Below are 72,089 nucleotides of genomic sequence, written 5' to 3'. Positions count from 1 at the left end.
ACTGTTATGTATATTAACAGTGGCGCACGAGGGGTGCGTCATTACTATTTATTAGTAGTTGCGTGATAATAGTGACGCACCTATAGTGCGCCATTAATAGGCAAAATAGGTGCGCCACTAATAGCCTTTTTTCTAGTAGTGGATCTGCATATCCTTTTCTCTCGCTCTTCCCCTCACGCCATCCTGTGTATCCCCTTGTTCCGCTAGCCTCATAAACTATGGCGCCGTTTTGCACATGCAATGTAACAAAATTATTGAAACCATTGTCGCTACAAAGAATAATTTAAAGATTAATTGTTATTATTGTGTACTTTTTATGTATTACATATTTATGCAACAAAAAACAATTTAAATTTTTTGAAAGTACAATAGAAGAAGGGGTGGACACATGAGACCACAATGATCTTCACCAATTTGGAAGTATCTTCTACATATCTTGTATGTGTTATTCAATCTGCCCACCAACATGCACCAAGAAAAAAAACCTTGTGTCTCATCATGCATTTAGATTTCTAGATGTTGGTAATATATATATACTTGGGTGCTGAATTTCTTTGAGACAGTGAAGCATAATATTTTTCTAGTTTTGAAATGGACATCGCCCCAACATAAGATCCAATCATGAGGCACCAACACCAACATATCCAGCACAAGATTATTTACCGGGTTGTTAAGTAGTAGAGGAAGATGGGAGTTATCATGAGGGTTTGGGTTAACAATAAACTAAGCAACAGAGACATCCCCTTTAGAGCATAAGAGAATAAATGTGGAAGAGTTTCCTGAAGGGTGTCATTTTCATTACAAGTATTTCTTCTTCCATAGCAACATTATGTCCCCTGCACTAGGAAGGCATGTAGTAATACCTTTGCAGATGTCAATAAGAGAAAACACATCTCTCCACCAAAATACCCATAAACTAGCATGGCATGAGGGAGTGTGGAAGCGTAGTATTGGTGCCACACAAATAGGACCCAGGTTATGTCTTCCTTATGGATGAACTTAGGAGTAACCCTTGGTTTTGTATTTTAAGATCATAAATTCCCAATCCCCCTTCACACTTTGATTTCTAAACTAGGTCTTAGACAACAAGCGAATTAGTGCATGAACCTCTGTCAACCACCTTTCTCCGTAGATGGTGCCTTCTAGCACAATCAAATCATTCTAGAAATTTATCAGGTATCTTGAGCACACACATAGCAACGGATAGACGTGAAGATAGAGTTGAGTTAATGAGGTTAACTCTGGCACCATAATTGGGTCATATTGATGTATTGGGCAACCTTCTTTCCACTCGATCTACTAGAGGCATTAGTTCTTGAACAATAGGTCTAGTAGTGCTCAGGGGCAAGCCTGGGTAATTGAATGGCAATAAGCCAATCTGACTGCTAGCCCAACAACAAGTTCAGAAGGCCTGTCTGCAAAAGTGTTGATGGGAATGAGTTGAGACTTGTGGAAGTTTATTTTTAGCACCGTGACATTAGCATATGAGTGAAGAATCTGCCTAGTAATGTACAATTGTGTCGAATCAGCAGGCAGGACCAAGATCATGTCATCCATGTACTGTATGACTGGAAAATCCTCTAGCGGTGGTTTGTTTATTGGTAATTGTAGAAATCCATCTGTCCATGCTTTGTTGACTAAAAACGAACTATATCGACTGCCAACACAAATAAAAGGGGCGACAAGGGATCACCTTGTAAGTCCCCACGCGTGCATCTAAACTTAGTTCCCGAGGCTCCATTTAGTAGAACTTTAGATGATCTAGAACTTAATATTAACTTGATCCACATTCTTCATTTTTCATCAAACCCCATGTGCTCAAGTATAGTAAGAATCAAAGAATGATTCATTGTGTCCAAGGCTTTCTCGAAATCTAACTTCAGAACCACAAGTTCCTTGCCTCGGGATTTAAATTGGTATAAATACTCAAATGCCCAGCCGAGACACCCATGTATCATACGATCTTTAATAAATCCATATTAGTTATGGTGTACAATTTTCATGATTTATTTTTTAAGCCTTTCATGGAGAATTTTTGTTAGAACTTTGAGCACACGATTTAACAACAACAACAACAACAACAACAACAACACCAACAACAACAACAGCAACAGCAGCAACAACAACAGCAACAACATCCTCAAAAGGAGACACATCAATAGCACAAGCGAGAATAATCGACTTTTTTGTATTAGTCACTTTTTTAGTTCTTCTTATTGGTAAACAAAGATATATACTGAAAAATATGTACTCTAAGGTAGAATGAATGAAGAGCATTAATATCATCCCAAAGTAGAAAGAAAACTTGATCCTATTGTTGGAAAACTTGCATACATACGTGTAGGGGTTGCACTATTTTAATATGCAAGAACAACTATATAGTAGCGTCATTTTCAGACAACGATATGATCTAGGAACGTATCAGTAAGTCAATTTAATTGGGGCTATCTCCCTCCAAAATATCCTTTTCCTTCAAGCCCTCTACACATGAGTCGTGCAGCTTGAGAATCGACATTTGTGTGTGAGGTTGTTATCTGCATTCATGAGGACATTGAGGTAGATACAAAGCTTGCCAAACCAACCGACATTAACTCAAAATTAGGTTGTGCATAGACATGGAAACGGGAAGTGATAATGAATAGTTTACAGTTGGGAGTTACCATATGTAGATATGTTGGAGAAAATAAAAACCTTTGCAATGCTTCTCATCGAGATATGTTGCTGCATTGCATCCATGGATTTCTTGGACCATTATGAGCGAGTCACGCGGAATCTCTGAACACCAAGCAATTTTTCGCGAAGAAAAAGGCATAGCCAACCAAAGCAATCTTTCAGTGTTGCCCTGTATGGATTATTGTGACGGTCTTTCCCAATTCTGTGTAAATAAACCGGAAAACTCTCTCTAATGAATCGAAATCCTATTGGATTTACTTAAATAAACACTGACACATGGACGAATAAGACTGGAGAAAATCCACGATCAAAAATCAACTAAGCAACGAAAAAAAAGAGAAACATTAGCACCACCAAGAACAATAAAGAATTTTCTGCATAGTCACCTTTTCTTATGAGTAAACAGAGATGTATATTAACCCTCCTCAAAAAGATATTAAAACAAAAGCAAAAATAGAACATATGTACTCAAGGTAGAATGAATGAAGCGTGTTGCTATCATCCAAAAGTAGAAAGAAGACTTAAACACATATTTTGTGGAGCTTGCATTGTTTAACAATATGCAAGAACGAGTATATAACTATATATCACTGTAATTTTCAAACGACGATATGATTTGAACACGCACCGTTCATTCAATTTAACTGCAAATCTCTCTCTCTCTCTATCTATCTCTCTCTCTCTCCCTCCCTCCCTCCGTCCCCCTCCCTCTCTCTTTCTCTAACCTCTTTTCTCTTTAAGCCCTCTACATGAATCGTGCAGCTCGAGCATTGCCATTTGTGTGTAAGGTTGTTGTCTGTATTCATGAGGATATCAAGGTAGATACAAAGCTTGCCAAACCAACCGCCATCAACTCAAAGTTAGGCTATGAATAGCGGAAATTCACTTTGACTTAGAGGTGTATATGCATCAATGGTCTAAATAGACATGGATAGACGTGGATACGGAAAGTAATCATGAGCAGTTAGGAGTGACCATATTTATGTAGATACGCTAGAGACAACAAAAGATGCTTCTCATCGAGATATGTTGGCTGCATTGCACCATCCATGGATATCTTGGGGCATCCATTGCATCCATCCATCCATCGAGATATCTTGGGGCATCGTGCGCGAGTCACGCGGAACCCCTGCACACCAATCAACTTCCCGCGAAGCAAAAGGCATATGTCCAGCCTAAAATTAAGTGTGGACATCCTAGAAGCATGGCGAGCCCATGGGGCGCAAGCGCAACCAACTCGCAAACATTCTCACGAAGGCACTTGGAAGGATCCGGTTCCTGGAGCTGAGGGGGAAGATAGGCATGACGGAAATAATCAGGAGGCGACAAGATTAGGGGGTGATCTGTTAGCTAATCCTGTCGTTAGAAATAAACCTTCGTTAGATAGTTGTTAGGTTAGTTTGGGCCGCAACTTATGCGCGCCGTGCATGTAGGCTGCATGGGCCTGTAGAGCGATGAGACCACGTCCATCGAGGGCCATGCGTTTCGCTGGGAGGCTCCGCAGGACGCGAGCTCGTGGGATGGCACGAGCAGTCCGGGTCGTGACGCGAAGGTAGGATATATCGGCCGACCTTTTCCCTTTGTAACCGAATAAATAGAGAAGGAAAAAACGAGAAAAGACGCAATAAACACATATTAGTTATGGTGTACAATTTTCACGATTTATTTTTGAAGCATTTCAGGGAGAAGTTTTGTTAGAACTTTGAGCACACGATTTAACAACAGCAACAGCAACAGCAACAGCAACAGCAACAACAGCAGCAGCAACAACAGCAACAAGCAACAGCAACAGCAACATCACCAGCACCACCACCACCAGCAGCAATAGCAGCAGGAGCAACAACAACAACAACAACAACAACAACAACAACAACAACAACAACAACAACAACAACAGGAGACACATCAATAGCACAAGCGAGAATAATCGAATTTTTTGTATTAGTCACTTTTTTAGTTCTTCTTATTGGTAAACAAAGATATATACTGAAAAATATGTACTCTAAGGTAGAATGAATGAATGAAGAGCATTAATATCATCCCAAAGTAGAAATAAAACTTGATCCTATTGTTGGAAAACTTGCATACATACGTGTAGGGATTGCACTATTTTAATATGCAAGAACAAGTATATAGTAGCGTAATTTTCAGACAACGATATGATCTAGGAACGTATCAGTAAGTCAATTTAATTGGGGCTATCTCCCTCCAAACTATCCTTTTCCTTCAAGCCCTCTACACATGAGTCGTGCAGCTTGAGAATCGCCATTTGTGTGTGAGGTTGTTATCTGCATTCATGAGGACATTGAGGTAGATACAAAACTTGGCAAACCAACCGCCATTAACTCAAAATTAGGTTGTGCATAGACATGGAAACGGGAAGTGATAATGAATAGTTTACAGTTGGGAGTGACCATATGTAGATATGTTGGAGAAAATAAAAACCTTTGCAATGCTTCTCATCGAGATATGTTGCTGCATTGCATCCATGGATTTCTTGGACCATTATGAGCGAGTCACGCGGAATCTCTGAACACCAAGCAATTTTCCGTGGATAAAAAGGCATAGCCAACCAAAGCAATCTTTCAGTGTTGCCATGTATGGATTATTGTGACGGTCTTTCCCAATTCTCTGTAAATAAACCGGAAAACTCTCTCATTTTTTTAATTAATCGAAATTCTATTGGATTGACTTAAATAAACACTGTCACATGGACGAATAAGACTGGAGAAAATCCACAGCCAAAAATCAACTAAGCAACGAAAAAAGAGAAACATTAGCACCACCAAGAACAATAAAGAATTTTGTGCATAGTCACCTTTTCTTATCAGTAAACATAGATATATATTAACCCTCCTCAAAAAGATATTAAAACGGAAGCAAAAATAGAACATATGTACTCAAGGTAGAATGAATGAAGCGCGTTGCTATCATCCAAAAATAGAAAGAAGACTTAAACACATATTTTGTGGAGCTTGCATTGTTTAACAATATGCAAGAACCAATATATAACTATATATCACTGTAATTTTCAGACGACGATATGATTTGAACACGCACCGTTCATTCAATTTAACTGCAAATCTCTCTCTCACCCTCCCTCCCTCCCTCCCCCTCTCTCTCTCTCTCTTTCTCTAACCTCTTTTCTCTTTAAGCCCTCTACATGAATCGTGCAGCTCGAGCATTGCCATTTGTGTGTAAGGTTGTTGTCCGTATTCATGAGGATATGAAGGTAGATACAAAGCTTGCCAAACCAACCGCCATCAACTCAAAGTTAGGCTATGAATAGCGGAAATTCCCTTTGACTTAGAGGTGTATATGCATCAATGGTCTAAATAGACATGGATAGACGTGGATACGGAAAGTAATCATGAGCAGTTAGGAGTGACCATATTTATGTAGATACGCTAGAGACAACAAAAGATGCTTCTCATGGAGATATGTTGGCTGCATTGCATCCATCCATGGATATCTTGGGGCTTCGTGCGTGCGCGAGCCACGCGGTGTTAGTTAATCCTGTCGTTCGAAATAAACGTTCGTTTGATAGTTTTTAGGTTAGTTTGGGCCGCAACTTATGCGCGCCGTGCATGTAGGCTGCATGGGCCTATAGAGCGATGTGACCACATCCATCGAGGGCCATGCGTTTCGCTGGGAGGCTCCGCACGACGCGAGCTCGTGGGATGGCACGAGCAGTCCGGGTCGTGGCACGAAGGTAGGAACTACCGGCCGACATTTTCCCTTTGTAACCGAATAAATAGAGAAGGAAAAAACGAGAAAAGTCGCAAGTCTTACGTGACGCAAACAAGCTGTCATCGTCAACCTCCCACCTCGAGCAAGCAAAGAGCGAGAGAGCACGGGATCGGCGCGCTTTGCGTTGAGAAAACCCTAACAATTGGCATCCGAACTAAGGTTTAGGGGAGTTCAACGGCTATGTCCGGCGCTAGAGAGCGACCGGGCCAAGGGGCGGCAGCGGAGGCGGCGGTACAAGCGACGACGACACCCCTCAACGGAGCAAAGGGTGGGCCGAGCCGGTCGCCGACACCACCGCGGGAACGCATTCACGGGCGCAGCAGGGTGAGGCGGGAGCGTCGTGTGGTGATCCACGAAGGGGCAGCCACGGCGCGGGCGCCGTTCGTGCCGGGCGCCGGCACCACGTTCCCAACACTCACCTCGACAAACTACATCGAGTGGTCGCTCGTGATGAAGGTCCATCTGGAGTCCTGGGGGCTCTGGGACGCCATCGAGGGGAACGCGTTGCACGTCCGCGACGACAAGGCGGCGCTCGGCATCCTCTTCAGAGTTGCGCCTCCTGAGATGCTTGGCGTCCTCGTCATCAAGGAAACGGCGAAGGAGGCCTGGGACACGATCAAAGTCATGCGTATGGGGGTGCACCGGGTGCGCGAGGCAACCGCGCTGCGGCTGCGTGCTAAATTCGAGCAGATCACCTTCCGCGACGGCGAGACCCTCGACGCCTCCGGGATGAGGATCACCGGCCTCGTCAATCAGCTACGCACCCTCGGCGACAACCTGGAAGAGGTACGTGTGGTACAAAAACTCCTACGAGTTGTTCCTTCTTGCTACGCACGGATTGCCGTGGCGATCGAGACGCTACTCGATCTGAGGACCATCTCAGTCGAAGAGCTTATCGGGCGGTTGCGCACGGCCGAGGAGCGGTGCGGGGCGGCCAGGCCAGGCCGGCGGGGAGCTGCTCCTCACTGAACGACGGTGGGAGGCACGGCGCCAAGGACGCGAGTCCGGACAGGGCTCGGGCGGCAGCAACGGCAACGGAGGTCAAAACAACCGCCGGGGCAAGAACCAGAAGAAGGGAAACGACTCCCGCCCGCTGCAGGACGACGGGAACGCGGGTGGCGGGTCCGGCGGCCGCGGCGGCGGTGGCCGGGACATGAGTGGGGTGAAGTGCTACAACAGCAACAAATTTTGGCACATCTCCCGCAACTGCACCGAGCCACGCCGGGAATGCAAGGAGCAAGTGCATCTGGCGCAGGCAGAGCCACACGAGTCGGCGCTCCTCCTTGCGACCGCACACGAGAGCGTGCTGACCGCCGACGGTGCTGGTGATCACGTCCTGCTGAACGAAAAACTATCCCAGGCGCGTGCGGCGGCAGCGGACGATCGTTGCGACATGGCGTGGTACCTGGACACTGGGGCCAGCAACCATATGTCCGGGCGTCGGGACATCTTCGCCGAGCTGGACACCGGTGTGCGCGGGACGGTCAAGCTCGGCGACGGCTCGGCGGTCCACATCGAGGGCAAAGGGACGATCGTATTCCATTGCCGCAACGGTGAGCACCTTCTATTATCTGAGGTGTACTTCATACCCCGTCTCGGCAGCAACATCATCAGCATCGGGCAACTGGATGAGATCGCCTACGAGATCACGATCCATCACGGGGTACTCCAGCTACGTGAGCCGGGAGGGCGTCTCCTCTCTTGCGTGGAGCGCAACGTCGGGCGGCTTTACATCCTGCAACTGACGTCGGCTCGACCGGTGTGCCTCGCCGTGCACGGTGGTGAGGATGCGTGGCGATGGCACGCACGTTACGGCCATGTAAACTTCCGGGCACTACGCCAACTAGCCCGGGAAGACATGGTACACGGCCTGCCGTTGCTCGACGAGACCGATCGAGTCTGCGAGGCTTGTCTCACCGGCAAGCACCGACGCACGCCCTTCCCCAGTAAAGCACTGAATCGAGCTTCAACGCCCCTGGAGCTGGTCCACGCCGACCTGTGCGGTCCAATCAGTCCGCCCACGCCAGGAGGGAAACGCTATTTCCGTCTGCTAGTCGATGACCACAACACACACATGGGGCTGGTGCTGCTCGCAACGAAGGACGGGGCACAGGCGAGGCTACTTCTCAAACAACAACGCCAGAAATTGACACGTTGACGGAGACTTGCTTGCGTTGGTTTTTCCCTTGAAGAGGAAAGGGTGATGCAGCCCAAGAGCAGTCAGTATTTCCCTCAGTTTGAGAACCAAGGATCAATCCAGTAGGATAATCTCGTCAAGTCCAGAGTACCTGCGCAAACACAAAAGAGCTTGCACCCAACGCTATAAAGGGGTTGTCAATCCCTTCAAGATTGATTGCAAAGTGAGATCTGAAGGCGAAAAGTGCAACGAAGTAAAAGAGTAAGGCTGAAAATATGGTGTGAACTAGACCCGAGGGCCATAGTGTTCACTAGAGGCTTCTCTCAAAATAGCAAATATTACGGTGGGTGAACAAATTATTGTCGAGCAATTGATAGAACCGCGCAAAGTCATGACGATATCTAAGGCAATGATCATACATATAGGCATCACGTCCGAGACAAGTAGACCGATACTTTCTGCATCTACTACTATTACTCCACACATCGACCGCTATCCAGCATGCATCTAGTGTATTGAGTTCATGACGAACAGAGTAACGCCTTAAGCAAGATGACATGATGTAGAGGGATAAACTCAAACCAATGATGAAAACCCCATCTTTTTACCATTGATGACAACAACACGATGCGTGCCTCGCTACCCCTTCTGTCACTGGGTGAGGTCACCGCATGGTATGAACCCAAAACCAAGCACTTCTCCCATGGCAAGAGTCATAGATCAAGTTGGCCAAACAAAACCCACAACTCGAAGAGAATTACAAGGATATGAAATCATGCATAAGAGAGATCAGAAGAAACTCAAATAAGATTCATAGATAATCTGATCATAAATCCACAATTCATCGGATCTCGACAAACACACCGCAAAAGAAGATCACATCGGATAGATCTCCATGAAGATCATGGAGAGCTTTGTATTGAAGATTCAAGAGAGAGAATAAGCCATCTAGCTACTAGGTATGGACCCGTAGGTCTATGGTGAACTACTCACGCATCATCGGAGAGGTCATGGTGTTGATGAAGAAGCCCTCCGTATCCGAATCCCCCCTCCGGCAGGGCACGAAAACCTGCCCCAGATGGTATCTTGCGGAGACAGAAGCTTGCGGCGGCAGAAAAGTACTTTCGATGATCTCCTGATTTTTTCTGGAATTTTTGGGAATATATAGGCGAAAGACCAAGGGCAGAGGAGGCCCAGGGAGCCCACAAGCCTGGGAGGCGCCCCCCCCCCAGCCGTGGCTAGGGGGCTTGTGGGGTCCCTGGTGGCCCCCTGCCTTGGTTCTCAAGTTCCCCGATCGTCTTCTGTTTCAGAAAAAATCTTTTTGGAAGTTTTGTTCCGTCTCGACTCCGTTTAAAATCCTCCTCTGAAAAGGGTCAAAAACACGGAAAAAACAGGAACTGGCACTTGGCACTGAGTTAATAAGTTAGTCCCAAAAAAGATATAAAAGGCATACAAAACATCCAAAGTTTGACAAGATAATAGCATGAAACCATCAAAAATTATAGATACGTTGGAGACGTATCAAGCATCCCCAAGCTTAACTCCTGCTCGTCCTCGAGTAGGGAAGTGATAAAGACTAAATTTTTTATGTGGAATGCTACCTAGCATAGTTGTCCTTTGTAACTTCTTTCATGTGACATGAATGTTCAGATCCATAAGATTCAAAACAATAGTTTGCTATTGACATGAAAACAATAATACTTCAAGCAAACTAGCAAGGTAATCATGAACTTTCAAAATAACAAGGCCAAGGAAAGTTATCCCTACAAAATCATATAGTCTGGCTATGCTCCATCATCCTCACACAACTAATTTAAATCATGCACAACCCCGGTATTGGCCAAGTAATTGTTTTCGCACTCTTACTTTCTCAAACTTTTTATAACTATCACGCAATACATGAGCGTGAGCCATGGATATAGCACTATAGGTGGAATAGAGTGTGGTGGTGGTTATGAGACAAAAAAAAGGAGGAGATGGTCACATTGACTCGGCGTATCAAAGGGCTATGGAGATGCCCGTTAATAGATATCAATGTGAATGAGAAGGGATTGCCATACAAAGGATGCACTAGAGCTATAAGTATGTGAAAGCTCAAAAGGAGAACTAGTGGGTGCGCATCCAACTTGCTTGCTCACGAAGACCTAGGGCAATTTGAGGAAGCCCATCATTGGAATATACAAGCCAAATTATATAATAAAGATTCCCACTAGCATATGGTGGTGACGAAACGAGAGGCTCTCAGTCATGAAGAACATGGTGCTATTATGAAGCACAAGTGTGGAAAAAGAGAGTAGCATTGTCCCTTCTCTCTTTTCTCTCTTTTTTTATTTGGGCTCTTGGGCCTCTTTTTTCTCTTTTTCTTTATTTGGGCTCTTTGGCCTCTTTTTTTCCTCACATGGGACAATGCTCTAATAATGATGATCATCACACTTTTATTTACTCACAGCTCAAAGCTTAGAATGATGATGACTCTATAGGAAATGCCTCCGGCAGTGTACCGGGATGTGCAACGATCTAGTTTGGCGTATGACGTTGAAACATCTCGCTAGCTATCTTACGATCATGCGATGGCAACATGAGAGTGACGACACAAGTCATGAGACGGAACGGTGGGAGTTGCATGGCAATATATCTCGGAATGGCTATGAAGATGCCATAGTAGGTAGGTATGGTGGCTGTTTTGAGGAAGGCATATGGTGGGTTTGTGCACCGGCGAAAATTGCGTGATACTAGAGAGACTAGCAATGGTGGAAGGTGAAAGTGCATCTATACCATGGACTCACATTAGTCATGAAGAACTCACATACTTATTGCGAAAGTTTTTATTAGTAATCGAAACAAAGTGCTAAATTCATACTCCTAGGGGAAGGGTTGGTAGGTGTTAACCATCGCGCGATCTCGATCGCAACACAAAGGATGAAAATCAATAGATCAATTATTCTCCGACTTCCTAACATAGCAGTTCACCATACGTGCATGCTACGGGAATCACTAACTTCAACACAAGTATTTCTAGGTTCACAACATCCTACTAACATAACTCTTAATATTACCAAATCCACGTCTCAAAACTAATTGAGAGGAATCAAAACTTCTCTTTCTACTCAATGCACATGAAGATGGAGGTTTTTGTATCATTTTTGGGTGCCTATAACCTTTGGGACTACTTTCATAGCAGAAGCCAACTAGCAAGTCACGCACCGCCGTGCTCTAAAAGATCTAAGTGAAGCACATAGAGCAAAATTATCTAGCTCAAAAGATATAAGTGAAGCACAATGAGCATTCTAGCAAAATCACGATGAGTGCATGTCTCTCTCAAAAGGTGTGCAGCAAGGATGATTGTGACACAACAAAAAGAAAAGACTCCTACGATACAAGACGCTCCAAGCAAAACACATATCATGTGGTGAATAAAAATATAGCTCCAAGTAATGTTACCGATGGATTGAAGACGAAAGAGGGGATGCATTCCCAGGGCATCCCCAAGCTTGAGCTCTTTCCAGTCCTTATCTCTTTGTCCATGAGAACATCACCCAAAACTTGAAAACTTCACAACACAAAACTTAAGCAGAAACTCGTGATAACATTAGCACAAGAAAACAAATTACCACCTCTTTAGGTACTGTAGAAATCTTGATTTCTATTTATATTGGTGTTATATTACTGTATTCTCACTTTTCCATGGCTAGTACCCCCCCCCCCCCCCCCGATACTATCCATAGTTTCATCAAAACAAGCAACCAACTCAACAAAAACAGAATCTGTCAAAAACAGACCATTCTGTATAATTCGTATACTTCTGGTACCTCAAAAATTCTAAAAAATTACGACTGCGTGGGCAAAAGGCATATCAACCAGCAGCATAAAGAATCAAATCAAAATCTCTTTCTGAATAAAAAATGAACAATAATCTCGTGAGCAAAAAGTTTCTGTCTTTTTCCAGCAGGATCAAACAACCATCACCGAGACTAGTCATAAAGGTTTTGCTTGGCTCAAACACAAAAAGAAACACAAAAAACACAATCATAACAGAACTATGTTGGTGTGGACGCAACAAAACAGAAAGAAAAAGATAAATTCATTGGGCTGCCTCCCAACAAGCGTATTGTTTAGCGCCCTTAGCTAGGCATTGATAAATCAATGATGCTCACACAAAAGACAAGAATTGAAGCACAATGAGAGCATCATAAAGCATGTGAAAATCACATCTAAGTCTAACATACTTCCTATGCATAGACATTTTATAGGAAAACAGATTGTCAAGACAACCAATAGTTGCCATATGCAAGGAAGAAGAAAGAGACAATAGCAATCTCCACATAACGAGAGGTAATTTGGTAACATGAAAGTTTCTACCACAATATTTTCCTCTCTCATAGCAATTACATGTGGGATCATAATCAAATTCAACAAAATAGCTATCACAAAGGATATTCTTTTCATGATCCACATGCATGCAAAGTTGACGCTCTTCAAAAATAGTGGGATTATCATCAACTAAAGTCATGACTTCTCCAAACCCACTTTCAATATTATTGCAAATATCATTGCAACAAGTAGTGGACATAGCAAAACTAGCATCCCCAAGCTTAGGGTTTTGCATATTTTTAGCATGATTGTCATTAATAGAATTTATAATGAAATCATTGCAATCATGTTTTTCATTCAAGGAGCCCTCGTGAATCATTTCATAAATTTCTTCATCACGATTTTTAGATTCACGCATCTCAAGAAAAACTCCATAGAGAAAGTCAAGTGCACTCAACCCACTAGCAATTGGTTCCACATAACTAGATCTCTTAAAGAGATTAGCAAGTGGGTGAGGATCCATATCACTAGATTTTTAGCAAGCGAAAATGCAAGCATATTGAAGGCACATAGCACACAAGCAAAGGAAAGGCAAACGAAAAAGGCAAAAAAAATTGTAAATTTTTGTTTTTCATAAGTGGGGGAGAGGAAAACGAGAGGCAAAAAATGCAAGAGATGAGTCTGCGACACTTACTTGGATGAGTTCTTGACTTGATCCTCCCCGGCAACGGCGCCAGAAATCCTTTTGCTACTTCTCAAACAACAGCGCCAGAAATTGACACGTTGACGGAGACTTGCTTGCGTTGGTTTTTCCCTTGAAGAAGAAAGGGTGATGCAGCACAGGAGCAGTAAGTATTTCCCTCAGTTTGAGAACCAAGGTATCAATCCAGTAGGAGAATCTCGTCAAGTCCAGAGTACCTGCGCAAACACAAAAGAGCTTGCACCCAACGCTATAAAGGGGTTTTCAATCCCTTCAAGATTGATTGCAAAGTGAGATCTGAAGGCGGAAAGTGCAACGGAGTAAAAGAGTAAGGCTGGAAATATGGTGTGAAGTAGACCCGGAGGCCATAGTGTTCACTAGAGGCTTCTCTCAAAATAGCAAATATTACGATGGGTGAACAAATTACTGTCGAGCAATTGATAGAACCGCGCAAAGTCATCACGAAATCTCACGCAATGATCACACATATAGGCATCACGTCCGAGACAAGTAGACCGATACTTTCTGCATCTACTACTATTACTCTACACATCGACCGCTATCCAGCATGCATCTAGTGTATTGAGTTCATGACAAACAGAGTAACGCCTTAAGCAAGATGACATGATGTAGAGGGATAAACTCAAACCAATGATGAAAACCCCATCTTTTTACCCTTGATGGCAACAACATGATGCGTGCCTCGCTACCCCTTCTGTCACTGGGTGAGGTCACCGCACGGTATGAAACCAAAACCAAGCACTTCTCCCATTGCAAGAATCACAGATCAAGTTGGCCAAACAAAACCCACAACTCGAAGAGAATTACAAGGATATTAAATCATGCATAAGAGAGATCAGAAGAAACTCAAATAAGATTCGTAGATAATCTGATCATAAATCCACAATTCATCGGATCTCGACAAACACACCGCAAAAGAAGATTACATCGGATAGATCTCCATGAAGATCATGGAGAACTTTGTATTGAAGATCCAAGAGAGAGAAGAAGCCATCTAGCTACTAGCTATGGACCCGCAGGTCTATGGTGAACTACTCACGCATCATCGGAGAGGTCATGGTGTTGATGAAGAAGCCCTCCGTATCCGAATCCCCCATCCGGCAGGGCACCAGAACGTGCCCCAGATGGGATCTTGCGGAGACAGAAGCTTGCGGCGGCGGAAAAGTACTTTCGATGATCTCCTGATTCTTTCTAGAACTTTTGGGAATATATAGGCGAAAGACCTAGGGCAGAGGAGGCCCATGGAGCCCACAAGCCTGGGAGGCGCGGACCCCCCTGGTCGCGGCTAGGGGGCTTGTGGGGTCCCTGGTGGCCCCCTGCCTTGGTTCTCAAGTTCCCCGATTGTCTTCTGTTTCGGATAAAAATCTTTTTGGAAGTTTCATTCCGTTTGGACTCCGTTTAAAATCCTCCTCTGAAAAGGGTGAAAAACATGGAAAAAACGGGAACTGGCACTTGGCACTGAGTTAATAAGTTAGTCCCGAAAAGGATACAAAAGGCATACAAAACATCCAAAGTTTGACAAGATAATAGCAAGAAACCATCAAAAATTATAGATACGTTGGAGACGTATCACGCAGCGCTGAAGCACTTTCAGGCGAGGGCAGAGCTCGAGTGTGGGCACAAGCTCAAGGTGTTGCGCATGGATCGGGGGGGGCGAGTTCACCTCCCACAGCCTCGGGGAGTACTTTGCCGACAAAGGGGTGGGACGCGAGCTCACCGCGTCGTATACACCCCAGCAGAACGGGGTGGTAGAATGGCGGAACCAGACCATCGTCGGCATGGCACGCAGCCTCTTGAAGGCAAAGGGCATGCCAGGACGGTTCTGGGGCGAGGCTGTTACCACAGCTGCGTATCTCCTCAACAGATCCACGACGAAGAGCATTGAGAAGATGACGCCGCATGAGGCGTGGTGCGGGCGACGCCCGAGCGTTCAACACCTACGCACGTTCGGATGCGTGGTGCATGTCAAGGTGACCAAGCCAAATCTAAAGAAGCTCGACGACAGGAGCCAGCCCATGGTGTTCCTTGGGTATGCGCCAGACACGGCCGCATACCGTGTGTTGGATCCCACAACGGATCGCGTCCATGTCTCCAGGGACGTGGTCTTCGACGAGGATGGCGCCTGGGACTGGCGCACAAGAGCAGGCGAAGAAAACCTGGCACCAGGACTGGATACCTTCACGGTCGAGCTCGAGCATGGCCTCCAGGGTGGGCGCCGTGACGCCCAAGGCGGCGAGGTGGAGAGGGTCTCGGCGGCCCCCACGCCACACACTCCCGACGCCGGAGCACCAACTCCGGGACAAGCCTCTCCAGCTACTCCCATGCCACAGGAGCCCAAGACGCCGATCTCGGCGGCACCTCGCGTCGACTTCGCATCCCCACCAATGGCAGCCTCCGAGCCGGACCCTAGAGCGGAGGCTCCAAGACGATATCGGACACTTGAGAACCTCTGGGAGAACACAAACGAGATCGAGGCAGACTACAGCCCTCTCTGCCTCCTCACAGGAGAAGAACCAGCCTCGTTCCTTGAGGCGGAGAAGGAAAAGGGATGGCGGACCGCCATGGATGAGGAGATGCGAAGCATCGTCGACAACGGCACATGGGAGCTCACCACCCTCCCACCTGGCCATCGCGCCATTGGCCTCAAGTGGGTGTACAAGCTCAAGAAGGATGCCCATGGGGAGGTGGTGAAGCACAAAGCGGGGCTGGTGGCAAAGGGATATGTCCAAGTCCAAGGAGTGGACTTCGAGGACGTGTTCGTGCCGGTGGCTCGGATGGACTCGGTGCGCGTCTTGATAGCTCTCGTCGCGCACCACGACTGGCCCGTTCATCACATGGACGTCAAGTCCGCGTTTTTAAACGGTCACCTACAAGAGGAGGTCTACGTCGTCCAGCCGCCGGGGTACACCGCGCCCGGCAAAGAGGAGAAGGTTCTCCGCCTTCGAAAGGCACTGTATGGACTTCGACAGGCCCCGAGAGCGTGGAATGCAAAGCTTGACGAAAGCCTGCGCTCACTCGGTTTTGAGCGCTACCCGTCCGAGCATGCTGTGTACCGGCATGGAGAAGGGGGCAAGCTGCTGCTGGTTGGCGTCTACGTCGATGACCTAATCATCACCGGCTCAGACGCGGCAGAAGTCAGCTCCTTCAAGCTCCAAATGACGACGCTCTTTCGAATGAGCGACCTTGGGCAGCTCAGCTATTATCTCGGAATCGAGGTGCGTCACGAGCGTGATCGCATCACGTTGTATCAGGCTGCCTACGCCAAGAAGCTGCTGGAACGAGCTCGGATGGAAGATTGCTACCCCGGCAACGCGCCAATGGAGGCTCGGCTGAAACTAAGCCGGGATAGCAAGGACAAGCCGGTGGACAACACTCTTTACCGAAGCATCATGGGAGGCTTGCGGTACCTTGTGCATACGAGGCCCGACATCGCGTTCGCCGTCGGCTACCTGAGCCGGTTCATGGAAGCACCGGCCTCTGATCACTTCGCGGCGGTGAAGCGGTTGCTGAAATACATCACCGGCATGCTGGACTATGGTTGCGCCTACGTCCGCGGGAAGGGCGAGCCGAAGCTCACTGGGTTCAGTGACTCGGACCACGCCGGCGACATCGATGACAGGAGGAGCACGTCGGACGTGCTCTTCTTCCTTGAGGGCAGCTCTGTCAGCTGGCAGTCCCAGAAGCAACGTGTGGTGGCCATCTCCTCTTGTGAGGCTGAGTATATGGCCGCCACTACTGCCGCATGCCAGGGCGTATGGCTAGCTCGGCTGGTTGGAGAAATGCTCAACATGAAGATCAAGCGGCCGAAGCTACTTGTCGACAACAAATCGGCCATCACTCTATCAAGGAATCCCGTCTTCCACGATCGAAGCAAGCACATCAACTTGCGGTATCACTTCATCCGCAAGTGCGTCGAGGAGGGGCGCATCTACATCGACTACATCAACACCTCCAACCAACTCGCCGACATTCTCACAAAGGCACTTCGAAGGATCCGGTTCCTGGAGCTGAGGGGGAAGATAGGCATGACGGAAATAATCAGGAGGCGACAAGATTAGGGGGTGATCTGTTAGCTAATCCTGTCGTTAGAAATAAATGTTTGTTAGATAGTTGTTAGGTTAGTTTGGGCCGCAACTTATGCGCGTCGTGCATGTAGGCTGCATAGGCCTGTAGAGCGATGTGACCACGTCCATCGAGGGCCATGCGTTTCACTGAAAGGCTCCGCGGGACGCGAGCTCGTGGGATGGCACGAGCAGTCCGGGTCGTGACGCGAAGGTAGGATCTACTGGCCGACCTTTTCCCTTAGTAACCGAATAAATAGAGAAGGAAAAAACGAGAAAAGTCGCAATAAACACATATTAGTTATGGTGTACAATTTTCACGATTTATTTTTGAAGCATTTCAGGGAGAAGTTTTGTTAGAACTTTGAGCACACGATTTAACAACAGCAACAGCAACAGCAACAACAACAACAACAGCAACAAGCAACAGCAACAACAACAGCAACATCACCAGCACCACCACCAGCAGCAGCAACAACAACAACAACAACAACAACAATAACAACAACAACAACAACAACAACAACAACAACAACAACAACAGGAGACACATCAATAGCACAAGCGAGAATAATCGAATTTTTTGTATTAGTCACTTTTTTAGTTCTTCTTATTGGTAAACAAAGATATATACTGAAAAATATGTACTCTAAGGTAGAATGAATGAATGAAGAGCATTAATATCATCCCAAAGTAGAAAGAAAACTTGATCCTATTGTTGGAAAACTTGCATACATACGTGTAGGGATTGCACTATTTTAATATGCAAGAACAAGTATATAGTAGCGTAATTTTCACACAATGATATGATCTAGGAACGTATCAGTAAGTCAATTTAATTGGGGCTATCTCCCTCCAAACTATCCTTTTCCTTCAAGCCCTCTACACATGAGTCGTGCAGCTTGAGAATCGCCATTTGTGTGTGAGGTTGTTATCTGCATTCATGAGGACATTGAGGTAGATACAAAACTTGGCAAACTGTCACGCCCAAGATGCGACCCTATCCTCAATTTGGCACGACGGCCTCGTCAGGGATAGAAGCGCATCTCGTCGTGTCGCAAGAATGGATATCGTTACAAGTACATGTACTGAAAAGAAGAGATATATAAAGAGTTGGCTTACACTCGCCACAAGATACATCAGAGTCACATCAGTACATTACATAAACAACAAGAGTAAGAGCAGGGTCCGATTACGGACGAAAACAAACGACAAAAGAAGAACGACGTCCATCCTTGCTATCCCAGGCTGCCGGCCTGGAACCCATCCTAGATCGATGAAGAAGAAGAAGAAGAAGCAACTCCAAATGAACAATCAACGCGCTCGCGTCAAGTAACCTTTACCTGTACCTGCAACTGGTGTTGTAGTAATCTGTGAGCCACAGAGGATTCAGCAATCTCATTTCCAAAGGTATCAAGACTAGCAAAGCTTAATGGGTGAGGTATGGTTAAGTGGTGAGGTTGCGGCAGCGGCTAAGCATATATTTGGTGGCTAACTTACGAGGACAAGAAATAAGAGGGGGACGATCTACGCATAACGGACGTGAACTACTCGTGTTTAAAAGAATGATCCTGAACACCTACCTACGTCAGACGTAACCCCACCGTGTCCTCGATCGGAGAAGGAACTCACGAAAGAGACAGTCACGGTTATGCACACAGTTGGCATGTTTTAATTAAGTTAACTTCAAGTTATCTAGAACCAGTGTTAAACAAAGTATCCACGTTGCCACGTAACCGCGGGCACGGCTTTCCGAAAGATTTAACCCTGCAGGGGTGCTCCAACTAGTCCATCACAAATTACCACAAGCCGCATAGAAATCCTCAATCACGAAGCTCGCGATCTCGTCGGATCTCCTAGTGGAAAACCTCAACTCTGAGATTACCCAAAGCATCACCGGAATCCCGACGCACAAGATATCTCGTCAAAGGTAAAACTAATCCAGCAAGGCCGCCCGACGTGTCGACGATCCCGATAGGAGTCGCGTACCTCGTTCTCAGGACACGACGGATGAGCTAGACGTCGGGATCGCTAAACCTCCGGGTGACCAGAGGGGCGCCGTACATCGCTCAGGTGGGACCAACACTCATCAGGAGCACTGGCCCGGGGGTTGATTAAATTAGTCTGCGGGTGTCGGCGGGTCCCTATGCATTATTATTAGATTATTAGGCAAATGTAGTACCAAAGTTGGGCCTTGCCAGACCAGCTTTAATCTAAAACGAATTATCAAGGGGGTCCCCATAACAACCCCGATCGTGTTAGGAGCGCTCATTTATGGAACATAACACCGGTAGCCGGAAACTAAGGGGGCAAAGGTGGAACAAAACACCAGGCTAGAAAGGCCGAGCCTTCCACCTTTTACCAAGTATATAGGTGCATTAAATTAAATAGCAGTATTATGGTGATATAACAAGGAACACATGCTTTTACATGGAAGCGTCTGCATCTGCAACTAGCAACGCTAACACAGGGTTAAGCAAGCGGTAACATAGCCAATCAGTGGTTTGCTAGGTTGAACAGGTTGAAGGTATTCATGGCATTGTTGAGAGGCTGATATTTAACAAGTGGTAGGCAACGAGACATAAACGTTAGAAGCGGTAAACTAGCATGGCAATGATAGTAATGGTATCTGGGGAAATGATCATCTTGCCTGAGATCCCGCTTGGAAGAAGAATGACTCCGTGAAGCAGACGAACCGACGTAGTCGAACGGATCCTCACTTTTCGACACGCTTGCGGAACTCTATCTAGACGGAGGAAACCGGAAACACAAATCAACACACGGAATTCACCACACGATGCAAGACACACATGATGCATGAACAGTCTAATGCAAGGCATGACAATCACAACAATCAAACACTACACATTAAGTGAAGTTCAATATGCACGAGTTGCATATTGACGAAACTCCACGTTAATCATTTAGTTCTATCCCGATTAACTACACGGCAATATTAAATGTGGTTAAACATGGCAAGAGGTGAAGCGTAAATAAACTACCTATCTAGGCATTTTAAGTGAGGTCGGAAACGACATATAGCATCTCCGAGACGACCTCACATGTTAATTTACAGTTCTGTCCAGATCTGAATTAACACCTTTAATTAGCTGTTAAACAGCAACACAAATAGGTTCACGTGATTCTACGCGTCAAGGCAAGCAATCAACACATAAAGAACATCTCCCACAGAGCTACGGAACAAAAGTTACAAGCATCGCAAGATATGAAGGCATGAACGTAAAAATGTGTGCAACGCCGGCTACGAGCACTTCAACACATACAAACAGCAAGAGAAAATGAAACTACACGAGATTCTAAGCAAGTTTCATGTAGGACACGATCAAATCGGAGCTATGGTTCGAAAACTACGAGCAAAACAAGAAAACACTACAATCTGCCAAAATCAGCCACATAGCATTTTCTACGCCCCACAACTTCGGCTACACAACTCCGATAAGCTCAAGCAAGGCATGTCACGGAAGAGGGCAAGAAGCACTACTACAAACAACTAACAACAATTAGCATGGCATAATGGATCACTAGAGATGGAAGTCACAAAATGGCATCTCACACACAATTCCAAACTTAGTGAAAATAACACCTCCTGAAAGTGCAGTTTTCAGCCTGAAGCTATATTGACATCAGCAAAACCTATAGCTACAGGACTCCAAATGGCATGAAAATTTACAGAATGCTAGAGAAACACAAGGGGTACAACTAACTCCATTGGACCAACCTCAAAAGAGCTACAGATCACAAGATGCAAGTAAGACAAGACAGCAACAAAATATAACAGATTCCAGACTTAGAAATATTTCAGCTCCTCTAAAACAGCACTATTTCTAGCAAGTTGAGAGCAAGCAAAACACAACTAAACATGCATTTCTATTGCAACCAAAAATACCAGGGGCTAAACAAAACATCCAAGATCAACTCTCCAGTTGACAACTCCGTCAAACGACGCACGGAATAAATCCTACGAATTAAACAAAAGGGCAACATAGCAAAAAAACTCGTGAACTAACTTACTCGAAAGCTAAAACTAATTGCACAGAAAAATCCATGGGATTTTTCTACCCCGGAAACACATAAAATATGTGGGGTTTGCAACACAAAATAATGCCACACATTAATGCGAGATAAAACCTATATACGGGGAAATAAACTACCGGCAAATCCTACACGCAAAAATACGCGTGGCCACTCTAAAATACATGGCAAATAAGTCCCTAAAACATGGGCATTACTAACACGCCATACGGGCTATACGGTCTAGCGCGAAAAAAAAAAAATACGGGCTCTAACAAATTAGGACAGCAAGTTAATCTATGCATACGGCACGTCAAACGATGCCAAATAAATATGCAAGTGTCAAATTCGTACTCTACGCGCGAAACTACCACAAAAGCATATCTAAAAGATCGCGATCCGACTTACGGATAAATAACTACGGGCGTTCTAATATACGGATATTTCTCGAAATATAACTAATTCTGAAAATCAACTTAAATCGCTAATGGGCCGAACAGGCGGGCGCTGCATAACAAAATTGCGCATGGGGGAAGGGGATAGCTCACCTGAGGAAAAAGGCCTCTTGGGCCGGCCTGGCGCAGGCGAGCTCGGGGCCCAGGCGGAGGAGAGGCGAGGCGGCCTGGGAAGGCAGCGCTGGGCCGCTGCGGCGCAGGTACTGGCCCGGCGCGGGGCCCACGTGGGAGGAGGGCTGGGGTTCCTCCCGTCGCGCGCTCCCGATCCCGAGCGACGGCGCGGTGGCTCCTGCCGCGGCGGCTGGCGAGGGAGGGAACCACCACGGGGCGCAGCGAGGCGCAGGCGTCCTGATCCGGCGGCGGCTTGCTGGATCTAGCGGCGACCGGCGGGAGGCGGCGCTCGGGCGGAGGAGGCTGCAAACTCGGGACGGGCACCTCGGCCACTTCGCACGGCGGGGCGACGGCGCTGACGGAGGTGGCCGGAGCTCCGGGCTGCGGGGCGAGGTGGTACCGGCGGCGACTATGGGCGGAGGCGGCCGGGGACGCACGGGGGCCGAGGACGGCGCGCTCCGGCAGCGGCGGCTGCTGGCCGGCGGCGGCGCGGCGTTGGAGAGGAGCTGCAAAGAGCTCGACAAGGCGGCAGCGGCGGATCCGGGCCTGGTGCGGGCCTGCTGCGGGCCTCGCGGGCCGGCGGCGGCTGCGGGACAGAGAGTGCTGCGGGTAGGGTTAGGGTTAGGGCGCGGATTTCAAGGAGGAGAGAGGAGGCTGTCCGAAAATTAAGGAGGAGGGGGTATTTATAAAGAAAAGAGGGGCTCGGTTAACCGGGATCGCGACCCGGATCCAACCGCGGGGTCGGATTCGGACGATTCCGAACACGGGTATGGGTACGCGGCCGTGTAGAGGGAATATCCGGAGACGAGAGGGAGAACGGGCGGCGCGGCATGATTTTTAAAACACTGACAAACGTCCGACGGTAGCCCGAATACGGTACCGCTACGGTTGACCGTTCGGGTACCAGACGGTCTCCGATCGCGACGAAATTCGACAGGCGGCCTAGCTATAACTAATCGCGACCGCGTGCCAAGTTTCACCTCGATCAGAGAAAGTTTTAAACGCACTTTAAAAACAGGGTTTCGACGGTGCCGTGGGCGCGTGCGGGTGCGGTCGGACTCGGAACGGATGACGACGAGAACCGGCAACTACTAACGAATGCAAGTTTTGAAAACGGGCGGCAACGGAGACGCCGATGCAATGCTGATGATGCGCATGATGCGATGATGATGCGACCAATACAAATAGACACACAACGAAAACGGAAAGAGAGAGGAATCTTCTGGAACGTCGGCATCGGGCTGTCACACAAACAAACCGCCATTAACTCAAAATTAGGTTGTGCATAGACATGGAAACGGGAAGTGATAATGAATAGTTTACAGTTGGGAGTGACCATATGTAGATATGTTGGAGAAAATAAAAACCTTTGCAATGCTTCTCATCGAGATATGTTGTTGCATTGCATCCATGGATTTCTTGGACCATTATGAGCGAGTCACGCGGAATCTCTGAACACCAAGCAATTTTCCGTGAAGAAAAAGGCATAGCCAACCAAAGCAATCTTTCAGTGTTGCCATGTATGGATTATTGTGACGGTCTTTCCCAATTCTCTGTAAATAAACCGGAAAACTCTCTCATTTTTTTAATTAATCGAAATCCTATTGGATTGACTTAAATAAACACTGTCACATGGACGAATAAGACTGGAGAAAATTTACAGCCAAAAATCAACTAAGCAACGAAAAAAAGAGAAACATTACCACCACCAAGAACAATAAAGAATTTTGTGCATAGTCACCTTTTCTTATCAGTAAACATAGATATATATTAACCCTCCTCAAAAAGATATTAAAACGGAAGCAAAAATAAAACATATGTACTCAAGGTAGAATGAATGAAGCGCGTTGCTATCATCCAAAAATAGAAAGAAGACTTAAACACATATTTTGTGGAGCTTGCATTGTTTAACAATATGCAAGAATCAGTATATAACTATATATCACTGTAATTTTCAGACGACGATATGATTTGAACACGCACCGTTCATTCAATTTAACTGCAAATCTCTCTCTCTCCCACCCTCCCTCCCTCCCCCTCTCTCTCTCTCTCTTTTTCTAACCTCTTTTCTCTTTAAGCCCTCTACATGAATCGTGCAGCTCGAGCATTGCCATTTGTGTGTAAGGTTGTTGTCCGTATTCATGAGGATATGAAGGTAGATAGAAAGCTTGCCAAACCAACCGCCATCAACTCAAAGTTAGGCTATGAATAGCGGAAATTCACTTTGACTTAGAGGTGTATATGCATCAATGGTCTAAATAGACATGGATAGACGTGGATACCGAAAGTAATCATGAGCAGTTCGTAGTGACCATATTTATGTAGATACGCTAGAGACAACAAAAGATGCTTCTCATGGAGATATGTGGGCTGCATTGCACCATCCATGAATATCTTGGGGCATCATTGCATCCATCGAGATATCTTGGGGCATCGTGCGCGAGTCACGCGGAACCCCTGCACGCCAATCAACTTCCCGCGAAGCAGAAGGCATATGTCCCGAGCCTAAAATTAAGTGTGGACATCCTAGAACGATGGCGAGCCCATGGGGCGCAAGCGCAACCAACCGGCGAGAGCTGAAAAAAGGCATGGCCATGTGCACGCCCAGCTCTCGTCTCGGCAGCTTAAATTGCACGTCCTTGCTATATAACGACGACACGGTCGGTCGGGATGCAGAGGCCATCAACCTGCATCATCCTCCCAACCCAACGCCGAGCCGCCGCCTCCCTCCTGCTCTCTCTCGCTCTTAATTTGGCCTGCCCTCCCCGCGCACCGATAAATAAACTCTCGCCGAGGGCGGTCGGACAAGAGATCGGAAAGAGCAAGAACATGGCGCGGCTCTCCGCCACCACCGTCCTCCTCGCCGCCGTCGCCTTCCTCGTTGCCGCCGCCGAGGCCGGCCCGCGCCGCGACGGCGACGCCATCACCAAGGACTTCATCTTCGCCCGGGGCATCAAGCTCGACGTGGACGACACGCAGAGCAAGATCGGCATCCCGCTAAGCCGGCTCGCCGTCTCGCAGAGCAAGGTCGCCATCCCGCTGATGAGCAAGGTGGCCGTCCCGAAGAAGGGCGTCAGCTTGGAGGAAGGGCGCATGCTGATCGGCAGCGGCGGCGACGTGGCGGGCGCGGCCCCGGCGGCGCTGCAGGCGTGCGACCAGCTGGAGGCGTACCAGAGGGTGTGCCACACGCTGCTGCACCTGCCCGGGGTGACGACGGAGCGGGCGCTGCTGGAGACGGCGGTGCGGGTGGCGCTGGGGCGGGCGCGGGCGGCCAAGGTGACGTTCGACGCGGCGATGCTGGCGTCCAAGGTCGGCAACCCGGTGGCGTCCATCCTGGGGTCGTGCGAGCAGAACTACGACGACCTGGTGGACGCGCTGGAGGGGGTGAGCCGGGCCATGCAGAAGCCCGGCACCACCGGCGAGAGCCTGGTGAACAAGATGACGGCGGCCAGCACCTACGCCGGCGACTGCGACAACTGGTACCAGGAGCGCGACATCAAGTCGCCCTACGAGACGATGCAGCGCCACCTCGCGCAGATGGTCTCCGTCGCCCTCGGCCTCGCCAACAAGATCAAGAAGCTCTGAGCGGCATCCCACACACACCACGCATGCCATTGCCAATGCCATTGCTAGCTATGCCTATGCTGCGTGCGCGTGCTGGTTATTAATGGACTCTTCATTTTGTCAAGGGCGTGGTGTGATGTACTCCGTATGCCGCATGCATGCATGCACTTGATGCTATATATGCTACTATGTGATCAAGGCTTGAGGAAGTTTGTAGTGCTAGTGTACACAAGTGTATATGCTAACACGGCAAGCAGGTTGACCTCATTAACTAACTAAATTAAAGCATTTCATCTCAAATCAAATGTTTCGAATGGCTTTCCTTTCCTTCTTTGTATTGGGAAATGCCTTGTGACTTCATGACTGGCAAGTTCCATCAAGTTACATGACATCTTTCTTTATGTGGTATTTTCTTTTTGATGATCTCTTATGAAATGCCGCAATATTCGGCCAGAAAATAGCATCGCAATCCATAATTGATTGAGTTTACTAAAAGAGCATTCGACATTTGTTGCTGGAATGGGAAAGATGACACGATTTACATGGTCTTGCATTGCAAGTTCTCCTATAAATAACAACTTATATGATATACGGAGTACTCTGTATTACCCGAAACCGAGGACGCTTGGGGACAATGAGATATCCACCGCTGCAGGCATGTTTGAACAAATTTAAATCGTCAAAAATCTACCGGTAAATTAAACATTTTTCCAACTAGCCTCTTATGAGATTTGTTTCACTCTCATCTCATGAGTTTTGGTAGCATGGTTATGATAGGTCGCTCTCGATTTTGATTTGCATCGCTAGTTCTTGTGCAACACCCCATGTACCCCCCCTTGCAGCGATGCACCTATGATGTGTTTCAGTTTGGGAGATCAGATCACCAAATTTGGTGCGGCTACCCATTTTATGCTAGAACTGTTCTTCACGAACGATGAGCTGAGCTGGTGATTCAGCAACCAATACATTCCACCCGTGAGGAACATCGTTGTCGCACAAGCAAACGCAGCATAATGATGACAATCATCAACAATGCCACTAAGAAATTCCACAAGAAAATCAGACCGGACCTCCTAAACTCAGAATGCTCTCTTAAGTTGAAGATATCTTTGTGGACTTGCTGGTGCCTGCACCACAGGTCATCATACACTCACAAGTAAGAAATGGCAGGCAATACAGATTAGACATGCATCCGACATTTTTTTTTTACTCGTGTACCTCCAATCAAAATAGCCTGGAATGAAAAATAGTAACATTGGAAACAGGGCCCAAGCTTGTAAGTAACATCAATAGAGTAAAAAAACCAATATGATACAGGTGATATCAACTAGGAAAAGAAAGAATTGGACGACAAGAATTCAACAAGGAACTGTACCGTTGGATAAATTACACCAAACATGGGGTAGAAAACACTTAAGAGGACTCTGCATGGTGGAAGGGTGGAGCTATAGGGAGAAGAGCCCCAACCTGCCGAGTAAAAGCCATCTATCCTGCCGCGGTAATTCAGGTGCAGCACTATATGTGCTCCTCGCCTCCTCAGACTCTACCGAACTATTTGATTGTTCCAGCAGCCAGAGCAAAGATCAGATAAGCCTTAGCTCATACTCACCAGCCATTGTGATGTATCTAACCCAAGGCAGAGCCTGATATCCACTTTTCTCTATAACTTTCAGATAACGAACCTGAAAATGGTAGAAGAATATGGTATATAAGCAGGATGCAAGACTGCCAGAGAAAGTTGTCAGCAAATCTACCTGGTAACAGATCTACAACAAGAGCTGATGGATTACCTGAATGCCTGAAACGGTAAAATAGGGTATCTCAAATTTCACACGTATTGGAGCCTTCTTTTCAGGGGTTGCTTCTTCCGAGGTAATGCTGGGAAGGCTAAATTCTGCTCTACACATATATTCCTGATAGAGTAATAGGCCCAGGGAATTAGAGCAATCCAGCCTAGCATAACAAGGAAGCAATTGTACATATTGAACTGGATGAGGACCAACCTTGCCACCAGGAAATGATTTGATTTTCCAGACCATTGCGTCTCTCTCAGGTGCATATGCCGCAGAACCCATTGAAGTCCTTATATTTGGGTTTGTGGCATCATAGGGCACAGGCACTTCAATTTCTACATTTGTTCCGGTGCTGGAAATGAGAAAAAACAAATATTATTAGGCCTCCTTTGGTTTGTAGGAATCTTGTAGGAATTTCATATGATAGGATTTTTAAAGAAAAAATTCCTATGAAGCCCTTTGGTTTGTAGGAATGGATTCCTATTTCTATGTAGGATAGGAACCAATCCTCCACATTTCAAAGGGAAAAAAACATTAGCCTGGACTCAATGGAAAAATTCCTATCCTATGTATCAAATGGCATGTCTTTCTCTATAGGAATTGAGATGCATGTCATGTCATTTCCTATGATTTTCCTATCCCTATAATATTCCTATCCTGTGAACCAAAGGAGGCCTTAGAGTTGGTCATGAAGGCCACCAGAGGCACATTATTATTGTTAGAAACAGGCACCTTCTTTCCTTGAACTGGCTCCTTGCCTTCACCATAATCTCTATCCGGCTTCTTGAATGCTTCTCAACTTGTGCTTCGACCCAGATCAGAGGCTTCACCTGCAGGAGACAACAAAGAAAGATGGTTCATGCACTAATGTCAAATGTATGCCAGGACTTGGCATATCATATGTTACCAAATGGTTCCTGCTTGTAGAACACAAAAGGACAAACCTGTGTGGTGAGTCTGTAAGTCATTAGATCAAAAGCTCCATCTGGAGGGACAAACGATATAGTCCTATCATTCTCAAATCTGGTCAACCGAACACACCTAAAAAAAAGGATTGGTCAATATAAACCCTAAAGTGACTACTATGATAAAAAGAATATAGTAATCTTGTAATCTTACTGATGAAATTTGATATCATCCAGATCTATTGCTTTTCCTTTAGTTGCTCGGCCTTGAGCTTCCAAAAGAACTCTATCATTCAACCCAAGTTTACACTCGGGCATTCCACTGTTACAAATACATGCATATTAGCCATGATGAATATATCCCACGGGATATACAGGGAAAACATAGTCGGGTAAAATTTGGACTGTTATTCCAAAAGAATAGAAGTTGAAACCAGCTGGTTTGAGTCAAAGTTCAATTAATCATCCGTACCTTACATAATCCAGTTCGTTTATCAGGTACTACTTGATGCTATTATCTGTAAGAGAACTAAGTGGACTGTACTTGTTCAAGGCACTGGCGGAGCTCTCCATAGGCGGGAATACATGTAGCTTTTTGGACTGTTTAATAATTATTTGAGCCCAAACATTTAAATTGCCAAAAAAATGAGAGATAAAATACCATATTTTTTTTAAACTGATTATTTCAGCCCGTCCAAAAAAAATCTTTGGCCTGAAGTCACTAGTCGTTGGGAAGAAAAGAAAATAAGATAAAAGGAAGGCTTGGTCAGATTTGAGCTTGATCCTGCTGCTGGCCTAGGCAACGTTCAGTAATCGCCACGGATTGCTAATTGCTAATATGAAGAACAAAGCTATGAGGCATCAAGCACACGTAGACACACCACGCGAGTGACGAACCCTAGCAGCTAGTTGGTTAATCCATTATGGCAGCAGCAATGGGTAAGCGTTCAGTGGTCGGCAGCGGCGAGCAGGCGGACATTGCCAATGAGAACGGACAACTTTAGAGTCCACACTACCTTAAAAAAAATCGTCCTCCGCCATTGGTTGAAGGCACACTTGCAATACATATGTCGTAGTTTTTTTATGCTTTACATATGTCGTAGTTGGCAGAGTATGCATACACTTTATTAGTCTTTATTCCTCACTGTGAATTTGTTTCAACTGCGATGTAGACGACTACACTCTAGTTTTTAAAGTTTACAGGAATGTGTTGGATAACATAATCTAGCTACATCTTCACAGAGCTACATGAATGTGATTCCATTAAGCTTATCACTACAAGAAGCTGAGTTATAAGCATAATCCAAATTTGCAATACAACCGTATGAGAATGATATCATGTTGTTACCTTAGAAATGTGCGCATCTTCAGAGCCCCAATGATGTCAGATCTCACAATCTGCCCATTGCTGTTAACTAGGATGTTGACACTCTCAACCACATCCAAGAACACCTGCAACACACCAAGTCGACAATTTTCCCATCACATAACCGTCGAAGTGAACCCAAGTAAACAAGAGCATAGGTGCAATGTATCACACTTCATTCTTCTTGTAACGAATCCCCTCGCTCCTCCATGACACCGCGTTCGTGACCGCCATGGGTGGCCTCTGGGTGACCTCCATCCTGTAGGCATCCGTCTTAATGAACTCACTCAGGATCGTTGCCTCCGTGTATTGCGGATACCCGAAGTCCATCATCTCGTCAAGCAACTCGTACTGCACGCAACAAAGGGCGTCCATAAGCCCTTCAATATCAGTGACAGCAATTCATATTGGACCAAACCCAGCTCACGTAACGCAGAAACGCACCACATACCACGACGACGAAGTTGTCCCTCAGAGATTCCTCCTCCAACTCCTCAAAGTAATGCTTGAACACCTGCGCCCACACACAGATCACATGAGCAGAATGCCGTTGCTACTTGCTCGCAATGCTATTAAAAAAAAAAAGCACTCGCTACAGTGAAAATGGCGGCGTACATACATCGACGAGGCGGTGGAGGAAGAGGAGGATGCTGGCGGCATTGCAGTTCTGGCGGGCGGCGGTGAGGAGGAATACGTTGTTGTGCTGGATGAAGGTGTAGGAGACGCCGGCGCCGTCGTGGACGACGGGCGAGTGGACCTCCGCGTCGCCCTGGTGATCGCGCCAAGCGTAAGCAACAACAGAGCTCAGACCGCAATCCGATGCCTCACAGATCTGAGAGGAGGGGAGGACGGGCGCACTGACCTCCTTGTCGAGCAGCTTGGTGAAGAAGCGCTCGGCCTGGAGCGCGGTGACGTCGCCGCGGTAGTCGCGCCAGACGAGGACGCGGCCCTTGATGTCGAGCAGGAACAGCGCCGACACCGCCCCCGCCATGCGCGCGCGCTGCCGCCCGCCCGCGGCGCGCTGGATCTGGATCTGCCGGTGTAGTAACTAGCTGCGTGGTCGGCGGCGGGCGGCGAGCGGCGCGGCCGGCGGCTGGCTTTGGGCCTCGGCCGCTGAGGGGAGGCCGGATCCGCCGCGGCTCTGGCTGCTGCTGTGCACGCGCGCGCCGTGTTTGAGTGAGGGGGGGAGGGGAGATCGGCGCCGGGACTGACGACGGCGGGTGGCTTGTGTTGGAGTTGGTTGGATCGGATCGGGCGGTTCTCTTGCTGTCCGGCTGTCCCACTGCACGGTGGGGCCAGTGCTTGGTTCCTCAGCACAATGGCTACTTTGCCAGGATTAGTTGGTCTTTTAACACGAGTAACACATGCGTGATTCTATTTTATTTTTGCGGGAAAGCACATGTGTGATTGATGAGAGAAAAAATAGGATCAACGTAAAACAATCCAACATTGGGAAATGTGTATCTCACTATAGAAAGAAATAATATGTGAACCCGAAAATGCCTTTTGGAGCTCGCCCTTCATGTAGGCCTGTTTTTGAAAAACCAAAAATTCATCAAAATTCATATTTTTGTAATTCAGAAAAATGTGAAAAAAAAACATAGATATGCATGGAGGCATAACACTTGTGTGTAAATTTTTAGAACGAAATACGTTCAGATGAGGGTTATGCAAAAAAGGCAAATCTAGGTTTTTTTAACACATAATACTATTCATCCTCAAGGTCCAGATATTTGAATTTTTTGCACAGGTCGCATTTAAAGGTATTTCATCCTAAATTTTTACAAACACATACATTTCATTCTGTATAGTTGCATATTGTTTTCAGGATTTTTTTAAGTTAAAAAGTTTAAATTTTAAATTTTTCAAAAATAAAGAACTTTATGAAGCTCGGTCACCAAAACGCCCTCCTCCATGTGAACCAAGCTATGAACGGCCGAGTCCCGACCTGGTCTAGTTTACTACAAGATTCAGTTTTATAAAAGTTATACTATTACCTTTAGGTAAATTTGCCTCTCATAGAGAAAGAGAATAGACACAACTTCAAAGTGTGAGGTTCATAGCCTTTGACTAGCATAGCTCGTCGCGCCCTGTCGATACCGTACATGTGTATTATGTTATTTCGACTCATGTGATGAGAAATAAGGTCTTCATGTGTGTGACCTTGTCATTATAACTCGGTAGTCACAAGGAAGCACACTATGTACATGAGCGATTTCGTAAGGATACATTTATTATCATCATAAGTGCTACATCTTGCAAGATGCAAAGTACATCTCCTCATCCTACGAGCTCGCTGAGTCACCATCACAATGCTAGTTGATTCAGAGTAACGTTCACATGGTATCCTCTAGCCATAGTTTTGATCCATTGCCGAAAATGTGTGATATGGATGTAAGTTGGTTCTGATGGTAGGTCGTCCTTGGGGACCAATTGGACATTCACCCATTTTCTGAATCAAGTTAGGTATAGACTTGATGGCTTTCATGATCAGATATCTTATCTTGAGGAATACTTGTGGAAGTGTTGCGTTGTTTAGATTTTTTTTGAAGTGCTTAGACATTAGGTTTAGAACAACAAAGTTTGCCCTGACTATGTAAGGCCTTTTTAATGTGGTAGTCTTCTTCTTGTCACATTCGATATCACCAAGGCAGTATTCTCTTTGTCACATTCGATATCATCGTTGATATTGTCATCACAATTCAAATGTTAAAACTCAAAACCAAGGATGAGTGTGGTAGAATATATATTTCTTAAAGTGATCCAGTTGATGGAGATGAATATTATATTGCAAACAAAATAGGCGGTAAAGCAAGATCCAATGCTGACGTAACTAAAAACCAAGAGGCCCAGTAATAATTACCAGAAAGTTTTACAACAAATACATAAGCAGGAACCAATTTGATTGATCCTTGTGTATAGGTGCATGTGTGATTAAATGCATTATTTTTTGATTATCTTATTCTTATAGAATTAAATGATAAAAAGAATAACAATGTATTGATAGTCCTATATATATTTCAGTTTTAGAAAAAGAGGAACTTCGCCAAGGCCCCAATAATTTGAATTGGCCAATGATTATGCACGTGTTGCACAACGTCTACTATTTCGGTCATTGCTCCATGTTTTATTACATTATTTCAGGTACGAAAGAGTTACAATGTTATTTCTGTGTTCATGTTAAACCATATAAATGTTCTCTTATTACTACGAGTTCAAATGGAGTTATTTAATACTCATATTATTACTGGTTGTAGGCTTTAACATGAGAAATATTACTAATTCCCTAGGGTCATCATGCAAGTGGACACGTTCGCGGATCGTCTACATCGTCCCCGTCATTTCACTTTTTGTTAAGGATGGTTGTAATGGGAGTATCATATGTTAGTATCATGCATATGATACTAGTGTATGATACTACATGTGTAATGCATATTATCATATGTTAATATCATAGAATAGTTCATTTATTGCCATGCATGACACATAGTAACACAACATTTAATATGATACGGTATCATGATATGATACTCACCCTCCCTTTCTTCATTTAATTTGTGTCACCACATCAAAATTACCTAGTTGGCATGAATGATGTTACTTATGATACTCCCATTACGAGCAGCCTAATAGCAGGAACTCGCGAGATAGGTTAACGCACATAAGAATAAATCAACTCTTTATGTACTGCCAAGACAAGTTGCATGATAATTTTCAAATATTATATATTGTTTATTATCATTTCTATAATTTATATCTATAAATATAGGCTATGAAACTTTAGGATAAGTAGAAAACAAAACTATGACAGCGATCTGTCTAAACAGGACAGTCTGTAACGATTAATTCGAAAAGTGTACCTATGTAACTCAAACATTTCTAAAAATTTCGGACATGATAAAGAATTTATATGACAACACTGCATAAAAAATTTAGAAACTTTCCACGTTCCAGTAAAGTCTGATAATTCAAATATTACAACGAAAGATTCTGTTTTTATACAGCACACAATACACATGCAATTCAAGCATTCCAAAGGCAGTTCTTGGCACTTTTATTGAAAAACAATATTATAAATAACATCTAACAGAGAACAAAATAAAGTAAAATGATGCTCCAAGCAAAATGCATATCATGTGACGAATACAAATATAGCTTCAAGTAAGATATACCAATAATGTTGGAGACGAAAGAGGGGATGCCTTCCGGGGCATCCCCAACTTAGACGCTTGAGTCTTCCTTGGATATTACCTTGGGGTGCCTTGGTCATCCCAAGCTTGGTTACTTGTTGCTCCTTATTATCCTCATATCGATTTCTCACCCAAATTTTGAAAACTTCAATCACACAAAACTTAACAGAACTTCGTGAGATGGATTAGTGTAATAAAGATAGATCATTATCTTAGGTACTATCAAGACAAGATTCATAATTGTTCTACTATTACATATATTGTATTATATCAGTCCCATAATTTATATCACTCAATATAAGCTATGGAAATATTGAAACAAGCAAACTATGCACGCAAAACATAATTTGTCAAAAATTGAACAGTTTGTGAAGATCTCAATGAAAACCATACTTCCCTGACTCCAAGAATTCTGAAAAATTAGGAAAACACAGAGAATTTGCATACCAAAACTATGTAAAAAAATAGAGTTTTTTGACGCACCAGTAAAATCAGAGAAATTCTGCACTAGGCGTAAAAGTTTCTGTTTTTGCACATAATCAAATAAGAAGTATCCACACTATTCCAAAGGCTTAACTTGGCACCTTATTGAAATAAAAGATATAAAACATGATAAATACAATATCTTAATCGTGTGAACACAAAAAAACAGGAAGGATGAATATTGGGTTATCTCCCAACAAGCGTGTTTCTATAATGCCTTTTAGCTATGCATGATGAATTGAATAATGCTCACATAAAAGTAATGAATTGAAACACAACGAGAGAATCGTGAAACATATGAAAAACACATTTAAGTTTATCCCACTTCCTATGCATATGGATTTTGTGAGCAAGCAATTTATGGGAGCAAGAATCAACTAGCATAGGAAGGCAAAACAAGCATGGCTTCAAAACTTTGAACACATAGAGGGGAAACTTGATATTATTGAAATATACATAAGCATATCTTCCCCTCTCATAATAATTTTCAGTAGCATAATGAAGGAATTCAATAATATAGCTATCACATAAAGCATTCATATCATGATGCATAAGCATAAAAAAATTATTACTCTCCTCATAGGCAGGTTTCTCATACATAATAATGGGAGTATCATATGAAACTTGAATACTATAAATTGGTTCCACATTAAGGCCTTGTTTGGTACGGGGTGGTTTCGGGTGGATATTCCTCGCGTGGCCCAAAACCCACGCAATGCCCCGGCGACCCGTTTGATACGAGAGGATTCCACGGCCCAACCCTCCCGAGTCTCCTCTGATACCCCCCTTTGCACGCGGTTTCCAGCCCTCGAGGGGGACCCAAGGATTCGGATGAGACGACGCGCCGCCGCAGTCCGCTCAACACGCCGCCGACGCTCGACTCTTGTTCAAGCCTATAAGTGCATCTAGTGCCCTTGGTGATTTTGGTCGTTTGAAGACTTATAGGTTAAGTATATAATGTGTTCATGAGTGTACACAGGATCTATAAGTCACTGAGAAGTTTGAGTTATACGATGAATATCGACCCCTAAAAATGTATATCTTCAGCTGAAGAAATTGGTCTGATGCTGAAGAATTGGATCGCAAAGAAATTGCGATGAAATTGATATTCCTCATGGAGATATTGAAGATGAGGAATTTGGTGTGTCCTGAAGAAAATCAATTAGAAGACTTTGAAGCATGAAGATTTATTCTTTCTGTTTTATTTTCTTCACTCTTGAGTCATAGGAACACCGTACTGTTAAAGGGGGTCGAGGCAACACTTCAGAATGAATTTCCTCATGATGCTCAACCCAAGCCTAAACCTAAAAAAGCCTCAAGTGAGAAATATGAGAGACATGAGGACTCTCACAGTTGAGGGTCCCGACCGTTGCCGCAATTCGCGCCACATCACCGATCTTATCCACACCAACGGTCATATTAGTTAAGGGCATTAATGTCAAATCATGTCAAGATGCTCCCAGGCTATAAATAGCCGCCCCCACAACCATTAGCTGGTTGGCTGCTCCGTGAGAAATTGACACTTGTCATTTAGAGCAACCTAAATTCCTCAGAGTATTCCAGAGTAAATCATTAGTGAGGAAATACCCCAAACACCAAACCAAAAACCAAGTGATTGAGCATCACTGAAGAATTTGTTCCTGTGTGGGACTGAAGCCTTTTACCTTTGAGGACTGTGCATCCTCCAGACGGTTAGGCATCATGGTCTAGAGCATTTCAGCAGTCAATTGTCGATCGTCGGGTGACCAAGTTTGCGAGGGTTTGGAAGTCTGCCCTGAAGACTTACCACGAGTGTTGGGCGAGGACTGTGTGTCCTTAGCTCAAGGAGAATACGGCCGGGACTATGTGTCCCGGGACTGTGTGTCCTTTGGTTTCAATACCAAGCCGCTCCAATCCAGACGTACAACTGTCACAACAGTTGTAACTGGGTCATCAACCACTGTCTTCACTGTGATACTGGTTCTATTTCTTCAACCCTTTCAATTCCTCAATATTGTATGTTGAAGATTTTCATTGACATTGTTTGAAGAATTTGTTGAAGACTTTCTCTGAAATTCCTCAACCTTAAATTCTTCACACAAGTTAATCCTCACCTGCTTTCTCTGTGCGTGCGTACTGTGCAAATTGTTTTTCATATTCCTCATCTTGAAAACTGTTGTAGTGATACTTTGCACCCGTGATCCTTTGTTGTTTCCGCTGCAAGCTAGTCATCAGTGAGGAATTTCCTCAAAAGGAATTTCCTCAGTGATGAAATTCTAAAAATCTCCTATTCAACCCCCCCCCTCTAGTCGATACAACGCACTTTCAATTGGTATCAGAGCAAGGTACTCCCTTGTTCTGTGTGATTTTGGTTTAACCACCTGGAGTTTTAGTTATGTCGACTGCAGGCATGATAAAGGTTACTGCAGGATGTCCTACTTTCGAAGGAAAGGACTTTCCCTTCTGGAAGACCAAGATGCAGATGCATCTACAAGCTATTGACAATGATCTCTGGTATATTGTGGAACATGGTGTTCCTCTCATCACTGCTACTGTCTCTGCCGCTGATGTGAAGAAATTCAAGCAACTTGACTCTCAAGCGAAGAATATCATTTGTGGTCATCTGAGTAAAGGTCGGTATGGTAGAGTGAGTGCTTCGGGCTCAGCAAAACTAATCTAGCAAAGACTGTCCAAACTAAATGAAGGAGTATCAACTCAGCATAACTCTCGTGTTGATGTTCTTCGCAATCTCTTCAATCGCTTCAAGAGGCTTGGCAATGAAAGCTACCAAGATACCTTTGATCGCCTCACTGACATATCAAATGAACTGCAAGCACTGGGTGCTCGAGACATTACTGACCATGAAGTTGTGAATAAACTGCTAAGATCCTTGGATTCATCATTTGATACACTGGTTCTGATGATTCAAGAAAGACCAGACTACAAGATGCTTGATCCTGCTGATATTCTCGAAAGACTCAATACTCATGAATTCCAACAGGAAGAAAAGAGAGATCTATATGGACCAAACTATTCTAGACCTCGTGCACTGAAGGCCAAAGCAATTTCCTCATCTGAAGAAGAAGACTCGGATTGCAGCATTGGTGATCTTGAAGAACTTGGACAGGAGCTTGCAATGCTCGTGAGGAAATTCCAGAAGTTTACAAGACGTGGTCGGTTTGGTAAATCTTCAAGAAGAGATATGAGGAAATGAGAATCTTCATCTGAGGACTACAAGAAAAGAACCTGCCACAAATGCAAGAAATCAGGTCACTATATTGCTAATTGTCCTCGTTGGGTAAAGGAATCAAAGAAGAAGAAATACAAGGATGAAAGTTCTGATGACTCGAAGAAAAAGAAGAAATCTTCAAAATCCTCATCCTCAAAGTCCTCATCGCACAAGAAGACTAGTTTCAGAAAGGCTCGGGCACTTATTGGCAAGGAAATGGATTCTGAGGCAGAATCTAAGGAATGTGATGACGAGGAGGGATCTGAAGAAGACTCAGAATATGGACAGGCTAGTCTTGCACCAACTACCACATTCGTCAGCAAGTCAATCTTAAATCTTGAAGAAAACGACAACTCCATCCACACTGATGACTTCGCTCCAACCTATTGCTTCATGGCAAAAGGTTCAAAGGTACCGAATGATACTTCCTCCTCTGATTCAAGTGACCGTGAACCTGATGATTATAATAAACCCAGTTACGGTAAACTTGCTATCGTTGCAACTAAGCAACAAACTGCCCTTGAAAAGCTTCAGAAACTGCTAGAGAGAAGCGATGACATGTTGAATGATGAAATGAATTTTACCGAAATCTCACTGAAGACATGAAAAGTCTTCAGTCTAGATTTGATAATCTTCAAGATCGTCATGGCACACTCCTCGCTGATCATGAGAAACTTTCCTATGAATTCCTTCAAAGGAAACTTGGTCTTGAGAAGCTGAGGATGTCTAATGATGATCTTCTAATGGAAAATGATTCATTACTCGCTCAACAGTTCAGTGCCACTCAGGTTGAATCCATTCCTCCGTGTCTTAAATGCATCAAACGTGAAACTGCCAATTCTTCACCAGAATCATCAAATGCTTCTATTGCTACAAATTCTTCAACCGCTCATGTGGTATCAAATTCCTCACTTGAGGAAACCACAAATGCCACTGACGAAAATGCAGGGTTGAAGGAATTGTATGTGACAGGCATGTACAAAAGTCTCAAAGGGCACCAGGCCCTTTGCGATGTGCTCAAAAAGCATATTTTGAACAGGAACCCGAGGAAAGAAGGAATTGCCTTTGAGAGGAAATTGAATGCCGATGGATCATACTGGAAACCTGAGCAGTACCCCAAAACCTCATGGGTTGCTACTAAAGGGCCTCTTATTGATCCATCCAATCTAACAGGCTTTGCATGTGAATTACCACATTCCTCAGATGAGTCATTTGACTCCAACTATAAGCTGTCCAAAAATCAATCTGGTGAAGTATTTGCTCGATATGTTGTAACTAACTGCGGGAATGGACCACCCCTGAGGAAAATCTGGGTCCCCAAAAGTTGCCTTGAAAATCTTCAGGTGAATGTCCTCATGGCACCACCTATGAAGAATCTGAACCCCAGATCAAATTCCTCACGAGGACCGAAGTCTTCAAGAGGATCAAAATCCTCAACTGGTCAAAACTATGCTCGTACTCGTGCTAATGTTACTGATATGCAGGGAAATCACAAGGGATATGAATATGAGCATTATTCCTCAAATCTTTATGTTCATAAATCCTCAAAGAACTTCTCTGCCTATTCATTTGAGTACTCTACCCCCCTAATGTGAAGACAAGTGCATTAGCTTCAATGCTCCCTTTCTCATATGGTGCTCGCAGGATGATGAACTCTTTACCACCCCTTTAGATGTGGGTGGTGCAGAAATTGAACTAATCACTTCTGCAGGACAGGTCTCCAGATGAAAATCATCATCTGAAGAATTTGCTGGAGACCTGAGGAAAATGCTTGATAGGACGCAAGCTAACATTGATGAAATAAAAACATTTCACACGTCCTCAAAATCACTGTTTATGATGAAATTCCTATGTGATGAAATTGATATCATATTCTTCAAGTCTGAAGCATGTGAGACGGTAAGTGATACGTCCATTTTGCATCATGCTTTCATGTTGATATTTATTGCTTCTTGGGTTGTTGTATTACTTGTGATACCATATTTATGCCTTTTATCTCTTATTTTGCAAGGATTATTTGAAGAGGGAGAATTCAGGCAGCTGGAATTCTGGACTCGAAAAGGAGCAAGTCCTAGTCCACTATTCTGCACATCTCCAAATGCCCTGAAAATTTACGTGGATTTTTTCTGGAATATATTAAAAATACTTGGCGAAATAACTACCGGAGGGGACCCACCAGGGCCCCACAAGCTTGCCCACCGCCACCACCCCCTAGTGGCGCAGGGCAGACTTGTGGGCTGCCTGAAGGCCCACTAGCCCCCCTCTTTTGCCATATGAAGCGTCCTGGTCTGGGAAAAATCAATAGGGAGCTTTTTCGTGGTTTCGCCGCCGCCACGAGGCGGAACTTGAGCAGATCCAATCTAGAGCTCCGGCAGGACGATCCTGCCGGGGAAACTTCCCTCCCGGAGGGGGAAATCGTCGCCATTGTCATCACCAACACTCCTCTCGTCGGAGGGGAGGCATCTTCATCAACATCTTCATCAACACCATCTCCTCTCCAATCCCTAGTTCATATCTTGTAATCAATCTTCGTCTCACGACTCCGATTGGTACTTGTAAGGTTGCTAGTAGTGTTGATTACTCTTTGTAGTTGATGCTAGTTGGATTACTTGGTGGAAGAGTTTATGTTCAGATCCTTGATGCTATTCATTACACCTCTGGTCATGATTATGATTATGTCTTATGAGTAGTTACTTTTGTTCCTGAGGACATGGGATAAGTCATGTTAATAATAGTCATGTGAATTTGATATTCGTTCGGTATTTGGATATGTTGTATGTTGTTTTTCCTCTAGTGGTGTTATGTGAACGTCGACTACATAACACTTCACCATATTTGGGCCTAGAGGAAGGCATTGGGAAGTAGTAAGTAGATGATGGGTTGCTGGAGTGACAGAAGCTTAAACCCCAGTCTATGCGTTGCTTCGTGAGGGCTGATTTGGATCCACTAGTTTAATGCTATGGTTAGACTTTGTCTTAATTCTTCTTTCATAGTTGCGGATGCTTGCGAGAGAGGTTAATCATAAGTGGGATGCTTGTCCAAGTAAGGGCAGTACCCAAGCGCCGGTCCACCCACATATCAAACTATCAAAGTAACGAACGCGAATCATATGAACATGATGAAACTAGCATGACAGAAATTCCCGTGTGTCCTCAGGAGCGTTTTTCCTCCTATAAGACTTTGTTCAGGCTTGTCCCATGCTACAAAAGGGATTGGGCCACTTGCTGCACCATTGCTACTACTTGTTACTTGTTACTCTTTGCTTGCTACGTTTCACCTCGCTACACAATCACTTGTTACCGCTACTTTCAGTGCTTGCAGTTATTACCTTGCTGAAATCCATTTATCACAGCCTTCTGCTCCTCGTTGGGTTCGACACTCTTACTTATCGAAAGGACTACCATTGATCCCCTATACTTGTGGGCCATCAGTAAGCTGTACTAATTCATCTGCAGGATGACAAACCCAAGAGTACTGAGTGGGTTCTTGATAGTGGCTGCACACACCACATGACTGGTGCCAAAAGCTTGCTGATGAATATGCCACTGACTCCATCACCACTGAAGAAAATCACTTATGGTGACAAAGGTAAAAGCAAGGTATTGGGACTTGGCAAAGTGGTTATTTCCAAGGACAGGCACATGGACAAAGTGATGCTTGTTGAATCCCTTGGGTTTAACCTCATGTTAGTATCAATGCTTTGTGATCTTGATATGGTTGTTATCTTTGGAAAATATAGATGTGTCATTCATACGTCTCCATCGTATCTACTTTTCCAAACTTTTTTGTCCTTGTTTTGGACTCTAACTTGCATGATTTGAATGGAACTAACCTGTACTGACGCTGTTTTCGGCAAAATTGCGATGGTGTTGTTTTTGTGCAGAAATGAAAGTTCTCGGAACGTCCTGAAAATTTACGGAGAATATTTTTGGAAAATATGAAAAATACCTGCGCAAAGATCCACCGGAGGGGATGGGCCAGTGGGCCACAAGCCCTGTAGCCCCCCTAGTGGCGGCTACCAAGCTTGTGGGGCCCACGTGGCGCTGCCGCCCCCAAACTGAGCTCTATAAATTCATTTTCGCCCCGAAAAAAAATCAAGAGAGAAGATTTCATCGCGTTTGCGATACGGAGGCGCCGCCACATCCTGTTCTTCATCTGGAGGGCAGATCTGGAGTCCGTTTTGGGCTCCGGAGAGGGGAAATTGTCGCCATCGTCATCATCAATCTTCTTCCCTCTCCAATTCCATGAAGCTCTTCATCGTTCGTGAGTAATCTATTCGTAGGCTCGCTGGGCGGTGATGAGTAGGATGAGATCTATCATGTAATCGAGTTAGTTTTGACGGGGATTGATCCCTAGTATCCACTATGTTCTGAGATTGATGTTGCTACTACTTTGCCATGCTTAATGCTTGTCACTAGGGCCCGAGTGCCATGATTTTAGATCTGAAATTATTATGTTGTCACCAATATATGTGTGTTTTAGATCCAATCTTGCAAGTTGTAGTTACCTACTATGTGTTATGACCCGGCAACCCCGAAGTGACAATAACCGGAACCACTCCCGGTGATGACCATAGTTTGAGGAGTTCTTGTGTTCACCAAGTGCTAATGCGTTGGTCCGGTTCTTTATTAAAAGGAGAACCTTAATATCCCGTAGTTTCCTTTTGGACCCCGCTGTCACGGGAGGGATGGACAATAGATGTCATGCAAGTTCTTTTCCCTAAGCACGTATGACGACACACGGAATGCATGCCTACATCACATTGACGAACGGGAGCTAGCCACATATCTCTCTGTGTTATAACTATTGCATGATGAATATCATCCAAACAAATCACCAACCCATTGCCTACGAGTTTGTCCCACTGCTGCTGTTACTTGTTTTGCTCTGCTGCTGTTACTACTATTGCTGCCGTTGTTACTTGTTTTGCTCTGCTGATGTTACTAGTGCTGCTGTTACTTGTTTTGCTCTGCTGCTGTTACTACTGTTGTTGCTGCTGTCACTTGCTTGCTCTGCTGTTATTTGCTACTGCTGTCACTACTGCTGTTCCTTGCCACTACTGCTACTCGTTACACTGCTGCTACCTGCTACAATACTTGTTCGCACGACGTTGACGGGAAAGAATATTTCCTGTCCACGGACAACTTCTGGCGCCATTGATACAATCGTTAGGAATAGTCTTCCGTCAACAGATCATTTCTGACACTGTTGTTATCATACTACTCTGATGTTGATACTTTGCTTGCAAATACTAATCTTTCAGGTGTGGTTGAATCTGACACATTCAACTGCTAATACTTGAGAGTATCCTCTCGCTTCCTACTGGCGAATCAACAAATTTGGGTTGAATACTCTACCCTCGAAAACTGCCTCGATCCCAAGTGCTCGTGGGTCATTTCAAGACAATTTCTAATTGTTGAGCAATCGAGAATAGCATTTGTCTAGCCATTGTTGGGTAACGTAGCATAAATTCAAAATTTTCCTACGCATATTCAGATCTTCCTATGGAGAGACCAGCAACGAGAGGGGTAAGAGCATCTTCGTACCTTTGAAGATCGCTAAGCGGAAGCGTTGCTAGAACGCGGTTGATGGAGTCGTACTCGCAGCGATTCCGATCTAGTGCCGAACAACGGCACCTCCGCGTTCAACACACGTGCAACCCGGTGACGTCTCCCGCACCTTGATCCAGCAAGGAGGAGGGAGAGGTTGGGGAAGAAGACCAGCAACACGACGGCGTGGTGTTGGTGGAGAGACGAGGTCTCCCGGCAAGGCTTCGCCAAGCACCGGCAGAGAGGAGGAGGGAGAGGGCAGGGCTGCGAGAGGGAGAGATTAAACCGTGTCTCAAACAGCCCCGAACCCCATCTATATATAGGGGGAGAGGGAGGGGGCGCAGCCCTTAGGGTTCCCACCCCTAAGGGGTGCGGCAGCCCTCAGATGGGGAAGGGGTGGCGGCCAGGGCAAGGGGGAGGGGTGGCGCACCCCTCTGGTGGGCCTAAGGCCCACCTAAATTAGGGTTCCCCCCTCTTTTCCTTTCCCCTGCGCCATGGGCTGAGTGGGGAGGCACACCAGCCCAACTAGGGGCTGGTTCCCACCCCCACTTAGCCCATCTTACCTCTTGGGGTCGCAGCCCCCCTTCGGTGGTCCCCCGGAACCACCTCCGGTGGTCCCGGTGGTCCCGGTACGTTACCGGTGATGCCCGAAACACTTCCGGTGTCCGAAACCATCCGTCCTATATATCAATCTTTACCTCCGGACCATTCCGGAGCTCCTCGTGACGTCCGGGATCTCATCTGGGACTCCGAACAACTTTCGGTAATCTCGTACAACAATTCCCTATAACCCTAGCGTCATCGAACCTTAAGTGTGTAGACCCTACGGGTTCGGGAGACAGGCAGACATGACCGAGACACCTCTCTGGCCAATAACCATCAGCGGGGTCTGGATACCCATGGTGGCTCCCACTAGCTCCACGATGATCTCATCGGATGAACCACGATGTCAAGGATTCAATCAATCCCGTATACGATTCCCTTTGTCTGTCGGTATAGAACTTGCCCGAGATTCGATCGTCGGTATACCTATACCTTGTTCAATCTCGTTGCCGGTAAGTCTCATTACTCGTTCCGTAGCACGTCATCGTGTGACTAACTCCTTAGTCACATTGAGCTCATGATGATGTTCTACCGAGTGGGCCCAGAGATACCTCTCCGTCACACGGAGTGACAAATCCCGATCTCGATTCGTGCCAACCCAACAGACACCTTCGGAGGTACCCGTAGTGCACCTTTATAGTCACCCAGTTACGTTGTGACGTTTGATACACCCAAAGCACTCTTACGGTATCCGGGAGTTGCACAATCTCACGGTCGAAGGAAAAGATACTTGACATTAGAAAAGCATTAGCATACGAACAATACGATCTATTGCTAGGCTTAGGATTGGGTCTTGTCCACCACATCATTCTCCCAATGATGTGATCCCGTTATCAATGACATCCAATGTCCATGATCAGGAAACCATGATCATCTATTGACTAACGAGCTAGCTAACTAGAGGCTTGCTAGGGACACATTGTGATCTATTCATTCACACATTCCCACTTGCACTAGAGACAATAATCTAGTTACATTGTGATGTATCGAACACCCATAGCATTATGGTGCTGATCATGTTTTGCTCGTGGAAGAGGTTTAGTCAACGGGTCTGCAATATTCAGATCCGTGTGTACTTTACAAATATCTATCACTCCAGTTTGGACATGGTCCTGGATGGAGTTGTAGCGGCGCTTGATGTGCTTCGTCTTCCGGTGAAACCTGGGCTCTTTGGCTATGGCAATGGCTCCAGTGTTATCACAGAAGAGTGTCATAGGACCCGACGCGCTTGGAACCACTCCAAGGTCGGTGATGAGCTCCTTCATCCAAATTCCTTCATGAGCCGCTTCTGAAGCAGCTATGTACTCCGCTTCACATGTAGATGCTGCCACGACTTCTTGCTTGCTGCTGCACCAGCTCACTGCCCCACCATTCAACACATATACGTATCCGGTTTGTGACTTAGAGTCATCCGGATCTGTGTCGAAGCTAGCATCGACGTAACCCTTTACAACGAGCTCTTCGTCACCTCCATAAATGAGAAACATTTCCTTAGTCCTTTTCAGGTACTTGAGGATATTCTTGACCGCTGTACAGTGTTCCGCACCGGGATTACTTTGGTACCTTCCTACCAAGCTTATCGCAAGGTTTATATCAGGTCTGGTACACAGCATGGCATACATTAGAGAGCCCACGGCTGAAGCGTAGGGGACAGAACTCATCTTCTCTCTATCTGCTGCCGTGGTCGGCGACCGAGTCTTACTCAATCTCATACCTTGCAAAACTGGCAAGAACCCTTTCTTTGAGTTTTCCATATTGAATTTCTTCAATATCTTGTCAAGGTATGTACTTTGCGAAAGACCTATGAGGCGTCTCGATCTATCTCTATAGATCTTGATGCCTAATATGTATGCAGCTTCTCCAAGGTCCTTCATTGAAAAACTCTTGTTCAAGTAGGCCTTTATGCTCTCCAACATCTCTATATCATTCCCCATCAATAATATGTCATCCACATATAGTACGAGGAAAGCTACAGAGCTCCCACTCACTTTCTTGTACAGACAGGCTTCTCCGTAAACCTGTATGAACCCAAACGCTTTAATCACCTCATTAAAGCGAATGTTCCAACTCCGAGATGCTTGCACCAGCCCATAGATGGAGCGCTGGAGCTTGCATACTTTGTTAGCACCTTTAGGATCGACAAAACCTTCTGGTTGCATCATATACAACTCTTCCTTAAGATTCCCGTTAAGGAATGCTGTTTTGACGTCCATTTGCCAAATTTCATAATCATAAAAGGCGGCAATTGCTAACATGATTCAGACTGATTTCAGCTTCGCTACGGGAGAGAAAGTCTCTTCGTAGTCAACTCCTTGAATTTGTCGAAAACCCTTTGCGACAAGTCTAGCTTTGTAAATGGTTACATTACCGTTTGCATCTGTCTTCTTCTTGAAGATCCATTTATTTTCTATGGCTCGCCGGTCATCGGGCAAGTCCACCAAAGTCCATACTTTGTTCTCATACATGGATCCTATCTCGGATTTCATGGCCTCAAGCCATTTGTTGGAATCCGGGCCCGCCATTGCTTCTTCATAGTTCGAAGGTTCACCGTTGTCTAACAACATGATTTCCATCACAAGGTTGCCGTACCACTCTGGTGCGGAGCGTACCCTTGTGGACCTTCGCGGTTCAGTAGTAACTTGATCCGAAGCTTCATGATCATCATCATTAACTTCCTCTTCAGTCGGTGTAGGCACCACAGGAACAACTTCTTGCGCTGCGCTACTTTCCTGTTCGAGAGGGGGTGTAATTACCTCATCAAGTTCTACCTTCCTCCCACTTACTTCTTTCGAGAGAAACTCTTTCTCTAGAAAGGATCCGTTCTTGGCAACAAAGGTTTTACCTTCGGATCTAAGATAGAAGGTATACCCAATAGTTTCCTTAGGGTATCCTATGAATACGCATTTCTCCGCTTTGGGTTCGAGCTTTTCTGGTTGAAGTTTCTTCACATAAGCATCGCAGCCCCAAACTTTAAGAAACGACAACTTAGGTTTCTTGCCAAACCACAGTTCATACGGTGTCGTCTCAACGGATTTAGACGGTGCCCTATTTAAAGTGAATGCTGCAGTTTCTAATGCATATCCCCAAAATAATAGCGGTAAGTCGGTGAGAGACATCATAGATCGTACCATATCTAATAAAGTGCGATTACGACGTTCAGACACTCCGTTGCGCTGTGGTGTGCCAGGCGGCGTCAGTTGTGAAACGATTCCACACTTCCTTAGGTGTGTGCCAAACTCGTGACTCAAATATTCTCCTCCATGATCAGATCGTAGACATTTAATCTTTCTGTCACGTTGATTCTTAACCTCACTCTGGAATTCCTTGAACTTTTCAAACGTCTCAGATTTGTGCTTCATCAAGTAGATATACCCATACCTACTCAAATCATCGGTGAGAGTGAGAACATAATGATAACCACCGCGAGCTTCAACGTTCATTGGACCACACACATCAGTATGTATTATTTCCAATAAGTCGGTGGCTCTCTCCATTATTCCTGAGAATGGAGTCTTAGTCATCTTGCCCATGAGGCACGGTTCGCATGTGTCAAATGATTCAAAGTCAAGAGACTCTAGCAGTCCATCAGTATGGAGCTTTTCATGCGCTTAACGCCGATATGACCAAGGCGGCAGTGCCACAAGTATGTGGGACTATCATTATCAACTTTGCATCTTTTGGTACTCACACTATGAATATGTGTAACATCACGATCGAGATTCATCAAGAATAAACCATTCACCAGCGGAGCATGACCATAAAACATATCACTCATATAAATAGAACAACCATTATTCTCTGACTTAAATGAGTAGCCGTCTCGCATTAAGCAAGACCCTGATACAATGTTCATGCTTAAAGCTGGTACTAAATAACAATTATTAAGGTTTAAAACTAATCCCGACGGTAGATGTAGAGGTAGCGTGCCGACGGCGATCACATCGACCTTTGAACCATTCCCGACGCGCATCGTCACCTCGTCCTTGGCCAGTCTCCGCTTATTCCGCCGTTCCTGCTTTGAGTTGCAAATGTGAGCAACAGCACCGGTATCAAATACCCAGGAGCTACTACGAGCGCTGGTAAGGTACACATCAATAACATGTATATCACATATACCTTTAACGTTGCCGGCCTTCTTGTCCGCTAAGTATTTGGGGCAGTTCCGCTTCCAGTGACCTTTTCCCTTGCAGTAGAAGCACTCAGTCTCAGGCTTGGGTCCGTTCTTTTTCTTCTTCCCGGCATCTGGTTTACCGGGCGCGGCAACTGCTTTGCCGTCTTTCTTGAAGTTCTTCTTACCCCTGCCTTTCTTGAAACTAGTGGTCTTGTTGACCATCAACACTTGATGCTCCTTCTTGATTTCTACTTCTGCAGACTTGAGCATCGAGTACAACTCGGGAACGGTTTTCTCCATCCCTTGCATGTTGTAGTTAAGCACAAAGCCTTTGTAGCTTGGTGGGAGAGACTGGAGGATTCTGTCAATGATAGCATCATCCGGAAGTTCGACTCCAAGTGAAGTCAGACGACCGTGTAACCCAGACATTTTGAGTATGTGCTCACTGACAGAACTGTTCTCCTCCATCTTACAGCTGAAGAACTTGTCGGAGACTTCATATCTCTCGACACGGGCATGAGCTTGAAAAACTAGCTTCAGCTCTTGGAACATCTCATATGCCCCGTGTTGCTCAAAACGTCTTTGGATCCCCGTTTCTAAACTGTATAACATGCCACACCTAACCAGAGAGTAGTCATCACTCCACGCTTGCCAGACGTTTAGAACGTCCTGGGCTGCTGCGGGAGCGGGAGGGTCATCTAGCGGCGCATTAAGGACATAAGCCTTTTTAGCTGCTTCAAGGATGAGCTTCAGGTTGCGAACCCAGTCCGCATAGTTGCTACCATCATCTTTCAGCTTGTTTTTCTCTAGGAATGCGTTGAAGTTGAGGTTGACGTTGGACATCTACAATATTTATAAAGACAACTTTTAGACTAAGTTCATGACAATTAAGTTCATTTAATCAAATTAAGTATGAACTCCCACTTAAATCGACATCCCTCTAGTCATCTAAGTGATACATGATCCATGTTGACTAACCCGTGTCCGATCATCACGTGAGACGGACTAGTCACCATGGTGAGCAACTTCATGCTGATCGTATTCAACCATACGACTCATGTTCGACCTTTCGGTCTCTTGTATTCGAGGTCATGTCTGTACATGCTAAGCTCGTTGAGTCAACCTAAGTGTTTCGCGTGTGTAAATCTGGCTTACACCCGTTGTATGCGAACGTTAGAATCTATCACACCCGGTCTTCACGTGGTGCTTCGAGACAACGAACCTTCGCAACGGTGCATACTTAGGGGAATACGTTCTCGAAATTTTAGGAGGGATCATCTTATTATGCTACCGTCGTTCTAAGCAATAAGATGTAAAACATGATAAACATCACAATGCAATCATATAGTGACATGATATGGCCATTATCATCTTTGCTCTTTCGATCTCCATCTTCAGGCATCGCATGATCATCATCGTCACCGGCGTGACACCATGATCTCCATCATCATGATCTCCATCATCGTGTCTCCATGAAGTCGTCACGCCAACTACTACTACTACTATGGCTAACCGTTAGCAATGAAGTAAAAATAGCAAGCACATGGCGTTGCATCTCATACAATAAATTAAGACAACTCCTATGGCTCCTGCCGGTTGTCATACTCATCGACATGCAAGTCGTGAAACCTATTACAATAACATGATCATCTCATACATCATACATGCAACATCACAACTTTGGCCATATCACATTACATGTCAAACCCTGCAAAAACAAGTTAGACGTCCTCTAATTGTTGTTGCAAGTTTTACGTGGCTGATTTGGGTTTCTAGCAAGAACGCCTTCTTACCTACGTGACAGCCACAATGATGATATGCCAAAGCTATTTACCCTTCATAAGGACCCTTTTCATCAAATCCAATCCGACTAGAGTAGGAGAGACAGACACCCGCTAGCCACCTTTATGCACGATGTGCATGTTTGTCGGTGGAACCAGTCTCACGTAAGAGTACGTGTAAGGTCGGTCCGGGCCGCTTCATCCCACAATACCGCCGGAAAAGAATAAGACTAGTAACGGCAAGCAAATTGACAAACCATCGCCCACAACTTTTGTGTTCTACTCGTGCATAGAATCTACGCATAGAAAACCTGGCTCGGATGCCACTGTTGGGTAACGTAGCATAAATTCAAAATTTTCCTACGCATATTCAGATCTTCCTATGGAGAGACCAGCAACGAGAGGGGTAAGAGCATCTTCGTACCTTTGAAGATAGCTAAGCGGAAGCGTTGCTAGAACGCGGTTGATGGAGTCGTACTCGCAGCGATTCCGATCTAGTGCCGAACAACGGCACCTCCGCGTTCAACACACGTGCAACCCGGTGACGTCTCCCGCACCTTGATCCAGCAAGGAGGAGGGAGAGGTTGGGGAAGAAGACCAGCAACACGACGGCGTGGTGTTGGTGGAGAGACGAGGTCTCCCGGCAAGGCTTCGCCAAGCACCGGCAGAGAGGAGGAGGGAGAGGGCAGGGCTGCGAGAGGGAGAGATTAAACCGTGTCTCAAACAGCCCCGAACCCCATCTATATATAGGGGGAGAGGGAGGGGGCGCAGCCCTTAGGGTTCCCACCCCTAAGGGGTGCGGCAGCCCTCAGATGGGGAAGGGGTGGCGGCCAGGGCAAGGGGGAGGGGTGGCGCACCCCTCTGGTGGGCCTAAGGCCCACCTAAATTAGGGTTCCCCCCTCTTTTCCTTTCCCCTGCGCCATGGGCTGAGTGGGGAGGCACACCAGCCCAACTAGGGGCTGGTTCCCACCCCCACTTAGCCCATCTTACCTCTTGGGGTCGCAGCCCCCCTTCGGTGGTCCCCCGGGACCACCTCCGGTGGTCCCGGTGGTCCCGGTACGTTACCGGTGATGCCCGAAACACTTCCGGTGTCCGAAACCATCCGTCCTATATATCAATATTTACCTCCGGACCATTCCGGAGCTCCTCGTGACGTCCGGGATCTCATCCGGGACTCCGAACAACTTTCGGTAATCTCGTACAACAATTCCCTATAACCCTAGCGTCATCGAACCTTAAGTGTGTAGACCCTACGGGTTCGGGAGACAGGCAGACATGACCGAGACACCTCTCTGGCCAATAACCATCAGCGGGGTCTGGATACCCATGGTGGCTCCCACTAGCTCCACGATGATCTCATCGGATGAACCACGATGTCAAGGATTCAATCAATCCCGTATACGATTCCCTTTGTCTGTCGGTATAGAACTTGCCCGAGATTCGATCGTCGGTATACCTATACCTTGTTCAATCTCGTTGCCGGTAAGTCTCATTACTCGTTCCGTAGCACGTCATCGTGTGACTAACTCCTTAGTCACATTGAGCTCATGATGATGTTCTACCGAGTGGGCCCAGAGATACCTCTCCGTCACACGGAGTGACAAATCCCGATCTCGATTCGTGCCAACCCAACAGACACCTTCGGAGGTACCCGTAGTGCACCTTTATAGTCACCCAGTTACGTTGTGACGTTTGATACACCCAAAGCACTCCTACGGTATCCGGGAGTTGCACAATCTCACGGTCGAAGGAAAAGATACTTGACATTAGAAAAGCATTAGCATACGAACAATACGATCTATTGCTAGGCTTAGGATTGGGTCTTGTCCACCACATCATTCTCCCAATGATGTGATCCCGTTATCAATGACATCCAATGTCCATGATCAGGAAACCATGATCATCTATTGACTAACGAGCTAGCTAACTAGAGGCTTGCTAGGGACACATTGTGATCTATTCATTCACACATGTATTAGTGTTTCCTGTTAATACAATTATAGCATGAACGATAGACGATTATCATGAACAAGGAAATATGATAATAACCATTTTATTATTGCCTCTAGGGCATATTTCCAACAGCTAACACCACTATCTTAACAGACTTTGTTATCTTGGATATTCCCGAGGACGATGCCATGGCTGTCATCCTTGGAAGACCCTTTTTGAACACTGCATGGGCTGTTATAGATTGCAACAAAGGCAATGTCACTTTCCATGTCAACGGTAATGAGCATACAGTGCACTTTCCGAAGAAACGATATCAAGTACATTGCATCATTGCTATTGAAAAAACTTCATCGATTCTTATTGGGAGCTTTGAATGCCCTATTCCTCATGTCAAGATGAAGTATGATTTGCTTGTTGGGGAGATTCATATCCCCATTGAGGTGACTTAGTGGCTATTTGACAATTCTCCGTTTCCTTTTGCAATTTGAAAAGGTTTTGTCATGAGGATTTGATCAACCCCATTGACGGATTTCTTTCGATGACCATGAAATAGATGAATCAAAGAGTCACAAACCTCTGTTTTAAGCTTTCACTTTCTGTTGCTTAGAAGAAAAATGATAGGTTTAGTTTAGTTTTCCTTGTTTTCTGTCTTAGCGTCCGGTGGAAAAGTACCCCGAAAATAAAAGTTCTCCGAACGCTGTGAAAATCTAATATGATTTTTCTGAAATATTTGAAAAATACTGGGACTGAGAGCTGGCCTGGGGGCCACACTAGTGGGCCACAAGCCGTGTAGCCGCAGCCACCAAGCTTGTGGGGCCCACAGGGACCCCCTCCACTCATTCCAGCTCCCATCCTCTTCTTCTACCTCGAGAAAAAATCGTTTCGCAGCTCAAACCCGTGTTCTTGCTCATTTGGCTGTGATTTTCGATCTCCTTGCTCAAAGCACCATTCTCCGAACCGTTTTGGGAAAATTACTCCTTGGTAAGTGACTCCTTCATTGGTCCAATTAGTTTCTACTCTAGTGCTTTATCCTTCCCGTATTCTTGCTACCTTGGTGACCCTGTTCTTGAGCTTGAAATGTAGATTTTAGCTAGTCCCAAGTAGTTTTAGCGCGTGATACGGTCTCTAGGCACTAGTAGGAGTAGTTTCTACAAGGTGTGGTTGGTCTTTATTCACTTTTCTCTTGAACTTCAAAAATTTCAGCAAAAAGAAATTATGTTCAGGAGGAAGTTTCATGGTGGTTCCTCAAGTAAGAAGGGTCCCCGTCTTTCTATTCGGGTGCCCGATCCTTATCAACTAAGGGACACACCTGTACAACCATGTGAATGGCCTTCCGATGAGTTCATGATCGAAACAGGCTTCAAGGATGAGTTTGATACACTTGTCCGCAATGCCGGGTTAGAATAATTCCTCTTAGATAAATGTAAACAGTATGCTATGCTCATTGCCTCTTTCATGCGTAGATTTAAATTTTCAGTTGGCCGTGACTCATCCATACTGTTTGATCTGTATGATAAATCCTACACCATGGATTTGGAGGATTTCAATAGGATTTGCAAGATACCCGATGGGGGTAGTCTTAATGATCCTGCTAAGTCTTCGGTTACAGATTTTGTCTCTAGTATAACTGTTGGAGAAACTAGAGACATCACGCAAGCTACCATAAGAAGCATTCATTTCCCTGCCTTGAACTACCTTGCCCTCTTCATAGGTAGATGCATTAACGGCAAGGTTGAACATTGTCACCTATGCGCATCCGACCTTAGTATCCTTAAGAGCGCAGTGATGGGTGACAAAAGCTTCAACATGGGAGCTATTATAGCAAGGAAGTTGAATAAGAATGCTATTGCTGGGGATTTCTTTGGCGGCATCTATGCCACTCGCATAGCAAATTTTCTTGGAGTACCCATCCGCGCAGGAGATCCCCCGCTCCATACAGCTTTCCTTGACCGCGTTGCCATGACACGCTACCAGTTCCTTGAGAGGGATGATGGATCCCTCCTATACCGATTGATATTTAACCGGCAGTGTGTTTTCCATATTACCCTTCCTGCTCCTGCTTTCTTTGACTTTCACGTAAAACGGAGATACTACATAACCAGAGGATAGGCAGAGGAGTATGAGAGGGAGGCGACGGCTGCTCGTCTCCATGAGGCAGCTATTCAGGTAGTGGCTGCAGCACTCCCGTATAACCCCGATTATGATTTTGGGTTTCGCCAGGACCGTCCTTGGGAGTAGACCAAGCTAGGCCAAAAGCCTAAGCTTGGGGGAGTACGTGTTTGCACCAACTTTACATTCATGCTTATGCTTTCACTTTGTTAGTCGGTGTTTACACTTTACTGTATTATCCATGCTAGTTTATTTTCATTCTCTTGTTTTCTTGTTTTGTGTCCTTTTTGAGAAAACCCAAAAAGATTTTCCTTTCTTCTTTTGCTTGTTGGGAGCTTTCCCGTGTAAATAGTTTTCTTTTTCTTTGGGTCAAGGTAGAAGATATTGGTTACAATGTTTAGTGGCTCTTGCATGCATATCTGTTCAGCTTTCAAAGAGCCATATTACTTTGTCTTCTCCTTTGTGTTTGCCTGCAGATTCCAGCTTTAGTCCAATGCACGAGCACTCTTATTATTGTTCACATCGTTCGATCGTGCAAGTGAAAGGCAATAATGATGATATATGATGAAGTGACTGAGACTGGAAAAGCTGGTATGAACTCTATCTATTTTGTTTTTGTAAATATGACTAGCTTGTCGTCCCAGATTCAGCTTTGTTGAGAGAGAACCATGTTTGCAATGACAACTTAGAGATCATAGTTTCTGATGCCATGCTTAATTAGCTAGGAGCTTATAATGGTTTGTCTCGAATGCCAACATAGATTTTGGGATGACTATGATGTAGTATGATAGGATGGTATTCTCCTTTGAATGATTCAAGTGGCTTGACTTGGCGCATGTTCACGCATGTAGTTGAAACAAAATCAACATAGCCTCTATGATGTTCGTGTTCATGGTGATTTATGTCCTACTCATGCTTGCACTCAATGTTAGTCAATCTCAATGCATTTTGATGACTGTTGTCGCTCTCTAGTTGGTCGCTTCCCAGTCTTTTGCTAGCCTTCACTTGTACTAAGCGGAATACTGCTTGTGCATTCACTTCCATAAACCCAAAAGTTTTTCCATGAGAGTCCACCATACCTACCTATTTGCGGTATCTACCTGCCGTTCCAAGTAAATTTGCATGTGTCATTCTCTAAACCTTCAAGAAATAATCTGTTTTGCATGCCCGAACCGTTCATGTGGTGACAGGGGGCTATTGGTATCTTCCATGCTAGGCGTGTTATCCTCGACATGTGTTTATTCACTGTCATTCACGAGAAAGGGGCCGGTAATTGGAATGCCCAGTTCCACGCTTAAATCGAAAACATAACTCTAAAACTAGACTCCCCCCGGATTGATGTTAGTATGGACGGTACCCGAGGATTCGGCTAGGCGTGGAGTGTGATTGATTGGTGGTGGGGGGGTTAAAACTTTACTTTTCTGTTTGGGAACCGCCTATGGCATGAGTAGCATGGGAGATATTGAGAACTCTTGGTCATTGCGTTGACAATGAAAGCATGCCACCCAAAATTATTATCTCTATTTTCAAAGCTTGAGCTCTGGCACCTCTGCAAATCAATGCTTCCCTCTACGAAGGGCCTGTCTATTTATTTTCCTGCTGAGTCATCCTCTTCTTATATAAGCACCAATTAGAGAGCACCTCTGTCATTTTTATGCTTTGCTTTTGATTGATATTGAGTATGACTATGACTGGATCTTCGTTGCTATGAATTACAATGTTTAGTCAGCCCTTGATCTTTGAAAGTGCTCTGCATTTATGTTTTGCGGTCTCAGAAAGAGCTAGCGAGATACCACCTATTCATATTGCTTCATGCTTGTTTTGATTGAATTGTTGGTATCTGAAACTCATTATTATTTGCTCGCTAGTTGATTATGCCATTGATATTAGTTTATCGTGAGACCTATGTGTCACTTGCTTATGTGGTTAACTTGTGATCTTGCTGAAATTCTGGTTATGAGTTAGACATAGTTGCAACAACAAGATCAAACAGAGTTTGTCAAAGTTTTTTCTTTCTCTTTCAGTTTGTCAACTGAGTTGCTTGAGGACAAGCAAGGTTTTAAGCTTGGGGGAGTTGATACGTCTCCATCGTATCTACTTTTCCAAACTCTTTTGCCCTTGTTTTGGACTCTAATTTGCATGATTTGAATGGAACTAACCCGGACTGACGCTGTTTTCAGCAGAATTGCCATGTTGTTGTTTTTGTGCAGAAATGAAAGTTCTCGGAACGTCCTGAAAATTTACGGAGAAAATTTCTAGAAAATATGAAAAATACCTGCGTAAAGATCCACCACAGGGGGTGAGCCAGTGGGCCACAAGCCCTATGGCCGCGGCCACCCCCCAGGTCGCGTCGTCAGGGCTTGTGGGGCCCACGAGACTCCGTCACCTCCAAACTCAGCTCTATTTATTCTCTTTCGTCCCGGAAAAAATCAGGAGAGAAGATTTCATCGCGTTTCACGATCCAGAGGCGCCGCCACATCCCATTCTTGCCCTGGAGGGCAGATCTGGAGTCCGTTTTGGGCTCCGGATCAAGGAGATCGTCGCCATCGTCATCATCAACCTTCTTCCCTCTCCAATTCCATGAAGCTCTTCATCGTTCGTGAGTAATCTATTCGTAGGCTCGCTGGGCGGTGATGAGTAGGATGAGATCTATCATGTAATCGAGTTAGTTTTGACGGGGATTGATCCCTAGTATCCACTATGTTCTGAGATTGATGTTGCTACTACTTTGCTATGCTTAGTGCTTGTCACTAGGGCCCGAGTGCCATGATTTCAGATCTGAAATTATTATGTTGTCACCAGTATATGTGTGTTTTAGATCCGATCTTGCAAGTTGTAGTTACCTACTATGTGTTATGATCCGGCAACCCCGGAGTGACAATAACCGGAACCACTCTCGTTGATGACCATAGTTTGATGAGTTCATGTGTTCACCAAGTGCTAATGCGTTGGTCCGGTTCTTTATTAAAAGGAGAACCTTAATATCCCGTAGTATCCATTTGGACCCCGCTGCCACGGGAGGGATGGACAATAGATGTCATGCAAGTTCTTTTCCCTAAGCACGTATGACTACACACGGAATGCATGCCTACATCACATCGACGAACGGGAGCTAGCCACATATCTCTTCGTGTTATAACTGTTGCATGATGAATGTCATCCAATGAATCACCGATCCATTGCCTACGAGTTTGTCCCACTGCTGCTGTTACTTGCTTTGCTCTGCTGCTGTTACTATTGTTGCTGCTATTGTTACTTGCTGCTGTTGTTACTTGCTTTGCTCTGCTGTTGTTACTACTGTTGCTGCTATTGTTACTTGCTGCTACTGTTACTTGCTTTGTCCTGCTGCTGCTGCCACTACTGTTGCTACTACTGTTACTTGCTGCTGCTACTTGCTACTGCTGTCACTACTGCTGTTCCTTGCCACTGCTGTTACTCGTTACACTGCTGCTACCTGCTACAATACTTTTCTGGCGCCATTGATACTTCAGTTAGGAATAGTCTGCCTTGTCAACAGATCATTTCTGGCACCGTTGCTATCATACTACCTTTGCTGCTTATATCCTGCTTGCAGATACTAATCTTTCAGGTGTGGTTGAGCTCACACCTCAACTGCTAATACTGGATAATGTTCTTTCACTCCCATCGTGTCGAACCAACAAATTTGGGTTGAATACTCTACCCTCGAAAACTGCCGCGATCCCACACGCTGGTGGGTCATTGCAAGACAATTGCTAATTGTTGAGCAACTGGAAGCAACTCTTTTCTGGCGCCATTGTCGGGGAGGCATCAAGTCAGGAATAGTTGCACGTCAACACCCCCCTCTAGTCGATATAACGCACTTTCAAAGCCGCCGCCCACCCACCACCTTGACACCGGCGTACCTCCGCCGACATACACCCGGATGTAAGTCCTCATCTCCCCTAGCCTCGCCTCTCCCCCTTTCCCATCGCCATCTAGGTTTCTTCCACACCCCACCCATGGCTTCCGCCTCGTCCTCCACAACGAGGAAATAACACCCCCGAGGCTAAGGTACGTCAACAAGAGAACAAGTTGTTGCATACTTCCTTGAGATGTCAATCCGCAATCTGATACTCCAAAACTCGTAGTATCAGTTTATCATGCTAATTTGTTTAGACATTTGATTCCATTCCGTGCATTGATAGATTACGCAAACTAGTGTCATTGATTTTGATTTACTATCTGATTAATTAATGATTTATGTACAGTCTACATTTCCTATGTAATATGAATCAAGCAGTCCATTGTCAGACTGATCACTGGCTTGAAATTTCTCTAGTAGGTTTCATTCAAATGATGAATTATAAGTTAAGTCACTTCCCAACACCAAGTTCAAGTAGATGTTTCGTATTTGGATTCTACGCCTTGCTGAGAAGATCGATTTGTCTGCCCTTTCTTGGGGTGAAAATTTTTCAGACTAAAAAAAGTGAATGATTCAGACAGAAGCACATTCATCTCTCAAAACTATGAGAAAATATCTTCTACAAACTGAAAAATATATTAAATGAAGGTTCTACAGATGCCCTATCCAAACACTTCATGCATCTATCTTTTCATCTAGCTAGCGTATCTAACTTGGTCCATTTCAGCTGAACTTAATCTATGTAATGGCCTTGCTAACTTGTTCTCCCTTCATTGACCATGCAGATTCTTCCACGCTCCGCCACCATCAGCCTCCTTAACATCGACCGAAGCGCTCGCCTTTTCCCCAGTAAGATGTAACTTTCAGTTAACCTCGACCGAGGGCACCAAGGCCATCACCAAGTTCACATCCGCTTAGGCTAGACCATTAGCTGTCTTCTTGGCCGATCGATGGTTCTGTGTAACATTTGTTAGCTATTCGGACCATGTCACTTTGTATCTTGTGCTTGTTGTTGAAGTTGTCTTCTTGTGATTGTAGTGGACCTGTCTTCCCTTTTAGATCATCTGATGTTTCTGAAGCTAACAATTGTTGGGTATTATTCATATTATTAGTTTCAGATTCGCTACGGGATGTGATAGTTCTCCTAACATGCCCCAGTCTTCTTGGTCATGCTATGAAAATTGACATATGTTTTCTTCCCCAAAGCTTCTGCCATGTTTCTTTGATATAGAAACAGGCACTAACCGACTCTTATCTTAGCCTATGTTTTGATGAAATGTGTTGATATAGAATCAAAAGCTTGGCCATTTTGCTCTCTCTCAAAAAAAGCAAGTAAACCAGTGTTGATTATGTAGTTCTCTTCCTCTAAAAGGAATATGTAGTTCTCTTAGAATTTTTCAAAACATATACCTGTGTTGTTTGATAATTGTTCTCGAAAACACATACAAAAACACTCTCTAGAAACACACTTTTAGTTAGCTCTGTATATATCTGAACATACAAGCACTTTGTATTTCACTATGTTCTTCGTTGTTGTACTATGATCTAAAAATGTTTGGTGATGTTTCTTACATTCTTGAGGCATGAGATGTGTTGTTAAATCACAACTAACTGCTATAGTAAATCAAAATTATTCCAGGTTTCACAGAGTTGTAATAAACATATATTATTTCAGTACAAACTATTATTTACTAAACAAGATTAAGTTTCACCGCGATTAATTATTTTCTACAGTTAACTTCTGAAATTATTTCAATTACAAACATGTTACGTTTGTACTGTAGTAAACAGAAATTATTTCATTAACTTCTGTTCAATGATACCCTACGAAGTTAGTGTTTATTTGACCTTGGTTTCATCAGTTGCTCATGCCACTAGTGAGCCACCCCTATTTTTATTAGCCCAGGAATCTTATTCATCTCTTTTTGTTCCATTAGGTCTGTCTCTTTTTGTTTCCCATGCAAAAGTAGCACCCCATGTTCATCTCTTTTTGTTTCATCAGGTTCTAGGCACCCAAGAACGCAACAGTAAACAAGTTGGATGGATAAAACTTCTTGGACACTAAAAAGCTGGATCATCACACATGTATTGTATTATCCCATGTTGCATTATCTTTGTTATCTTTGCTGGACACTCAAAAGCTAGATAAAACTGATCATGAGCAATTGCACAAATACTCTGTGTTGTTGGATACAAATTTTGTGTAGCTGTGTGAAGTTTTGTTGCTGTGAAGGATCACACATGGCATGTTGATTCCAAGTAACGATGTTAGAAAATTTTATGTTGTCGTTGTTAATTACTCCATGCATGTGATGAAATATCGATTCAAATTCATGCAAAATTGTGTTGTTGCTAAAAAAATACTCCCCTATGGCAGTTCACATTTTTTATTTGGAGACCTTTACAATTTTGTAGCAAGCTCTTCTTGATAAAAGATTACATTTTTAAACGTTTCACAATATTGCATTCCCTGCCTACCAAATGTTTGATTCATATGGAGAGGATTGTGTTAGGAGGGGTTTGAGGGGTTTCAAGTGGACTTGATGGGATTGGGTGGAAGAGGGGGATTCACCAAATCCCCTTAAATCCCCTCCCCTCTAAACCTCCTAGATCCACCTCTACCAAACAAGGCCTAAAAGAGAAATGCTCGGAAAAAGGGTGTTCATAACTATGAGAAGTTTTATAATAATAATCATCACTACTTTTTATAACATAAGTATCATCACAATAGTCATCATAAGTAGCAACTTTGTTCTCATCATAATAAATTGAACCCTCTCCCAAGATAGTGGAATCATTACTAAATAAAGCCATGACCTATCCAAATACACTTCTATCATAATAATAAGTTTCAACACCCTCCAAAATAGTGGGATCATTAGTACCTAGAGTTGAAACTCTTCCAAACCCACTTTCATAAAAATTGCAATCATCATAAATAGGAGGCATGCAATCATCATAAAAAAATTGATCATTCGAAGTAGAGGGGCTAAAAAGATCATCTTCATTATGCATAGCATCCCCAAGCTTGGGACACACATCAATTGCAGTGAATATATTCTCAAATATGTCATTCTCATCAAGCATAGCATCCTCAAGCTTGTGGGTTTGCATATCATTAGCATAATCATCAATAGCATCAATAGCACCAATATTGTAACAATTATTATCATCATAATTTTCTAAGTTGGTGCCAAAAAGATTTTCAATATTATAAAGGGTATCACTATCATCCCAATCATCCTCATCACAAAAAGTAGTAGGTATAACAAAATAATCATCAAGTGTATCTGTAACGCCCCGCACACACCCGCCGGCGGTCGTTACTCCTGACGAGATCTAGACTGGCCCCAAATATCAATACTAGTCTCTTCTGCGCACTTTATCCTCACTCATGTGCACGCTGAGCACGCTTAACCTATGAGTTCTGTTCAAATGGGCTCCCAGAAAAGAAGGAATTCCTTATTGACATGAGTAGTCTATCATCCCTAATAAGCCATGCTGTCACATACACCACCACTCAGAGGAATTGACGTCCTCGTCGGGGGCCACAGGAGCGTTCCCTCTTGGCACAAACGTATGTGCATCCAGTCAAGTACATGTGCCATGCCATGTGCCACGACGGGTCACGAACGTCATGAACAATATGACCGCACACCTGTCCGCAAACATCCGTGTAACCGCGAGGATCGGCTCTGATACCAACTTGTAACGCCCCGGACACACCCGCCGGTGGTCGTTACTCCTGTCGGGATCTAGACTGGCCCCACATATCAATAATAGTATTTTCTATGCACTTTGTCCTCACTCATGCACACTCGAGATCAACTTCCCGGTCGGTCACCCATCCTAGAACTACTCCAAGCCGAGCATGCTCAACCTATGAGTTCTGTTCGAATGGGCTCCGAGAAAAGAAGGAATTCCTTATTGATATGAGTAGTCTATCATCCCTAATAAGCCAGGCTATCACAGTATCATCGTCCATACTACTTTTGTATTAATTCTCAATATTGTTTTGGAGCAACATCATTTGCGAAGGATGATTTTTTATGTTTACTTTTTCTTCTCCTTTTCTTCTTCTTTACCACATTTTGTGTGGGTTTAAGTAAAAAAATTAGCTTCTTATTGAAGAGATTGGTTCTATGGGAAGCTCCTCCTTGAAACCTGATTCATTACGAAAAACAATAGGAGGGTATTGGGAGAACTTTACCCTTTAATTAGTATTCCTTTTATATTCTATTGTTTTCCCATCTTTCTATAGTTGGCAATATAAGCATTCTCATTGCAATTCACTATGCAAAACATATAGATTTCTTATAGATTAGTTTCATTATCATTAGTGATAAGAAATATATCAAACAAATCATTTTTATGTGACAATTCTTCACTCCACAAAAATAAAGAAAGTACATTATGGAGTTCACGGGTGATCAAATTATCACAATATTTGGAAATAGTTCGATCATGTAAATGCAAGCATTGGAAATTAAGATGACCAACCCTATTGCAAAGTTCACAAGTAATGGGATAAAGAGAGCATAATCTTGTCGCAAATTCATCTATCACTTTAATCCACCAATTAGTTTGATCTTGTTTATGCTTCTTACAAAATCTGTCATCCTATGTGGCATGTCTTTACAAATTTTATCCACTCCACAAAAATTGACATACTTATAGGATTTTTTTATCATGACTAGTGCAATCATGATTAGCATCATGGATATTTAGAGAATTCATACTAACAATATTACTATCATAGCCATCATTCAACGAATTCACATTAAGAATTTTAAAAATTCTTCCTCTAACAATTGAGAAAAAGTTTTTGAACCATCATTTTCACGAAAGACATTAAAAATGTGAAGCAATTGAGGCAACCTAAATTCGATTTTTTAGTTTTCTTTTATAAAACCAAACTAGTGGAAAATAAGAAACTAAAATATTTAATTGCAAGATCTAGATATATACCTTCAAGCACTCACTTCCAGGGCAATGGCACCAGAAAAGGGCTTGATGTCTATTATACAGCTTTATTCTTGTAGATGTTGTTGGGCCTCCAAGTGCAGAGTTTTGTAGGACAACAACAAATTTCCTTCAAGTGGATGACCTAAGGTTTATCAATCAACGGGAGGTGTAGTATGAAGATGGTCTCTCTCAAAGAACTCTGCAATCAAATACAAGAAATTTCTTGTGTCCCCAACACACCCAATACAATGGCAAATTGTATAGGTGCACTAATTCGGTGAAGAGATGGTGATAAAAGTGTAGTGTGGATAGTAGATATAGGTTTTTGTAATCTGAAATATAAAAAAAGCAAGGTGGCAAGTGGAAAACAGGGACCAAAACATTGTATAAATGCTTGGAAATAAGGCCTAGAGTTCATACTTTCACTAGTGCAATCTCTCGACAATGTTAACATAGTAGAATCATATGATCGTCCCTCAACATGCGACAAAGAATCACTCCAAAGTTCATAAGTAGTGGAGAACATAAGATGAAATTGGCGTAGGTAACAGAACCACCTCAAAGTTATTCTTTCTGATCAATCTTTTGAGCTATTCCTATATGTGTAACAAACATCCCTAGAGTTCCTGCTAGAACAATACCCATGATACATATCAATCAACACTAATGTCACCTAGATACTCTAATGTCACCTCAAGTATCAGTGGGTAAATTATGCGACATGCATCACACAATTTCAGATCTATCATATTCAATCCAACACAAAGAACTTCAAAGAGTACCCCAAGATTTATATCGAAGAATGTATAGTATGAAAACATGCAGTCAACCCCTATGCATAGATCCCCAAGGTCACTGGAATCCGCAAGTTGATGCCATAACATATATCAAGTGAATCAATAGAATACCCCATTATCACCACACGTATCCACATGCAAGAAATACATCAGGTGTTCTCAAACCCAAAATATTCAATCCAACATAACGGCATCTCAAAGGGAAAGATATAATTCATCACAACAAGATAGTAAGGGAAGAGCACCATATGATCAAACTAATTAAGAAAGCCCGTTATACATCAAGATCGTGACATCTCAAGAACACGATAGATAGAGAGAGATTAAACACATAGCTACTCGTACATACCCTCAGCCCCGAGGGTGAACTACTCCCTCCTCGTCATGGCCTCCGCCGGGATGATGAAGACGGCCACCGGAGATGACTTCTCCCCTCCGACAGGGTACTAGAAAGGCTCTAGATGGGTTTTTCATCAATACAAAGAGTTGCGGCGGAGAGGAAGTTCTATGTTTATTTATAAGGGTTTCTCTATATATAGGATTTTTTGGTGTTGGAATCACGCTAAACGAAGCCATGTGGGCCTCACAAACCATTAGGACGCACCCTGTTAGCTTGTGGCCCATAGATGGCTCCCCTGTAGTGGTTCTTCGCTCCAATATTGCTCATATGTTCCAGAAAAAATCATCAAAAAATTCGTACAATTCTGAGAACTTACATTTATTCAAAAAACAACACCACGATAATTTTGTTGAAAACAGCGTCAATCCGGGTTAGTTCTAAATTAATCACAGAAGGTGCATCAAAGCTATATAAAAAATATTGTAAACATAGGTGAATATGGCACGAATACTTCATAAATTATCGATACGTTGGAGACGTATCATGGAGCTCAATGGCCCATTTGGCTATGCGGCGAGTGGCATCCCTATTGTTAATTATATCATTCAGTGGTACTTCAGATGCCACCATGGTCGAACACTCTTGAAAGTAGTGTTGAAGTTTTCGGGATGCCATGAAAATCGTATAGGCTATCTTCTGGTAATGCGGATACCTAGATTTGCATGGGGTGAGCACTTTTGACACGTAGTAGACTGGCTTCTGCACACAAAACTTGTGACCTTCAGCCTCTCGTTCGACAACGAGAACCGCACTGAAAACTTGATTTGTGGCCTAGATATACAACAACATTGGTTCACCTATGTTGGGTGCTGCTAGTACAGGATTACTAACCAATAATGTTTTATTTCTTCCAATGTGGTCATTGCTTCGTCGATCCACTCAAAGTTTTTGGTTCATTTGAGCAGTCTGTAGAGGGCAGTGCCTTTTAACCATGGCGGGAGATAAAGTGGCTCAAAGCCGCCATGCAGCCCACCGGTTTTTGAATGTGCTTCAACTTTGTATGGATTGCTAGTTAGGATAGGGCTCACATTTTAGCCGGATTGCCTCCATTCCTCTATGGGAGACGATGAATTAAATAAGTTTACCAACAGGAACCCCGAAGATGCATTTGTCTGGATTCGGTCGTATATCATAAGCCCGTATATTGTCAAAGGTTTGCCGGAGGTCGTCCACGAGCTGGCTGACGTGTTTGGTCTTGATGACCACGTTGTCCAGATATGCCTTCACCGTTTTGCTGATTTGATTTTCTAGGCATGTTTGAATCATGCGCTGGTATGTGGCGCTTGTGTTTTTTAACCCGAAGGGCATTGTTTTGAAGCAGAATGGCCCATAGGGGTGATGAAGGCAGTTGCAGCTTGGTCGAACTCCTTAATTTTGATTTGATGGTATCCTTTGTAGGCATAAAGGAAGCACAGTGAGTCGTGTCCAGGTGTGGCGTCGATGATGTGGTCTATGCGGGGTAAGGGAAAGGGATCCTTAGGGCAGGCTTTATTTAGGCCTTTGAACTCGACGCACAACCGCCAGGATTTGTCTTTCTTTGGAACCATGACCAGATTTGCCAACCACTATGGGTATTAGATTTCTCGGATGAATCCGGCTTCGAGTAGTTTTGCTAGTCTGCACCCATAGCTTGACACTTGGGTTCATGCGCGTAACGCATGTTTGACTAGCTTGAAGCCTGTGATTATGTTTAGGCTATGCTCCGCTAGTCTTCGTGAGATTCCTGGCATATATGTGGAGTGCCAAGCAAATATGTCCCAATTTTCACGCAAGAATGTGCGCAGTGCTTTGTTGACCGCGGGGTCCAGCTGAGCTCTAATGGATGTTGTTTTGTTGGGGTCCATTGGATGCACGTGAAATTTGATGTCATCTGCTCGTTTGAAAGATGTGGAATTAGGCCACTTACTAAGGAACACATCATACCTATCTACCATTGAGCCGAGTGTGGTTAATTTCTCTGCCGTGAGAGTCTCAGACAGTGCCTCAAGGGCAAGCAATGATGTTTTGTTTTTGGAACGAGAGCTCTGTCTGGGTTACTTATAATTATGATCACGCCATTAGGACCTGGCATTTTGAGCTTCATATACCCGTAATGTGGTATGGCCTGAAATCTTGTGAAGGCGTCCCACCTCAATAATGCATGAGAAACCGTTGTGAAAGGGCACAATATGGAAGAGAAGTTCTTTGGACATGTAGTTTTCAGGGCTGCTAAATACCACATTAAGAGTAACTCGTCCCTTGCAACGTGCCTCTTTTCCGGGGATGATCCCTCGGAAGGTGGTGCGGATTTGTTCGATGCGAGATCTATCGAATTGCATTTTGTCCAGGGTATCCTCATAAATGAGGTTTAAACCGTTGTCGCCGTCCATTAGCACCTTGTGGAGTCTGAAGCCGTCTACTATGGGATTGAGGACCAGGGCGGCAGGTGTTCAGCGGGGGCGCGTTCTCGGCTGGTCTGCCTCGCCGAAGGTAATGGGTGTGTTTGTACATGAATTTGTTGCTTTCACCTGGTGTATTTGGTCGAGTTCTCGAAGAGCTCTCTTCCTCTGACTTTTTGACGGAAACGTCTCATAGATCGTTAGGATCTAGACATTGTTATCTGTTGGCATTGTTGAACATCTGCTTGAGGGTGAGACCCCGAGGATGGCCTCTCCGCATTTTGCCATTTTCCTAACGACCCAACAAGCTCGAAGGCTGTGAGTTGGGTTCGTATTCACCAAGCCAGAGTGTAGGGGCCCCGGCTTGTCCAATAGTTTGTCAAGGACAATTATGGATCCTGTAAGGGGTTTATTATTTTCTCGGCAGGCTCGTGTACGGCCGACCATCATGGGGTGCGCACTTCCTCCGATCTCTTCTGTTTTTCTCGGCATGGATTGACTCCGTGCGCATTTCTTGAGTCTGCTAGGTGCTTTCCATGGTGCAATATTTGCGTACCTGAGCCGATAGCTCATTGAAGTTTTGAACATGGCGACTGGCGAGGGCGTTTAGGATTCCTTCATCACAACAGTTATGCTGGAAGGTTGCTACAATCTCCTGGCAGTTGCAGTCCGCTATCCTATTTTTGGTAAGGAGGAATCTAGCCCAGAAGTGCTCGACCGTTTCCCCTAGATGTTGTTTGACGTGCAATAGATACCATATATCGGTCTTCCCCGAATTACTTGGGGTGGGTGGGGGAAAACTTTGTATCCTGATAGAATGTGAGTCCGAAGCTTTGGCGGTCGTGTTCTATACCATCATGGAATCCGGTGTGCCGGGTTCGGGGTCCGGATTATTAACTGGACACCACCACACAGAATTCCGGTCGTGCGCCGAATCGGGGTTTGATCCTGAACTTTTTCCGAGGCAAAGTTCAGATTCCGAACTAGAGGAACAATCCTGATGGTCAGGAACCTGAACGTAAACCGTTCTCAGCTCCTGCGGTTGAGAGGGCAAACCTTCGTCTAGGTCCTTGATTGTGGCGACCAAATGTGTGATAGGTGGGACATAAATCTCCTTGCCGTCGGGTTTAAGCCTGATCTGATCATAGGCCGAGGGTTGTCGTCGGTTATATTCATGGCTTGGATCCGACCAAGTAACTCATTTAGTGACGAGATATCTGTGGATTCCATGCTCGTGGAGTGCATGGTTTTGATCTGCAGTGTCGGTGCTCCACGGGCGTTTAAAGTCGCGCCTGAGCAGTATTCAACCAAAGATGATCCGGGCATATCGGGTGGATCAGGCTTTAAGGATGGACACAGGGTGAAGGTGTGATAGCCTGTCTTATTAGGGATGATAGACTACTCATATCAATAAGGAATTCCTTCTTTTCCGGGCGCCCATTGCCGACAGGTGTGCGGTCATGTTGTTCATGACGTTTGTGACCCGTCGTGGCACACGACATGGCACATGTACTGGACTAGAAGCACAGATGTTTGTGCCAAGAGGGAACGCTCCTGTGGCCGGACGAGGACGTCGGTTCCTCTGAGTGGTGGTGTATGTGATAGTGTGGCTTATTAGGGATGATAGACTACTCATATCAATAAGGAATTCCTTCTTTTCTGGGAGCCCATTCGAATAGAACTCCCAGGTTAAGCATGCTTGGCTTGGAGTAGTTCTAGGATGGGTGACCGACCGGGAAGTTGATCCCGGTTGCGCAGAAAAGACTAGTATTGATATGTGGGGCTAGTCTAGATCCCGCCAGGAGTAACAACCGCTGGCGGGTGTGTCCGGGGCGTTACAGAAGGCCGCCCGAGTGGCGTGGTCCACCGCTCCCAACGTTAAGGCGACGCGACTTGCGAGCTCTTCAAGCAGAGTTGATAGCTTCGTCAGAATAAGATCTCCCAGGGAGTCAGGGACGAACTCTTGGTTCCCAAACTTGATCTCCTAATCGGGGGCGAAACTTCCAACCTGGCCAATGTGGCTGATCTGATCAGTGTGCGGTATGATGCTGCCGAACATGAAGATATCTGAGGGACGAAAAAACCATGTTGCAGACGTCGTTGCTGATGATTAGGTGAGCCATCAATCCTTCGGCGATCCCACATCGGAACTCTCAATGAAAGCACCGATGTCGGTGTCAAAACCGGTGGATCTCGGGTAGGGGTCCCGAGCTATGGATCTTGGATCAATGGGGAACAGGAAACACAGGGACGATATTTACCCAGGTTCGAGACCTCTCGAAGAGGTAAAAGTACCCTACGTCTTGCTTGACTATATTGATGTGTGTATGACAATTACATAGTCGATCTACCACAATATCAGATGAACTAAACCCTAGATGAGTAGGATAATGGTTCCCCTTCTATGAACTAAACCCCATGGTTTATATAGACACCAGGGGTACCTAGGGGTACACATGGTTGGTTGCCATCACGGAATAAACATGTCGATTCTACTATCTTAACTTGGAGGACACACCAAGGCTTCAAAGGTTCCCTTCATGAACACGGAGTTGTTTTATAGCTCTGCCTTCCACAAAGAGGCCCACCTGTCTAGCGCATAAAAGATAGACCGGTAGCCCGAGGATCCAATAGTCACGGACTCCCTCAGGGGCCCCATCATGAGCAGCCAGTTTGTATCGCAAATATTGGTGTTTTTCCCGTTTCCAATATGCTTGATCACCCCTTGCTTCAAAACTTCCCTGCCATCAAGGATAGCTCTCCAAATTTGTGATGGGTGGTTTCCAAGATCTGCCTCTGGGAAGCTTGTGTTTGGGAAATATGCATATTTTAGAGTTTTTGCACTAAGATATATTGGCTCCACCAACAACATCCAAGTCTACCAAGCTAGTAGGGCGAGGTCAAAAAACCTCCATATGTGTGAATCCCATACCACCAAGGTATTTGGGCTTCGTCATAACATCCCGCGGGATCCAAGCTAGTTTCCGTTTTCCATGCTTGCTACCCCACCAGAATTGTCGTATAATAGATGTAATATAATCACAAAGTCCACGTGGCAACCTGAAGGAGGACATAGAATACACATGTATGGCCTGGGAAACTGATTTAATAAGGACTTGCTTCCCAGCGGCCGAGAGAAGCTTCTCCATCCACCCCTTGACTTTCTACCATACTCTCCCTTGTAAATATTTGAAAGTCCCCAACTTTGATTGACCGACATCTATTGGCATACCCAAATATCTATCACTCGAAGCTTCATTAGTAACATTTAGAGTGCTCTTGATATTGTTTCTCACAGTTTGTGGGCATCCCATGCTGAAAAAATCGATGATTTGGCATGGTTGATTCTCTGTCCCAGAGCATTGCAATATGTATCCAAAAGGTTTGAAACGATGGCAGACCCCTCAATACTTGACTTGAACAACAACATTCTATTGTTAGCGAAAAGGAAGTGGATAACAATCGGGGATGTCGGTGCCACCTTGATCCCTTCGAGGTCAAATGACTGAGAACAAGGTTTCAAAAGGCACGAGAGGCCCTCTGTTGCAATCAAGAAAAGATAGGGGGAGATAGGATCTCCCTCAAGGATACCTCTAGTGGGTATAAATTCTTCGAGCTTTTCACCATTAAACAACACTGAAATGGAGAACGATCTTACTATGCCCATAACTATGTTTATCCATGATCGTGTGATACGTCTCCAACGTATCTATAATTTTTGATGGTTTCATGCTATTATCTTGTCAAACTTTGGATGTTTTGTATGCCTTCTATATATTTTTTTGGGACTAACTTATTAACTCAGTGCCAAGTGCCAGTTCCTGTTTTTTCCATGTTTTTCACCCCTTTCAGAGGAGATTTTGAAACGGAGTCCAAACGGAAGAAAATCCCCGAAAAGATTTTTCTGGAACGGAAGAAGATCGGGAAGCTTGGGAGCCAAGGCAGGGGAGCCTCAGGGGGCCCACAATCCCCCACCCCGTGGCCAGGGGGAGGCTACGCCATCCAGGCTTGTGGGCCCCCTGGACGCCCTTTGCCCTAGATCTTTCGCCTATATATTCCCATAAATTCCAGAAAAAAATCAGGAGATCGTCGAAAGTACTTTTCCGCCGCCGCAAGCTTCTGTCTCCGCAAGATCCCGTCTGGGGCACGTCCTGGTGCCTTGCCGGAGGGGGGATTCGGACACGGAGGGCTTCTTCATCAACACCATGACCTCTCCGATGATGCGTGAGTAGTTCACCATAGACCTACGGGTCCATAGCTAGTAACTAGATGGCTTCTTCTCTCTCTTGGATCTTCAATACAAAGTTCTCCATGATCTTCATGGAGATCTATCCAATGTAATCTTCTTTTGCGGTGTGTTTGTCGAGATCAGATGAATTGTGGATTTATTTGAGTTTCTTCTGATCTCTCTTATGCATGATTTCATATCCTTGTAATTCTCTTCGAGTTGTGGGTTTTCTCTGGCCAACTAGATCTATGATTCTTGCAATGGGAGAAGTGCTTGGTTTTGGGTTCATACCGTGCGGTGACCTCACCAAGTGACAGAAGGGGTAGCGAGGCACGCATCGTGTTGTTGCCATCAAGGGTAAAAAGATGGGGTTTTCATCATTGGTTTGAGATTATCCATCTACATCATGTCATCTTGCTTAAAGCGTTACTCTGTTCGTCATGAACTCAATACGCTAGATGCATGCTAGATAGCAGTCGATGTGTGGAGTAATAGTAGTAGATGCAGAAAGTATCGGTCTATTTGTCTCAGACGTGATGCCTATATGTATGATCATTGCCTTAGATATCGTCATGACTTTGCGCGGTTCTATCAATTGCTCGATAGTAATTTGTTCACCCACCGTAATAATTGCTATCTTGAGAGAAGCCTCTAGTGAACACTATGGCCCCCAGGGTCTACTCCACACCATATTTTCAGCCTTACACTTTTTACTTCGTTGCACTTTCCACCTTCAGATCTCACTTTGCAAACAATCTTGAAGGGATTGACAACCCCTTTGAAGCGTTGGGTGCAAGCTTGTTTGTGTTTGCGCAGATACTCTCGACTTGACGAGACCCTCCTTCTGGATCGATAACTTGGTTCTCAAACTGAGGGAAATACTTACTGCTCCTGTGCTGCATCACCCTTTCCTCTTCAAGGGAAAAACCAACGCAAGCCCAGCCTCCGTCAATGTGTCAATTTTTGGCGCTGTTGTCTGTGGGATAGCATCGTGCAAAACTCAGTTTCTCCATCATAGCTTGCAGATAAGACCATTTAAGTCTGTCATACACTTTCATCATATATAGCTTTAAAGCACAAAAACTATTAGATTTTGCCTTGCTCCTCTTCATAAAGTGCACGCACTCATAGGCACTAATGATTTTGTTTGTGACCAGCCTGCCATATACAAACGCTGACTGTTCCTCAAAAATTATGTTAGGGAGAATAACTTTGAGCTTGTTTGCCACAACCTTGGACACAATTTTATAGATTCATTACACAAACTAATGGGACGAAGCTGAGAAAGTAAAGTAAGATTCAGAACCTTCGTGATGAGCACCAAGACCATGTCATTAACACATTCAACCCCATCTTCTCTCACAATTTTTAGCATCACCTTGGTCACTTCATCACCGCAACTATCCCAATGACTCTGATAGAAATGAGTGGGGAATCCATCCGGCCCCGGTGCCTTCATAGGGAACATCTGAAATAGAGCACTTTTTACCTCCTCATCACTGTAGGGTGCTAATAGCTTTGCGTTCATATCTGCCATAACTTTGACGAGGACGTTTGACAACACATCGTCCA

The 72,089-nt window shown here is 44.7% G+C and overlaps 2 protein-coding genes across 2 annotated transcripts; one reads left to right on the top strand and one right to left on the bottom strand.

The window, feature by feature from the left end:
- The first annotated feature begins 24,896 nt into the window (after positions 1–24,896).
- On the top strand, positions 24,897–27,169 carry LOC123447991. Its single transcript, XM_045124751.1, has one exon. The coding sequence runs from the start codon at positions 24,922–24,924 to the stop codon at positions 25,834–25,836; it is 915 nt and encodes a 304-aa protein (XP_044980686.1). The 5' UTR covers positions 24,897–24,921; the 3' UTR covers positions 25,837–27,169.
- On the bottom strand, positions 26,996–31,199 carry LOC123447983 (AP-1 complex subunit mu-2-like). Its single transcript, XM_045124739.1, has 11 exons — positions 30,742–31,199; positions 30,499–30,648; positions 30,331–30,393; positions 30,054–30,230; positions 29,862–29,965; positions 28,728–28,835; positions 28,553–28,649; positions 28,341–28,438; positions 27,819–27,960; positions 27,606–27,728; positions 26,996–27,497 (listed from the first exon to the last, which is right to left on the bottom strand). Exons 1-11 carry the CDS (start codon positions 30,868–30,870, stop codon positions 27,399–27,401), a joined length of 1,290 nt encoding a protein of 429 aa, XP_044980674.1. The 5' UTR covers positions 30,871–31,199; the 3' UTR covers positions 26,996–27,398.
- Positions 31,200–72,089: the final 40,890 nt, after the last annotated feature.

The sequence above is a fragment of the Hordeum vulgare genome, chromosome 1H (assembly GCF_904849725.1).
Source record: "Hordeum vulgare subsp. vulgare chromosome 1H, MorexV3_pseudomolecules_assembly, whole genome shotgun sequence".
Classification (NCBI taxonomy): domain Eukaryota; kingdom Viridiplantae; phylum Streptophyta; class Magnoliopsida; order Poales; family Poaceae; genus Hordeum; species Hordeum vulgare.
This window is presented reverse-complemented; position numbering and strand designations above follow the sequence as displayed.

What these genes read in the sequence shown, in the direction of transcription:
- LOC123447983 (XM_045124739.1), bottom strand. Translation starts at nt 30,870, where the DNA reads ATGGCGGGGGCGGTGTCGGCGCTGTTCCTGCTCGACATCAAGGGCCGC. An exon ending in TCCTCCACCGCCTCGTCGAT is followed by an intron (nt 30,394 to 30,498) that starts GTATGTACGCCG and finishes GTGTGGGCGCAG; the next exon opens with GTGTTCAAGCATTACTTTGA. An exon ending in TTCGTTACAAGAAGAATGAA is followed by an intron (nt 29,966 to 30,053) that starts GTGTGATACATT and finishes GGTGTGTTGCAG; the next exon opens with GTGTTCTTGGATGTGGTTGA.
- LOC123447991 (XM_045124751.1), top strand. Translation starts at nt 24,922, where the DNA reads ATGCAGAGGCCATCAACCTGCATCATCCTCCCAACCCAACGCCGAGCC.